Source organism: Lepidothrix coronata, unplaced genomic scaffold (assembly GCF_001604755.1).
Source record: "Lepidothrix coronata isolate B3197 unplaced genomic scaffold, Lepidothrix_coronata-1.0 Scaffold90, whole genome shotgun sequence".
NCBI classification, from domain to species: domain Eukaryota; kingdom Metazoa; phylum Chordata; class Aves; order Passeriformes; family Pipridae; genus Lepidothrix; species Lepidothrix coronata.
The window spans coordinates 1,961,994-2,032,490 of record NW_016690270.1 but is presented as its reverse complement, the minus strand read 5'-3'; the positions used below and the strand labels follow the sequence as shown (position 1 = coordinate 2,032,490).

Below are 70,497 nucleotides of genomic sequence, written 5' to 3'. Positions count from 1 at the left end.
TTTCTTTTTTTATTTTTATTTAAACTTCTGAATGGTGCCGCATGTCCACATGGTTGTTTGTTGCTAAACTTTATATAATGTGTGATTTCAGATTCAGCTTGAACTATATCTATCTCACTACATGTAGCAGTACATTATATGTAATGTTAGTATTTCTGCTTGAATCCTTGATATTGCAATGGAATTCCTACTTTATTAAATGTATTTGATATGCTAGTTACTGTGTAAAATTTAACTTTCTTTTATGGTTGTGCTCTTCCTTTTTACAAGCCGCTAGATACAGGTAGTTTCTGACAATTACTGATCTATGTTTGTATTGCTGATGTACTTAGGGGGTATGTAAAAATCATTTTAACAAAAGAAATAGATATTTAAAAATTTAATACTAACTATATGGGAAAAGGGTCCATTGTGAAAACATAGTTTATCTTTGGATTCAATGTTTGTCTTTGGTTTTACAAAGTAGCTTGTATTTTAAGTATTTTCTACATAATATGGTAAAAATGTAGAACAATTGCAATGCATCAATAAAAAGGGTTAATTTTCTGTACTCTATTCATGTGGTCACTTGGTCTGTTGAAGGAGGGGTTTGGTGCATCCGGGGTGGGATGTCGGGGTGGGATGTCGGCAGTGCCGGGGAAGTGGATTTGGGATGTGGATTTGGGATGTGGCAGCACTAGATGGCACACTCACCCTGTCACAGCACTGGCACGGACGGGCAGCCTCGGCCCGTTCCCGTGGCCCAGGAGCCCACGGGCTGTGCCCACAGAGCCGCCTGGCACGGCTGCATGCAGGGCACGGAGCTGCAGCGTCCATCTGTCCATCCATCCATCCATCCGTCCTTCACACCGACCCTGTCCCGCCCTGGCTGTGGGAGCTGCCGTGTGGCCCCACGCTGCTCTCAGGCCACCTTTGGAGCCAGCGCTGGGCAGCCCCTGGCTGAGGGTGGTGACTGACGGTGGCCAAACAACGGCCCCGAGGGGCCCAGGGGGATCCACAAGACCCCAGCACAGGCAGGAGCTCCTGGCTCAGCTGCCAGGACATGGGGTGGCACAGTCGGGGGGGTGACAGTGGTGCTGGTCTGGCTTTGCCTCCACCACACCTGGGCACGACCAAGGCTCAGGTTGGCCACCAGCCTCGGGCATGTCTGCAGGCGAGGAGCCAGGGCTGCACTCATGCCTGTGGCACAGCATGGTCCTTGCTGTCCCACGGGATGTCCCTCGTGAGAACATGTCTTTCCCTTGCTGCTCGGGGCTCCTGCAGCATTCCTGCACCCCAAATCCCACAAACCCCACCAGCAGCCCGTCCCCTGCCCCAGCCCCACGACTCAATCCCAGCCCCACAACTCAATCCCAGCCCCGGGGCTCGATGGCACCACGTGGAGCTGCCGTGGGCACCCGGCGGGGCGTGAAGGGGTTAAGGCGCCCGGGGCTGGTCTGCGGGGAAGGAACAGCCTCTCCTCCCTCTGCACATCTGGATTCAATAAGGGCTGGAGGGGCCGGAGCATTCCTGAGCACTGAGCTGGAGGCTGCACTCCCCGACGGCCATGGGGCCCTGGCGCTGCCTGCTCCTCCTGCCGCTCCTCGCCGTGCCCCTCCGTGCCCAGCAGCAGCAGTTCATGGAGTACGTGGAGCGGCGCCTCACCCTCCTGGAGGTACGGCCCCATGGAGGGCCCCACACCCCGAGTCACCCCGTGTCACGCCGTGGTGGGGCTCCCAGTCCTTCCTCCGTGGCGGCCGGTGGGGTCTGGGGCTGGGATGGGGACGGAGCAGAGTGTGGGGTGCCCTGGCACCCCCTGCCAGGGCCCTGCACAGCCCAGCATGAGGATGAATGGGGGCATGACGGGTGTGGGAGCACTGCAGGAACAGGGACATTGTGGGTCTGGGAGCATCACAGGAGTGGGGACATCACAGGTCTGGGAGCATTGTGGGAGAGCAGGGTCTGGGAGAGCACCAAGGGTCTGGGAACATCAGGGGAGCAGGGGCATCACAGGTCTGGGGGCACCGTGTGGGAGTAGGGACATCACAGGAGCGGGACCATCACGGGAGTGGGACCCAGAGACACGAGCCCAGGGCTGCAGTGCCGTGTGGCCCCGGGGGCTCCCACAGCCACGTGCAGGTAGCGGGACACGCTGTGAGGTGTGGAGACCTCAGCGTCCCCTTGGCCACCCCAGGAGAGGATCTCACAGTGGCACGACCAGAGCAGCCGCTACTCCACGGAGCTGCGGGACTTCAAGAACCAGGTGCTGGGGATGCTGGAGGCAGCGGAGAAGGAGCGGGAGGCGATGCGGGCGGAGGCCGAGAGCGCCGCGGTGCGCGTGGACCGGCTGGAGCGGGAGGTGGACTACCTGGAGACACAGAACCCTGCACCGCCCTGCGTGGAGGTGGATGAGACCCTGATGGAGAAGCAGGTGGCCACAGCCAAGCAGAGGAAGAATGAGAAGTACACCAAGCTGACAGGTGAGGGGCTGCCGTGGCTCCCTGTGGGGCTGATCCCATGTGGGGTTAACCCCAAGCCTTCCCAGCCCACCCAGATCCAAGTTTCCCCTGGCCATGTTCCACAGCATTGTGTCCCCGCAGGGCATCTCTCAGGTGTCTCTGGCACAAGATCCTGCATCCCCACAGCTGCCTGGGAGCCGCATCCAAGCCCCAGGCTGGAGCCCTGTGGGACAGGGCTGGGGTGAGGGTGACTCCCCTGCCCATGGCATGGGTGCAAAGGGGACTTCCCAATGCCACCAGGGCTGGGTGCATTTGCAGGGCAGTTGCCTGGGGGCTGGGATAGGACGCAGCAGGACCCATGTGGTGCCAGTGTGGGGTGGGAGTGCAGGGCCGGGTGGTTTCCAGGCTCTCATGGCTACCCCACCCTTGCAGACTGCAGCGACACCATCGCCAGCGTCAGAGCCATGAAGATCCTGAAGCGTTTCGGCAGCACCTCGGGGCTCTGGACCAAGGACGCTGCAGGGAACTCGGAGAAGATCTACGTGTTCGACGGCACCGCCAACGACACCGTGTACGTGTTCCCCCGCATGAGGGAGTTCACCCTCTTCTCCGCCACCCGCAAGGCCGCCCGCATCAAGCTGCCCTACCCCTGGGTGGGCACCGGGCACCTCGTCTACGATGGGCACCTCTACTACATCCGCCAGCAGGGCCTGTCATTCCAGGTGATCAAGTTCAACCTGGCCAACAAGACGGTGGTGGACAGCTCGGTGTTCCCGGCCGAGGAGCAGATCCCCGTCTTCGGGCTCTCCCCCTTCACCTACATCGAGGTGGCCGCGGACGAGGAGGGGCTGTGGGCCATCTACGCCACCAAGGAGGACGAGAAGAACATCTGCCTGGCCAAGCTGGACCCCGGCTCGCTGGACATCGAGCAGATGTGGGACACGCCGTGCCCGCGGGAGAACGCGGAGGGCGCGTTCGTGGTGTGCGGGGCCCTGCACGTGGTGTACAACACGCGCCTGCCCAGCCGCTCGCGCGTCCAGTGCGTGTTCGACGTCAGCGGCACCCTGGCCCCCGAGGACGCCTCCCTCGTCTACTTCCCCAAGCGCTACGGGTCCCACTCCAGCATGAAGTACAGCCCCCGGGAGAGGCAGGTCTACGCCTGGGACGACGGCTACCAGATCATCTACCGCATGGAGATGAAGAAGAAGATGGAGGTCTGAGGGGCCGCCCACTCTGCCCCATCTCCCACCACTGTGAAAGGATGAAACGCTGGATCCCCACCCAGGCCAAGCCCTTTCACACACCAGCACCAGGCCTGGGACCACCCTGAGGAACCCTGGACTAATCGAAGGAGGTTTTCTTCTCTGTGATACAATGAATAAATACTACGCAGCGAGTGCGGTCACCTGCCTGGGGGGAGCAGGGGGTGCTGGGGCCAGGCTGCCAGAGCTCTGAGCCCCACTTGGTCCCAGAGTCACCCCAAAAGGCCCTTCCCAGGGGCAGGGAGTCCATGCAGGGCTGGCTGGAGCAGCAAGTGCTGCCCAGTGGGGGACTGGGCAGGGATTTATGTTGGGGCTTTGGGGGTCTTCGGGCAGGGATTGAAGCTGGAGCTTTGGGTGAGGGTTTTGGGGGGGATTTGGGCAGGGATTGATGCTGAGGCTTTCAGCAGGTTCCTGGTCAGGGCCAGCTTGTTTTACATATACAAAACTGTGAGCAAACAGCAAAATCCCTTAATCTGGGAGGACGAAAGGAGATTGCTGTCCCATGCTGGGGCGGTGTCACAGCCAGCAGGCACCAGATGTTGCTGATTTTCTGAGTTGGTTTCTGATGAAGCACACTTGTCTTCCCCCTGCAGCCAAAGAATTGCCACCTTACGTGAGGCCCCAGATCCCCCCAGCCCCTTCCCTTTCCTGTTCCTGCACAGAGGAGCCCCAGAGGTGGTGGGACAGGACAGGGCAGGATCTGGGAGACCCTCATGGAATGGGGATGCAGCCCCCTGTTGCCACCATGCCAGGTCCTTCCTGCCCCTACAGCAACTGTCCCACATGCCCCACTTGTCCCACACCCCTGCAGGGTGCAGGATTTGGCCCATTTCAGGCCAGAGATGCTGTGGGGCCCCTCCAGAAACCCGGGTTTACTGTGATTTGTTCCTGTCACAATGTCCTGAGAGCACAGAGGGTGGATCAGGAGGTGTTTCTGTGTCGTGAGCATCCCTTTTTCCCATCAGAGGTCAATTCTGGGGACAAGCACTGAACATGTGAAGTTGTGGGCTGGGCTGGTCAGGTGGGGATTGCATCCTGCTGGTGCCAACTCGGGGATGAGAGGCCACAGAGCTGCCTGGTCACCCCAGGGAGGTACCAGCCCCATGGGGAGCACCACTGCCAAGCACCTGGGGGGATCCTGGGGCCACCAGCCCTCCCAGGGTCATGGCATGGCCATGCCACCCCCTGCCACCATAGGGCCCATTCAGCATCCCCCCATGCCCACCTTAATTCAAGCTGTCCTGCAATGTGGAGGGCACTGGGTATCTCCTTCAAGTTCTTCTGTATTATAATCAAAATATCTTCTGGTTGCATAAGAAAATCTTCAAATACGCACTTTGAATGACTGTAATTGGCTGGTGCTGAAAGTTCAACACACAGTGGAAGTCAAGCAGAGAAATTATCCAAGTGTGAAAGGCTCTGTGAACTGTCAAGTTAATTTATGGCCCCTTTCAAGATCAATAACTATGGTACCAGAAATATAATTTTCAGAAATCTCACAGTAGTAAATAATTATACTGATGATTTCTCCGTCCTGAATTAAAATTGATGGGGCAGTAATGACTCTGCACCAGAAACCATCTCGTAACCTGAACCAAGTCCTGCACAGTCTGAACCCCCTGTGACACCAGTGCTGCCCTTGGTGGGAGCAGGACAGGGTCAGACACTGCTGAGCAGCACTTGCCAAGGATCACAAAATCCTAGGATGGTTCGGGTTGGAAGAGACCTTAAAGCTCATCTCATTCCACCCCTGCCATGGGCAGGGACACCTTCCACTAGCCCAGCTTGCTCCAAGCCCTGTCCAACCTGGCCTTGGACACTTCCAGGGATGGGGCAGCCACAGCTTCTCTGGGCAACCTGTGCCAGGGCCTCCCCACCCTCACAGGGAAGAATTTCTCCCAAATATCCCATCTAACCCCTCCCCTGTTCATGTGAAGCCATTCCCCTTCATCCTGCCCCTCCATCCCTTGTCCCCAGTCCCTCTCCAGCTCTCCTGGAGCCCCTTTAGGCCCTGGAAGGGGCTCTCAGGTCTCCCTGGAGCCTCCTCTTCTCCAGGTGAGCACCTCCAGCTCTCCCAGCCTGGCTCCAGAGCAGAGGGGCTCCAGCCCTTGGAGCATCTCCATGGCCTCCTCTGGACTCATCCCAGCAGCTCCATGTCCTTCCTGTGCTGGGGACCCCAGACTGGTTTGAGTTGGAAGGGACCTTAAAGATCATTTTGTTCCAATCCCCCACCATGGTCAGAGGTGCCACCCACTAGATCAGGCTGCTCAGGGCCCCACATGCTCCCGTGGAATTTGCTTTGTACAAACACTTTGGGAATGAGAAGTAAAATGAAAAAATAACTGCAGTGCCCGATGGGCCTCTGAAGCACAGCACTTATCTCACACTCCACATCTTCAAAGTACTTCAGGAAGCATCAACTAATTAAGCCTTGGAATAACTCCTATAAAGGAGAACGGCCTTATCTTCATCTGCTGACAAACACTTAGACAAAAAACACGTTTGATCACGAAAAGTGGTTCAGCTCTGAGCTGGCTGGAGCTCATTGTAACAGGGCTGTGGGGAGCAGGTCTGGGAGCTCTTGTCCTGCTCGAAGAATCAGAATCTTCTGAGCTGGAAGGAACCCCCAGGAACCCCCAGGGATGATCCAGCCCAACCTGGCCCTGCACAGGACACCCCAAAATCCCCCCCTGTCCCTGAGGGCATTGTCAAAACATTCCTTGAGCTCTGGCAGCCTTGGGGCTGTGACCACTGCCCTGGGGAGCCTGTTCAGTGCTCAACCACCCTCTGGGGGAAGAACCTTTTCCTATGATCCAACCTAAACCTCCCTGACACAGCTCCAGCCTCTCCCTCAGGTCCTGTCCCTGGTCACAGAGGGCAGAGACCGTCCCCGAGATGTCCCCATCCAGCATCACAGACACTGTGCAGAGTGAGGGACCCCAGGGGAAGCCTGTTCCAGCATCTCTCCTGCCAGATATCCCACAGAACAGGGAGTTGGTCATGGGAGAGAGGAGCAGCAGGGATGCAGGAACATGTTTGCCCTGGGATGGAAACACCCCCCCAACCACCCCAACCACCCCCCCGGGCACCGCGCCGGGTCTGCCACTGTGAATGCCAGAGCTCATCTCCTGCCAGGGGTTATTGATTCCCCTTTTTTTTCTTCTTTAAATATTTATTGACCCCATTAGGAGAAAGCAAAGGTTGTTCCACAGCTGGGGGGCTGTTGTGCCACAGCTGTCAGGGCCCTCAGTGCCCTCCCTGGTTAATTCTCCCCACCCACTGCCCAGCCCTGTCCAGGGCCCCAGTGGGAGCAGCAGCAACATCCAGCCCTGCCCATGGGAGGGCCCAGGCTCCCTCAGTGGGATCCAGGAATCCCTGGAAGAATGCAGGGACCCTGAGTTGGATGTAAGGACCCCTGTGGGATGCAGGAACACAAGCAGGATGAAGGACCCTGGCAGAATGCAGGGATCCCCAGTAGGATGCAGGAACCCTGGCAGGATATAGGGACCCTGTTGGGATGCAGGGACCCCCAGCAGGATGCAAGGACTCCAAGTGAGATGAAGGGATCCTGGCAAGGATGCAAGGACTCCCAGCAGGATGCAGGAACACAAACAGGATGCAGGGATCCCAGTGGGATGCAGGGATCCTGGCAGGATGCAAGGACCATGGCAGGATGCAGGGACCCTGGCAGGATGCAGGGATCCCAGTGGGATACAGAGATCCTGGTGTGATGCAGGGATCCTGGTGTGATGCAGGGATCCTGGTGTGATGCAGGGTCCCCTCATGGGATGCAGTCATCCTGGAGGGATGCAAGGACTCCCAGCAGGATGCAGGGACCCAAACAGGATGCATGAACTTCAGTGGGATGCAGGGATCCCACAGGGCTGTTTCAAACCCCTCTGTCCCACGTGGAAATGGGTTTTTGTGGCTGCTCCCAGTTGCCCTGCTTGGCCCCAGCCCCAGGCTGCTGTGTCTCTGCCCTCCCAGCTGTTCCTGCTGAACTAACAGATTTCCAGGAAAATTCAGCCTTGTTCAGGGCCAGCAGTGGCAGAGATTCCATGGCCTTCCAGTCTGGCACTGGGCAGGTTACCTGGAGCCAACGTGGGCAGACAACCCCACTGAAGGTTGTGAAAAACCTTCATTCCTCCATCCCTCAGAGGAGTTGGCTCTGGGACAAGGATTGTTCCTGTTCCCCCCATCCATGCAGCAGCAGGAGGTGGCTGGTGGCCCCACACCCCGACCCCGCAGTGGGACCACTGCTTTCCAAAACGAGGGGTTAGTGGAAAATATGCTGATGGGGCTGCTCCAGAAGTCACAGCCTTCCCTGGGAGTCTGCAGCTCCTCGTGCTTTAATTGCCAACTACTTTATCTCTTTAAAGAAGAGCCTCTATAAGTAATAATCCCTTTCATCTCTGCTCCTCTTGAAAAATACTCCTCTTTGCAAGGCAATTTGGTCAAGTAAATTGAGAAGTTGTGTTATCAGTGGGAAAGAGAAAGTGAGATCTTTGGGCTAATTTTTTCTCCTTTGTCTAATTCTCAAGGATATTGACTCTTTTTTCCCTCCCTGACTCTTTTTCAGCTCACAGGAGCTATTGATAAAGTGAAATGGTTCTGGATGTCCTATTAGAAACACTGGAACTAAAATTAAAATCAGGCAACTCAAACAAGTGTATAATGAAGCTGCCTTTGTATTGAAACGGGAAGGGGGGGATAATTCTCCATTTGATACTTTCTTAATGGCTGGTTGGCAACTCTAATCACTGGGGTTTGAGTTCCAACAGGTGTTTCTGCCCACAGAACATCTGGTTGAGGTCGAACTCCTCACACATGAATCAGGAGGCAGCAAAGCACTTTCCAGCCAAGGATTCCCAGCAGAGCTGGGAGGACACTGGAGTTCGGGATGAGCTCGGATGTGCCAAGAAGGACATGGGATGGCAGCAGCTCTTTTACAGCCCTTTGCATTTCCTAATGAAAATGTAGAACAAGCAAAACCAGTTTCACCTGAAGTGCTTCCTGACGTGGAGACGCTCACCTTCCTCTGCAAGTGGGGTCTCCTGACGGATTACAGGGATTTGGGAAGTCTGTGCTCCAGCACAGCTCTGTGCTAGTTCCAGTTTTGGCATTGTCAGTGAGCCTGGGGTCCTGCAAGGCAGTGTGGGGACAGGAGGGCTCTGGGGGTGCAGGTGCAGGGACAGGATCCATGAGGTGCCAGGGGAGGTTTTCCTGGGATGTTTGGATGAGGGATGACCCTCACCTGGAGCTGGTCTGACTGGGGGTGCTCAGCCTGGGGAGGGGGAGCATCCCAGGGGGTCCCCTCATCCACAGCCTTTCCTGCCTGGGGGAGATGCTGGTGCTGATGCTGAGATTTGAGGACGAGCACTTTGTGCCCCAGCTGGGTTCAGACTGACCCCACTTCCCCCAGCCCCACTGTTCCTCCTCGAACACCAACCCCAGCTCTGGCTGTACTTTCCATGGCACAGAGCTCCCCTCATCCCTCTCCAGCCCCCCAAGCCTCCCCCAGCACTAACACCCCTGCACTCCCCCCTTCCTTTTGCCCTGTCAGAGCAGATGTGCTGCAGCCCAAAGGGACAGAGGTGCAAATTCCTTTTAAAAAGGTGAATTCTGCAGGATGTTGTGGTCTGTGCCCCCTTGCCCCAGCTAGGTTGGGGTGCTCAGGCTCCTCTCACCCCTCCCAGTGCTGTCTGTTCCTTCCTTCCCTCTTGACAGGACGATTAAAAATAAACTCTTCAAACTGGGAGCTCTCAGCCCTGTCAGGGGAGCGGTGCCTCGTGACGCACCAGTATTTCAATATTTCAGTATTTTCTGGGCAGTTTCACTCACTGACAGATTTGTGCAGTTATTTTGGTGCTCTGACCAGGATGGATAATTCCGTGTGCTCTTGTGCTGGTTTAAAGGTAAACCAGCAGGGGAAATGAATCCAACTCAAAAGAGAGATTATAAGTCAGAATAACAATTTCATAAAATAATACAATAAATACGATTACATGGACAAACAATTGGTTTTAACCCACAAAACCCAAATGTATAACCCAGCACCCTGGGGCATGAACAGAGTCGTGTTCTTTGGGCCCCCTGAGTCCAAAGGAAAAGGAGAGGGGAAAACCTGTTGGTGAGAGTGCTGGTGCAGTCTGGGCAAGGGTGGTGGTTGCAGTCTGGTTGAGAGCAGTGATCTGCAGTCTTCCTCTGCACCACGAGTGGTTAAAAAAGTCCCAAGACTCCAAGATTATATATCCTCAGGTTCAGGCAGGAATGCCCAGTACCTCCCTCACAATGGGTATGAGGACAGGAGCACCCTCCTGTCTCTCAGGCCTCTGAACACCCAGTTTACAGCCTGAGGGGTCAGGGCTGCTCTGGGCAGAGGGTGTAAATGGTTCATTGATAACAGTTTCTGGGAGATGGCATGGAAGGCTCTAGAATACCCAGTTTTGGGTTACACCCATCCAGTGATGAACTGGTCCCAGCTGTTCTAACTAGGACACTGCCCCAGTTTGTGTCTCCATCCCATCCAAGGGGGACGTTGCTGACCCCAGCACAGCCCACCCCGACAGCTCCCCCCAGCCCGAGGATTTCACGCACCCTGCAAAGTCTACATGATTTCACCAGGATTTTCTCTGGGGTGTTATTATTACTAATGCTATTATAGCAAAGTTGTTTCCCGAGGACAGAAAAGTACCAGCTCAGCTATTCAGCTAAGCAGTTCTTTAATTTCTTTCCTCTCAAAAATCAGCTCCCCGGAGCCTTTCTGGAATGGATCTGAATTTTCTGCTTAATCCCTCTTCCCGAGGGCAGAAGTGCTGAGGGGGTGCAGTGACTCTCCCTGGGAAAGGAGGCTTTGGGGTCCCTTTCCCAGTGCTTTGCTGGCTGCAGCTCAGGGATCGTGAGTCAGCTCCAAGAAACAGAAGATGCAGTTCTGTTTGTCTCTTGGCCTCCAAGTCCCTCATGTCCAGCTGGGACGAGGCACCAAGTGAAGCACCAAATTTGGGGTCTCCAGCCCGTCCTCTCTGCTGGAGAAGGACAAGTGGTGCAGGCAGGGCAGGTGCCCTGCTCTGCCCAGGGGCTCCAGCTCCCACATCTGGGGCTCTGGGGTGACACAAGGACTCAGGACCTGGGAGGGTTGGAGCAGTTGCCCCCCCAGCACAGCACCCCTGGCTGTGCCAACGCTCCTGCTGCAGGTGGCTGAGGACCTGGAGGGAGATATAACCATGGTAACTGTGATTATCCCGGGGAAATTGCTGCCGTTACCACGGAGGGAAGGTCAAAACAAACAGAAATTATCAATTTTTCTCTTTCTAATAAAATGCAGGAGTGTGTTATTGACTCACTAATTGCTCAGTTAAATGCATTTCTCCAAAATTACCTCCTAACCCTTGTAAATGAAAATGATGCAAAGATTAGCACTTCCGTGGAATTGCTCAGGGAAGGAAAAATGAAAGGTCTGATTCCCTGCCCATGGCAGGGGGCTGGAACTAGATAATCTTTGAAGTCCCTTCCAACCCAGACCATTCTGTGATTCTATGACTCCCTTTCAACCTAAAATTGCTCCAAGCCTTGCAACCTTGGATTCTTGGCAGCCAGAGAGGCCACGGAGCCCCTGCAGAAAATCCCTGCTCACAGCTTGGCTCTAAATTGTCAATTCTTCCCCGACTGCAGTTTTTCTGGAAATCAGGGGTTTAAATGAGAAGCATTCTTCCCCAACTGAGCCCTCTCCGATGTCAGTGTCAGCCACCACCTCCTGCCATCCCCGACCCGAGCTCGCCTCGGAAATTGGAATGTTCAGCTTGTTAGAGAATAAATGAAGAAAGAAATGTAATTTAATCAAGAGACATCAATACCAATAAGTCCCATGAAATCTGGCACAGCTGGGGCGCAGTGTCATCATCCCCTCGGATGTTCAGGTCTGGGCTGGCAAACCAGGCAATTCCAGCTGCATGTTTGCACTGCTGGCCCTTCCATTCTCCCCTTCTCTTTTTCCACAGGCTTGGAGAAATGTGCGGATTTAGGAAATAATCACTTTAATTGCATCATCAGCCCCGTTCCTGCTGCTGGGAACTCTGGCTTTGGGAATGGCAGCAGCATCCAAGAACCAGCACGGGTGGCATCACCTTGGAGGGACGAGCTTGAAAGGCTCCTGATCCATCCCAGCACCAGCCCAGTTACCTGAGAACCCAACAGAGCTGGATCCTCCCTCCCAGGATGGCATTTGGCCAGCCCCAGGATGGCATTTGGCCAGTCCTGAGGCACCAGGGATGCTCCCACTGTGCAGCCCGAGGAGGAGAATCCTCTGTCTCCATGGGATGCTCCCTCCCTCTTGGCCCTGTGGAGGATCCTGGTGGCCTGAGGAAGGAGGGGAAAATTCCCTCCCTGCTCACCACACAAGGACCAGCTGGTGCATCCCTGCAGAGGGGCTGCTCCACCAGGACAGGGCAGAGCCCACACAGGGGGCAGCAATTAGAGGCTCATTAGATAAAGCCGAGGTTATGCAACTGGCAGGAAGGTCCTCCTGGTTTCTGTAACCATCACGTCCTAGAAAAACTGCATTAATTCCTCCCTGGGAGGAGGGAGCTGTGCCTGGAGCTGCTCCAGGGGATTTTCAACCTGCAGCACTGTGCTGGACTGGGGTCCTGTGGCACAGGAAGGGCCCTGTGGGATGGGAATGGTCCTGTGGGACCAGAGTCCCCACTGGGCTGGTGCAGAGAGTGGATCTGGGAGAGGGAGATTGGTGGGGTGTCCATGGTTGGGGCTGGAGGGGTGGTCTCAAGGAAATCAGCAGAGCAATGAGCAAAAATGAGCAAAATCCTCTTTCATTTCTGTGAGCCATCCGAGAGGGAAGCCAGCAAACCGACTTAATTAAAAAATTACTGCTCCTCCACTGTGTCCCTCCTGACGGCAGAGAAACCCTCATCTCCGGCAGTTCGAAATGGAGAGGGATGAGCAGCTGCTAATGGGAGATTAGGAGAAATCTTCCACTTTGGAAGCAATTAACGAGCCAGAAAGTATTTACATATGTGAATTGGATGGCTGGCTCCCCTTTCCCAGCCGCTGCTTTGCTGGGGGATGTTTCTCTGCCCGTCTGGGCTCTGGATGTGCCTCTGACCGATGTCCCAAACCCCCCCAGGCTGCCCCACACCCCGTCCCCACGGGATGCCTTAGGGGGTCCAGCGTTGTGATCCACTCCCAACACCTCCTCCGGCTCCAGGAAGAACCAGCCAGGAAAATGTCACTCTGGAATTGGGGTGGTTTTGTCCCCTAATCCCATTTTTGCCGGTTATTCCCGGTGCTGCAGGTTACCAGGGCTGCACTTGGCTTTGATGCTTCCTGTTCCCACGGCAACAGGACATGCTCTGGGCTTGCCTTGACCCATCCAGGTACTTTATTAGCTTTAACGAACTGTATTTTTAATAGAACCCTACACTGGGGTTTTGAAATAGATGTGCTTTAAATACCATGTTTTTAATTACGACTGACATGGGAACGTAAGATATATAATTATATTTGCATGACTAATGCACTGTCTTAAAAAAAAAAAATATATATATATATATAAAGCTGTAAAATATAATTACAAATTATCTTTAAGAAAAGTCCAGGGAAAAAAAAGAAACCAACATTTCCTTTACATCCAAGTAGCATTGCAGCTGAAGGCTTGCAGGGTTTGGGAGCCAGGCAGAGCTACCAGGATGCCTCTGGCTCTTGGACAAGGATATGTCAGTCCAAAGATCCAGACAAAGATCCAGACAAAGATGCAGACAAAGGCAAAGATCCAGAATTTCTAAGCCTGTGCATGTGGAAAGAAGAGCCAAAACTCCAGTTCACCTGCAGCTCTGGCTCCCTGACAAGGCAGATTTTGGGGTGATGCTCACCCCAGTAAAAGAGCAAATTATGTTACCTTTTATTGCAAAATGAACCGTAGAATCCCAGAATGGTTTGGGTTGGAAGGGACCTTAAAGCTCACCCCATTCCCCCCCTCCCATGGGCAGGGACACCTTCCACTAGCCCAGGTTGCTCCAAGCCCTGTCCAACCTGGCCTTGGACACTTCCAGGGATGGGGCAGCCACAGCTTCTCTGGGCAACCTGTGCCAGGGCCTCCCCCCCCTCACAAAGAACAATTTCTCCCAAATATTTAGTCTAAATCCACCCTCCCGCAGTTTAAGAACCATCCCTTCTTGTCCTACCACAACAGGCAGGGATAACCCAGGTGTCCTGGGCTCTGGAGATCACCTGGAGCTGGTGCAGGATTCCCAATGCTGGGATGTGAATCCCAGCCCCGTGTGCCCCAGCAGCAGCTGGGTTTGCTCACCCGGGAGCTGTGGCTCCACACAAATGGCAGAGTTTCTAGTCCCAGGGAGAACATCCTTGTGGGATGCATTGTAACTAGGAATGGGATCCCTGCCCTGGCATTTAAATAAGTGCACAACTCTGCTGATGTCTGATGGCAGGAGGAATGATGAGGGCACTGGCAGAGAAAACCTCTGGCAAAATGAGATTGAGAAGTCTGGGGTTGCCTAATTAGAGAGATAATTAGGATGGCAAATAACAGAAGTGGTAAAAATGAAGAACAAATAGAGGACTGAGATCAGGATCTCCAGGATCAGGACTGTGCTTTTCTGCAAGGAGCTATATATAATTTTCTGTCTAATTTATTATCTTGTAAGTGAAGATAAAAGTATCTGTGCTGACGTTACTTGACCTAAAGACTGAAGCAGGATTGGGACGTGCTTGGGATTGAATGGATGTGATTCCATGCTCTTTATAGGCTACTCAGGAATTACATGTAAATAAAAGGTTTTGGAAGAAACAGGAAAAAAAATAAAATTGAAAACGAAGCACTCAAAGCTGGTCCTGCCAGAGAGCTGAGCCCAGGGTGGGCACAGGGCACCTGGAGTGACCCACATGACCAAAAACATCCTGAGGAATAAGTGATCCCCAGCTGTGGGGACACAGAGCCAGCCTCAGTATGGCAGCTGTGACACACACAAACACTGTCAGCATCAATATTGAGGTTAAATTTATTGCTCAGTTGTTATTTTTTTCCCTAAGATAATTACAGAACATGTTGATTTATTTCTTAAAACCCTCAAAAAACCCCAGTTGTTTTCTTCCTCCCTGTCTTTTGTGCGTGTGTGTTATTTGCCAACCTGTGAGTAGTATTCCATAATTAGAAATTAAGGGCCACTTTTGGAGAATAAATATAAATTGTTATGACAAGACTCCTCTCTTTGCCAAACAAATGTGTTGCTGATGTATGAAAAGTAAAATTCACACAATAATGTGATCAGTGGGAAGCCAATAACAGAGAATATCACCCTGGCTTGGTATTAGGAAGAAATTCTTCCCTGGGAGGGTGGGGAGGCCCTGGCACAGGTTGCCCAGAGAAGCTGTGGCTGCCCCTGGATCCCTGGAAGTGTCCAAGGCCAGGTTGGACAGGGCTTGAAGCAACCTGGGCCAGTGGAAGGTGTCCCTGCCCATGGAAGGGGGTTGGAATGAGATGATCCTTAAGGTCCCCTCCAACCTCAACCATTCTGGGATTCTATGTCTGAAATTCACTTTCCACTGGACGTTTTTCACTTTTTTTTTTCATGTACAAGTTGTTTTGTTCTCAGGTCAGTGAAAGGGCACATGCCTGGGACAGTTCCCAGCCCTCTGATCCCTCACAAGGAGCTGTGCAATGGACCCGTGGGATTTCCCTTCTCTCTGTGTCCCCACCCTTAAACCAACAGTCCCCACATGGCCACCCTCACTCCAGTGTCTCTCACTCTTCCTGCACTCAGTCAGACTTTTATGAAACTGGAGATTGTGAGACTAAAACTATAACAGAAAGAGGGGGGAAAAAAATAAGAGGAAGGTCTGGGAATGCTCCATGTGTTTATTTTGCTTGCAGAACTCAATAAAATAGACTATTCATTTGGGGCTGCTTGCAGCAGCATCCTCCCCTCTGCAGAGAGTTTCAAAGGAGTCCCACCATGGCCAAGCATCCCGTGGGATGTGGCCCTGTGGTGACCCTCCTTATTTTGCTTGGAAATAATTGAAACTTCTCTGTGAGTTACTGTTCCGTGGTTAAGAGCAGCAAGGAAAGTGAAGAGCAAGAAAACAACTTAACTAACCGTGGGATGGCACTTGTTCCAGGCTCAGCTCCTTCTCGGAGCTCTAATCCCCCCCACCGTGGATGAAAGGGAAATGTTTGCACTCGTGGTGGTGGAGTTTGTCCCCGTGAGTGTGACCAATCTCCTCGAGGGGCTGCAAGGAGGAGATGACAAACACACAATGGGTTGATTATCCCCTCGCTGAGGGGATGTGGCAAAACCTCAGCACTGAAAATCCCAGTGCAGGGGGGCTGAGCCCCCCCAGGCGTGGGTGTTATTCACTAACGGGAGATCCAGTTTTCCAGTAACTCGAGTGACAGCCAGTATTGAGTGCAAATTGATTATCTGTGTGAAGCCAGGATTAAAAATAGCAGCTCTGTGTCAAACCCCACGTATGTTTTGACTAAATCCTAGATAACAAGAGGAGTGGATAACCCTGAGGAGAGCCAGGATTAAAGAAGAAAAGGGTTTGAGTGGGCTGGTGCAATTAAAAGATTGTCAAGTGCCATCAGCCAGGACTGCTGTGGCTTCTTCTGGGGGTGTCCTGCTCTTTGGTCTGCAGACCTGCCAGGGGCACTGCCCGTTCACAGCACTGCTCACCTGAGGCTCAGCTCAGGCCAAGGTTCTGGGGGTTCACGGCCAGTGTTTGACCCACCCAGACAATTATTTTCAGTGGTTAGAGCCTTTTTCCTGTACTGAGACCTGGGACATTCCCAGCAAGGATGGGTGGTCTCAAAAAGGGTGTCCTCCCCTCTGTTCCTGGGTAGAAGCCCACAGAGCCCTTTGTGCTGGGAAGCTAAAGCAGTTTTGCCACTTTTTTTTTGTTTCAATGAACTGCAAGTGCTTGAAATACATTTTTTTTTTCCTCCTGCAACTGGTGCTGACTGTTCCCCAAGGGGTGGTGTGACTGTGCCAGCCCAACCAGGAGCTGCAGAGCTTATGTCTGCTCCAAATGACGCCGTCTGCCCTTGCCCTCCCTCACGCCATCCCAGGCTCTGTCATTAGCACATTTTATGGCATCCACTGTGATTACTGCAACCATCCAACACCACAGATCACACAATGACTGCTTTCACAAGAGGAAATATTTCACCAGGCAAGGCGGCACTTACAAACAAAATAATTTTATTGAGTTTCTGCTCCTATAGCATGTGGCACGTAAAGAGAATTAAGACACAAGGTGTGATGAGAAATGATGTATTTACCCTTCACTGCACGCAGGATTCATCTCACCCCCAAGCAATGCAAACACCCCTCTCTGCCAGCCGTGATGTGCAGTGAAGGATGATGTGGTGACATTTAGGAAAATGGAAGCTGAAGTTGACCTGAGGATTGTGGCTGATGAAAGCAGTTCTGATAACCCTGATGGGAGGAGAACCGGCTGCCTCGCTCGCAAATTTTACCTCGAGAACCAAAAATATTTGCTTTTACTTAATTTCATTAGGGTGGAATAAACAGCACTGAAGCACTCCTTAACTCAGAGAAAAATCCACGATGAGAAAGTGTCCAAAATCCACAGCTGGCTGATAAAGATCAGCTGATTTAGCTGCAAAGCCAGTACTTGGGATGTTATAACTTCATTTTTGGCCTCTGCAACCAAGGAACCAGCAAAGCTTCATTTTTTTTTCCCAAAACTTGACCTTCCTCCAGGATTTGGGCCCTAGAAACTTTATTCCTGGGGGAAGTGCTGACAGGAAGTCCAAGAAAAAAGTTTGGAAGCTTTTTTTTTTTTTTTTTAGTATTGGTCGTGTTTCCCTTTCCCCTTTGATTCACCCTTTATTATTTGGGTGATGTATGAAATAGAGATCCAGTGGTCATGCAAGGATATCACCTATTTCTGTAACATCTTCCCCCTTTTAATTCTGAATCCCACTTTTGGCAGCACCATTCCCTCCACTCCAGGTAACGTGGTGATGGATAGGGGGGATGAGCAGCAGCTACAAAGGGCTCTGAAGAAACTGTTCATGCAATTAACTCTGGGGAGACTTCAAATACAGGGGGGAAAAAAAAAACCAGCTTTCCCCCCCTCCCCCTCGAGGAATCAACAGCATTTTTTTATATATGACAAAAGGAATTTGGGATACACACTGCACACACTTCTAAGAGCTCATGGACACCTCTACATGAACAGGAAACCCGGGAACACTCTGCTGGGTTGGGGCTGACCACGAGGACAGAGCTGCTGGCAGGTTGGAAGAGTCTCTCCCATCTTCTGCCACGGCTCTCCCAGCGATGTCCCCTCTCCTGGCCCCCTCTGCTCCCTGCAGACACACCCTCTCACTTGTCCAGCCTTCGTGGACACTAAAAACTATTTTACACGTTATTTTACACACCAAACTTCCAGCTCATGTCTCAGTCCACCTCCTTCCTCTGGAAACAGATCCACACAGTAAAAAGCCACAAAAATAACATCACCTTGGGAGACATATTAGACAAAAACATATTTGACCACAAAACGGGTTTCTACCTTTACTCACGCAGGAACAACTAGACCAGAAAGTCCCGCTGCTGCCACCGCCACTCAGCAATCACTGAGACTGTGGGCCAAGGGCAAAACCAACTTGGATTAGTCCCATTTTGCTCTCTGTGCTCCATCTCACGGTGTGGGGGGTGGTTTGGGAGAGGGACAGGAGCCCTGGCTGTCGAAGCTCGCTGCCCGGCCGTGCCACTGGGAGAGGAAAGAGAAAACAAGCCTAAGCAAACAGAAATTATTTGGGATTCTTCCCTGTGCCACGCCGCCTGTATCCCATTCCTCGGCATTCCACACCGCCTGTATCCTGTTCCTCAGCATTCCCACCCCATCCCTGCACTGCTCTGCCCGTCTCCTGTCCCACCTCATTCTCATCTTCTCTACATCTTCCAACTTATTGGATGCCCGTGTTTAGCAGCTCAGGAGGAACTACTGAACAATTTGCTTTATTGCTTTGTAAATCAATTCCCAATTGTGAGGATTCCTCATGAAAAAAAAGGAGGGAAAATAAACAGTTTCTGTGCTTGCTGTGAAGACAAAGCGGTCTCAGTTCAGCTTTCGGCTCTTTCTTGCTTTATTGCCGTTGTCTTTTTGGGTTAGAAATACTGTCTAATCTCAAAAGTACTTGAGTCTTTCCAGTCTGGTAATTTTACTCCACAGCAGCTCTGTCCACAGCAACAGAGACATTTCTCAAAGGGAAAATCAGATCAGAGAGTCAGTGGATGGAGCAAACATTATTTTTTTTTTGCCGTACTTATGGGATCATAAATTATTAGTCATCTGCCTTGGGGGCTATTATTACAATTCAAACCCATTTCTCCTCAAGCTTTTGAGTACTTGCCCATCTCACCATCTTGTTTTATTAAATTCAAATGACAAATGATAGACATCTCCCAGAGACAACGGGAGGCATAGAATTTCCACCGCTTCCTTCTCCCCCCCCGGATCAACTCCCTCCTCTCCTGCATAAGCAGAAGCTCTTTGCTGGCTGATATTAATGCTCAAGCATGTATGAATTTCATTTCTCTGGGTGAAAGCCCACTTGGGAAAGCAGGCTTCGCCCTCGCCTTGGCAAAGGCATCTCAAAGAAGCGTAATTGGAGATGAGAGGACAGTTGTGTGGTGCTTGCAGGGAGGCTGAGCAAGGCAAACAGCCACCTGCAGATGCTCCATGGGTCTGGAGTGGTCAAGAATTTGGCCAGTTTCCTTCCCCAAAGAGTGTAAAAGTAACTCACTCCATAGGTGTGCATTAAACTAATTTCATTAAATTAATTGCATTAAATTAATGAATGAAGAAGCTGGGAAGCTTGTCCTTCCAAACGGGAAGCTTTAAGGTAAGCAAACACTTTCTCCTACTTTTCTCATGTCAAATGTATTTGCTAAAATCCCTGAGGAACTGATGATGGATACAACCTCCTGATTGGAATTACCACCAAAGGGGCAGACTGCAGAAATTCCAGCAGCAACAGGCTTTTGGCAGAGCCTTCTCCGTGCCCCCTGCCTTGTTCTGTCTGCAGGGACAGTGACAACGTTGCTACTCCAAAAATGTGATGAAAATTTTTCCAAGAGTAGGTTCAAACGACGGGAGAGGAGCCTGGAGATATTTTTCCTCCCTTCAATTAGAAAAGGTGAACCGTGCATTGTGCAATGAACAGCCAGAAACCAGGAGCACTTCCATCAGAGCCAAACAGGCCCAAAAGTCTGGAAGAGCTTATCTTTAAAGATAAACGGTTATTCTTCGTGACTTGGCTCTCAGCAGAGTTATCAGTTTTTATCTGGAGAAATGTTTTAAACAAATAAATGCTCCCCTGCTGGATGTCAGAGGCACTTGGCAACATCAAAGGCCCGTTTTGCATCGCGCTGATGATGCTCCTCCTCGATATCAGAGTTTGTCTCCCACAGACAACAGGGGAAAAACTCCTATTTTCAGAAGTTCCCTCCGAAGTCTGGGAGAACAAGCTGTAATTTTGTATTTCCCTTTCTGGACACATCACTTGACCTGGCTGATGGGAGTTTTGGGAAATGAAGAGGGAACAGCAATGAGTGGGATGGTTGAAGCACCCGGGGAGGCCAAGCAGGTGCCACCAGACCTCGGGGCTGAATGATGGGAACAAGCCGTGCTGAGGGGGAGAATTTATTGTCAGAATAACTCCACAATGCAGCAGCAAGTGGGATTCTCCTCTTCTGCTCAGAAACTCGCCTTCTGAACATCTGTGTGAGGAGGGTAGTACTTAGAAGCTTGTAATTAATGATTCATTTGCACATGTTCTCCATGTTCTCTTGTTAATGATGATGGTCATTAGAGAAGTGCAGTGATTATGGTTTGTTATTCACTGTTGATAAATATGGAGCAACCAAAGACATGATGTGCATCAGAAGCATTTCCCTAAAGGCTCCAGAAATGGAGGAGAAGGGAAGAGTGAGTGACACCAACTCACAGAGGAAGGGTCCAAATCACATTTTCAGCACTTAGAAATGAGGTTTCTGGGCCATGTTAGCCCAGCACTGTGGTGGGACAGGCTGATGCTGGCCAGGTCCTCATGGTGGACAGTCCAAGAACCATGTCCACAATGCAGGAGGAGGCCAGTGGCCCGGCCTGGGGTGTCCAGCACCTCTCTCCATCCATCCAACACCACTGTCCATCCATCCATCTGTCCTGTAGCTCTCTGGCAGGGTGAGGGGGCCAGGGCTGGGTGGTGTTTTGAGCTGTGCTCGAAATACGGTGGCAGCTCCTTCTTTTGGCCGGAGCTTTTCCAAGGTGCACCAGGCAGGGCAGTGCACGTGTTGGTTAGCAAAGAAATTCCAGATTCCCCCCCTTTCCTCCAGCTCTGAGCTGTGGGGAGGGGGCTGGGACACCCAACCATGGAGCAAACAGCTCCACTCATCCACTTCTCAATTTAGGCATCAAAAAGACACTTCAATCCCAGCTTTGTCGCCTTCGGTGTGAGGTCAAGCACTCAATCAGGGAAGGCACTGATGTGCAGCAGAGGCCACTGCTGATGGTCACAGACCACCAGGAGGATCAACTAGAAAGCAAACGCTCCATTTGCTGGCGCCCAGAACAAACAGCCTGGAAGATGAAGATGCAAATGAAGACAAAGATGAAAGTCATGAAGACAAAGATGAAGATGATGGCTCAGCACAGCCTGAGTTCACCCCCACAGGGGTGAAGAAGGGATGGAGGGCCACTCAGGGCAGAGGGGCAGGGGAGCCCACAGAGCCTGGATGGATGGAGCAGCCTGCACCAGACCCAGAGCTGAGGCCACAGGACCAAAAAGCCCAAATTTCTTTTCAAAAAATGCCCAAACTCATACAGAAAAGATGATGGAAAAGATGATGCAATAACTTGTAACCAGCAAATACCATTTCCCATTAATTTCTCTCCGGGAGCCTGTGCCTTTTCTGTTTGGTCTTTTTTTTTAGGCTGCACTAGGGATTTGCAGACAGCAGTGCTAAAACCTAAAAGGGCAAATAAACACAGGGACCATTTGCTTGCTGGCTCTGTGCACCAATTTGTGGCAGAAATACCAGAACAGATGATCAGAGGGTTTTTTCGTTCCTTTTAAGCAGAGCTCCTGACCTGTGCACTGGGGGGTGAAATGATTCACTCAGGTTTTTTTTCCAAAGTCTTGGGGGCTCAGCCATGGTTTTCAAAGTATTTTTTAGAAGGTGAGTCATCTTACATGTCTGCCCCTTGCTTTCTCTGCGTTTCATCATAATAGTGATGTCTTTTTTTATTTTTCCTAGTGATCATGAAGAACTTTAGAAGAGTTTTCTTTCAAAACCCCGACTGCATCTGAAAAATAGTGTAGTAAAGCCATAAAAGCTATAACCCAGAGAAGAAACTCCTGCCCCCGGGTCAGACACAGCAGCTGGTGTCACCTTACAGACACCACAGACCTTGAGCCAACTGATCAAATGATGGACCACAGTTCATTTATGCTCAAACCCCGTGGTCTCCAGCTCCCTGTGGCTGTGGGAGGTGGCACATGGATCCTGCCCAAACATGGCTCGTGTTCCCACTGCCAGGTTTTCAGCATGGCAAGGTCAGTGAAAGCCTTTTGCTGCTCACCAGTAAAAGGCAACATTACCACTAAACACAAGTGGCACATTGCTTTAATTCTGCTTCCATTTGCACCAGTTCTGGCCTGTGTGGTTACTCCTGATTTGCAGTGGTGAGCTCACAGAAAGTCCCCATGAGTGTGAATTTTCAGGTGTCCATTGTCTGATAGATCCATCTGACATCCATCTCCACTGTGTCTTCAACTAAAATATTAATTGCCAGGTTTTCCCACTGGGTGATACCCACCTGGGCTGGGATAGAGAGCACTGAGCACAAACTGCCTTCTTAGTCACAGGATGATTTGGGTGGGAAGGGACATTAAAACTCATCCCATTCCACCCCCTGTCATGGGCAGGGACACCTTCCACCAGCCCAGGTTACTCCAAGCCCTGTCCAACCTGGCCTTGGACACTTCCAGAGATGGGGCAGCCACAGCTTCTCTGGGAACCTGTGCCAGGGCCTCCCCATCCCTTCTTTTTAGAGGAAAGAGCAGATTTCAAAGAAACAAAGGGTTTGATTCACTAAATCAGACTCACCCAGCCCAGTATCTGCCTTCCAGTGCAGCTCAGTATCTGAACCTCAAGGGGAAAATAAGATGCTTTTTGTTAAGTGCCTATTCTCTGGCTTTGAGAGAAAATACTTCCTTAGCCCCAGATGCAGTGGGAGGTTTTATTGCCTTTATTATCTTATCACTGGCCACAAATGCTGGCTTTCTTCTCATACCTGAAGTGTCAAGAGCGTGCCTGCCCTTTTCCTCTTCTCTCTCCTCCAGAAATTATGACCTAAATCAGCCAGAGCCAAAGAGCTCTATAGGAGCGTGAGAAATTGGAGTGCAAGGAGGGAGAAAATGCTAGAGATGGTCAAAATGGTACCCAGGCATTTCAGCCCTATTTTATCATCTGGGGCTGCATCAAGTGAGTCTCTTTCTCTGGAGATGCTTAGAGCAATTACATTTGTTCTATTTATTCTCCCTCAAAGGCTCGGAGATGAGTCAACAGAAAAATCTTTTAGGATGAAAAATTGAAACTTGAAATAGGCAATATCCCTGGACAATTTGTTCTGCAATCAGAGCAGCATTCTCTTCCCTTACTGCTCTCAATCTCTAATTTAAAAAGAAAAAAAAATAAGAAAAATAAAAAAAACAAGATGTTAACAGTCACATCTGTAAATACAGTTTCTCTCATCCTTGCTTGAGAGCTGGAGGAGCTATTTCGAGGCAACACAGAAATACTTGTTTTCTGGAGTTCATTTCTGGTGAGAAAATTCCCTCGTCTCCTCTCAGAAAATCCCAGGCGAGGGGAGAAGCTCTCTGAAAGCCTGGAACCGGCTCACTCATGCCCAGAACATGCATCAGAAGGGAAGAACAGCCCCACACACCTCTTTGAAGGACTTCTTCACCTCCACCAAGGGGTGCCAGTGCGCGATGGGCTTGCGGGGGTACGCCAGCATCTCGTTCCAGTGGTCCCTGCCCAGCCCTTCAGCGTTGACCCCCACGCGGCAAACCCCGATGATCTCGTTGTGCCCCACCCTGAGGGACGACAGAGAAGCAACACAAACACCTCTCATCACCTCTCTCGCTCTGCCCAAGTTGCCCAGCCGAGGTTTGGCCCCCGGCGCTGGTGAGAGGGGCTGTGGGGGCTGCACAGGGACAGGCTGGTCACGCCTGGCACTGCCAGCACAGCCAGCCCCAGCACAGCCAGGCACTGACAGAACAGTTAGAGCAGCTTTTGAACTGTCTGAACTGCAGATCAGTCCAGACACAGGACCTGGAAGGATGTTTGTGTAGTTGTGGACAGCAAGAATAAGTGCAAGTGTAATTCATACACCAGTTGCTGCTCAGACAGAGACTGTTTGCTTTCCAAAGTGGGGTGATGGGTTGCAGGACAAGTAAATAACAAAGGGGAACACAGGACTCGTGAGGGGAAGAAGAGGGACAGGCACTGATCTCTTCTCTGTGGTGACCAGTGACAGGACCAGTGAAGGAATGGCTGGAGCTGTGCCAGGGCAGGGTGAGGTTGGATCTCAGGAAAAGGTTCTGAGACAGGCACTGACCAGGCTCCCCAGGGCAATGAGCACAGCACCAAGGCTGACAGAGCTCAAGAAGTGTTTGAATAGTGCTCTCAGGTACATGATGTGACTCTTGGGGATGGGCCTGTGCAGGGCTGAGGGTTGGACTGGATGATCCTTGTGTGTCCCTTCCAGCTCAGCACATTCTGTGATTCCGTGACTCGCTCAAGAAAATGCCACAAAGCAAGGACCAGCTTTACCAAACCCACTATTCCAGTTTTCCACCACCATGAACATCAACGACACTGCAGCAATAAAATCACCAGGGACAGGTTGATGCCACAGAGCTCTGCAGTCAAGGCTATGGAAAACACTCTGGAAAACGGCTGTTGAGCAGGAAAATCTGCACCCAACGGGCTGCTCTCCCCTCCAGCTCCCCAGGGCCTCCCACCTACCGATCGTAATCCATGACAGAGATGAGCAGGCTGACTTGATCCATATTCTCTGGGGGAATGTCAAAGATTATTGCTTCATTGTAGGTGGGATTAAGTGTGTTTTTCTTTATGGTGGTTTTCTTCTTTTTCAGTCTTCGCCCGTCACAGAGCAAAGACACTTTGACATATGGATCTGGAGAGGAAGAGATAATAAAAACCATTGTGTTTAGTTTACAGAGGTGTATTTTGTTGCCTCTGTGCTATAGAAACAGCAGTGTCAGAGGATGGGCTGTGAGTTCCCATGAGCCAGAGGCCCTCCTCAAACAGACTTTTAGAAAAAGAGATGTCTCCACACCAGTTGAATCCTTTTCTCATCCTGCTGTGAGTGGTGACATGAGGTTCAGGCACCAGAGAACCAGCACTGCATTATTATTACAGGAACTGGCTTCACCTGAAATCTCAATTCTCAGATATTTCATAAGGCACCAAGCTCCTGCTGAGCAGAAACATTTTCTGCAAAGGTCTGTGTTGTTATTGCCTTTTGTATGATGAAATTCAAATGTTGATCTCTGGGAAAGAAACTGCTTTTTATGATGAAAACCAGAGTTTGTGCATGCTGAATTTACAGATCAGCTCTTTGGAACTGTGAATGCAAACAGTCCTCAGGTGACTGTGATCCTTCTGTTTGAGTACTGGCCACTGCACAGAGGAATGTACATTCCCCTGGGATGTAGCCAGGTGGCCCATGGTCCTTTCCTAATTTTGGGGTGAAATGGTTGATTCTGGCCATAGGGGATTGTCTGGTGGAAAGCACCTTATTCTCACAAAACTGCTGGGGTCAGTGTCTGCAGCAGGTCTGTGTCCAACCCGAGAGATGGACCAGAGCTCTCACCCTGCAAACCCTTCACTGGGGATGGGAAACCACTGGCAGGCTCCATGAATTGTATATTCCTGCATACAGTCACCTTCCCTGGGTTCAGGCTCTTGAGAGCAAGCTTAAAATATAATTCTACTTTTAAAATGTTGTTCATACACAAAACACAGACAAAGCTTTGTCAGGTGTTTCCATGATGACACAGAGACATAAGGCCACCATCCACTGAGGATATCATGAGGGAGGGGGAAATGTGGATGCAACGGGATCCTCCTCAGCCACCAAGCACCCACCTGAGTAACCAGTGATGTCCATAGCTTTGAGATTCCTGCATTTAATGACTGTTAAGGTGAGGCGACCTGCAGTTGGCAAATAACAAAGGGAAAACATGATCTCGCCCAGGTCCACGCTTTCCTTTAATAAAACAGAGAACACATGAGATTGGAAACGTGCAGGAACCAGCCAGGCTGCCTCTGTTTTCTCTGCTCTGCCATTTGAAGTGAAGGACATTTCACTGTATGGTGGGGCCTTCAGTGCACTCCAACATTATTTGGCTAAAAACTATTATAGGGAACAGGAAGAATACATTACAGTTTCACATCATAGTTAAGGACAATGTTCCTCTGCCTCAGAGGAGTAGGTGCTTCCTGTGACAACATCACAGCCCTGCTCTTCTGCTCCACTGCTCACACAGAAGTGATGGGATATCTCACACCAGATCAGTGCCAGCAAGGAAATTATATTAGTATCAAGTTTTATTTGAGTGCACTGTGTATGTCTCCTACTGCCAAGTGTGAAACACTAACACCTATTTCCTCAAGTGGAGGAATGTGATACAAACACAGTGAGATGACAGAAAGGTGAGACCCTGACAGGCAGGGGTGCCTTGCTCTTTGGTCATGCACTGGAACAAACTCCAGGAGAAACTTCCTAGCACAGCTGGTACCATCTGCTCGTGGAACCACAGACTGGTTTGGGCTGAAAGGGACATTAAAGATAATCCAGTTGCAGTCCCCTGCCGTGGGCAGGGGAGAATTCAGTAATAGAGGTTTATGGACTTTGATAGTGCTCAGCATTTTGGCAGAAAAGGAACATTTTTTAGAGTAACACAGTGATTTTCTCAGGAGCTGAGTTTGAGTTTCTGGGTAGTTACTGACTGGGGGGTCATAGCTTTAAATCAGAAGAGAACCATGAAGGGCCCAGTTTGATGGCAATTGAGCTTTTGGTTTACTGTCAATTAGACCCCCAACCCCTCTGAGAAGCCTTCAGGGAGCTGACACAGTGTGGGGCTGTGTATGTGTGTGTATAAATGGTGAATTAACCAGCAGATGGCACTCAGAAGTGTTTGGTAGTTCTGGATTGCACAGAGGCCAACACAATTTACTCTTTTAGTGCCCCATCAAATAACTTTTATACATTGCTCTTAGCACCCCTTGTACATGCAGCTTTATTGACTACACCTCCTAAAAGCCCTTTCCATCATTGCCCTGCCCACGGGAATTCAGGGGAAAAACATCAACAAACCAAATGTCTTACTTAAACTAGAAAGCATCTTATCTGAAATCAGCAGAAAGACTTCCAAACACCTTCTAAAAATGGATTAAAAAGAAAAATATCTTATTTCCCACATACAGATCCCACATCTGTAGAGCAAACAACCCGTTTATTTTCGGAAGCTGTGTTTGATTCCTTTCAATGTGATATAATGATCTGCTGAAAAGAAATTGTAGCTGTTAGTAGGAGAGTGATGGAACTGGAAAGACAAGTAAATGCACTTAAAGCTTTGCTGAGTGTTAAGGGAATAGATCTTGTTGATGGATGAGATTTTTGCCAAATTATTTCCTGCTCGTTCTCAGGTAAGGCAAAGATTAAATCTTTATTCCACTTAGATGTGCAGAATACTAATGAATATTATATAAAATTGTTATTCTTGACTGGGTCTATTCTTTCATGCATTCCTTGTTCTTAGTTGGTTTGAGAGGGACGAGGGGCAGGAAACTTTGGACACACGTCAGAAGAGACATCACTGACTGTGTGAGGTGGTGAGAGCACACTCTGGACACCACTTCATCTTCTATTCCTCTTCTGGCACTGGGAAAACCTGTTCAGGCTATAAAATGAACATAAATTGTTCCTTGACTTCCTTGTATCAGGGCAAGAGATTTTTCTTTGCAACCATAAATACCAAAGCACGTCCTGTGGGTACATTATTTTCTTGCAGATTATAGACACTGAGACATTTCCAAAATTCATATCAGTACCTTTTAGGAAATAATGGAAGCTCTGAATCAATAACCTTTGCAGACTTGAAACCAAAAGTGTTTCACTGATTCACAAGCTGTACAGTCATTAATTAAGCAGCTGAGTGCTGGCTATTTGACTAGCCTAGGTCTTTGCCTAAGTGTGTTCCCATCCTCTTACCCACACGATTGATCTAATGTATTATTAGTCACCCAGAGCTCTTTCTGGGTTTTATGAAAACTGTACTTACCCTTCTCAATTTTGATTAAACAGAAATGTCCTTGGGTGTGCTACAACTGGCTGAGATGTACCAGGATCAGCTCATTCCTTAAGAATGGCACAGAGAGAACGAGGGGATGGAGCCGAATGTGGCACTTGACGTGTCCGTGGGAGCTCTGCAAGGCTGCTACACAAACATGCCCTGGGCATGATGTTGGCTCTGCTCCTCTCACACCTTCTTTGGAGGCTTTTCCCTCAGCAACCCTTCTATTGGTGTATCTTCACCTGTTTTTGTCGGGTTTCCCCCCATTAAATTAGTTTAGTTAGCTGGGAAAACACCCACTATTTCTTGCAGAGCCAATGGGTAGATTCCTCCAAGAGGCACCAGCACATCTGATGCACCCTGTTCCCCTCCCAGCAGCTCTTTGCCAGGTGAAGGATGTGCCTGGTGCCTCCTTGACTCTTTGCCAGCATTTTTCCTTTCATTACCATCCATCAGCCATAGCAGCCATGGCTACTTGTGGATTGAAAGCCAAGAGCTGTGAGCTCCCTGCTAACTAACACCACTGACTTTCCTCGTGGTTGATCCTGTGCCTCCCTCCCACAGCACTTCCAGGCAAGATGCTCAAAAGGCGTCACAGCAGCAGCTCCCAGCACTGCCCTAGAGCACCTGGCAGGCATCACATCCACCTCCACGTCCTTAGACTGGCAGGGGAAAAGCTCTTTGTGCCCTGCCAGGACAGCTCTAGCCTGAGAGCCACCTTCCAGGGCTGATATCCTGGATATCCTAGATATCCTGCATGCATACTGTGTTCCCTGTGGTGCCTGGGATCATGTCCCTGTTGGGCACAGCAGCACAGGACACAGTGCTGGGCACATGTGTGAGACCTCACAGCTCTATTAGAAAGTTCTGAACCCACTACAGTGGAAGAACAAGCACTGAGAGCAGTGACCAAGGGGTACAAGTGAGGAAAAACCTGCAGAGTTACAAAGCAAACACCTTCTGGTGCTGCTGACCACAACTCAGTAAGGGTTTGTGTTTGACAGTTCTCTCCCCATTACAGAAGGTGGGAGAGCAAAGGTGTGAGATGAGCTACAAGGGGAACTGCAGGACAGATTTTTGCAAGTCGTGGGGTTCTGCCAATCACCAGCACAGACGTGACAGGGCCCACCCTTTGGGCCACAGGGGTGAGGGTGTCTCATATCTCAGTTTCAGAAATAACAATGTGAAGTGACAAGGACAATGATGGACTTGGTGTCCAGCTGCAAAGCAGCTCAATCATTCGTTTGCCCCAGAACCAGCCAGGTCCTCCTGGGAGGGCAGTGGAGGAACAGGCAGCTATTCTGGAAGGTTAATTCCATTGCTCTGCACTCAGAGATCAATGTGAGTGCCTTCCCTTGCCAGCTCCGTGTGACACAGAAAGAACTGGGACTTCCCTGAGGCTTGTCTTCTGCCAGAGGAGGTTTAGGTTGGATATTAGGAAGAAATTCTTTCCAGAGGGGGTAATCAGCCATTGGAATGGGCTGCCCAGGGAAGTGGTGGATTCTCCATCCCTGGAGGTTTTTAAGATGAGACTGGATGTGGCACTGAGTGCCATGGGCTGGGAACCATGGAGGTAGTGGACTAAGGGTTGGACTTGATGATCTCAGAGGTCCCTTCCAACCCGGCTGATTCTATGATTCTATGATTCTATGATTCTATGATTCTATGATTCTATGATTCTCTTTCAGAGGGAATTCAACAGAACTGCTAAAAGACCCAAACCCACCTCTGGAAGAGTTGCCAGCAGCACATCTGACATCTCTCAGTGCAGCAAAGCCCAGCACCTCCCACTGGCCCTCCAGAGCTCTTTCTTGCTGTGACCATGTGCACATGGCAAACACCTGTGCCATGGCTGCAGGTCCCCAGGGCTGACGGGACCAACTGCAGGGAGGCAACAAACCCATCACTGGGGAGTTGTGCAGGACTCACCCCTTTGGGCAGCGCACACAAAAGTGAATCCCAACCAGCCCTGCCCAAGCACACACCTGGTACCTGTCAGACACCCCACACCACCCCAAGAGCACCACCCCACACACGCTGCCAGGGCAGGGCTGCCCCTCCCCGGCACACACTCACCGTCGTGGCGTACTGAATGTCCCTCCAGATGGAAGTCTCCCGGGAAAGGTCTGAGTCCTCGAACAGGTTCTCCAGGATAACTTCCCCTATCATGTCGTGCCTGGAGAACCTGTCAAAGTCAAAGACGCTTAGGTGGAGCTTCCTGCCCGCCAGCTCCTCGTGGGGCACAGGGAAGTGGAAGGACTCGTCGAAGGTGGGATTCAGAGTCTTCCTGTGGACCCGCGTCTGGAACTTGCGCTTGCGGTCGGGCAGGAGGTAGATCTTCACGTAGGGGTCCGAGCTGCCGCAGAAGTCTTTGGCTGGCAAGTCAAAAGCCCTGAGAATCCGGACGGTCAGCGTCTCGTTCTCGTAGTCGTACTTGAGGGTGAAGTTGATTTTCCCGCAGGTTTTTTCCGCCTCCTTTTTGGGGTCCTCGGTGTCGAGAGTTTTCTGCGTGTAGAGCTCGGGCTTGATGCGGCCGATGCTGGTCGGCTGCTCGGCCACGGCCGGGGGGTCCATGCCATAGTCCATGCTGGACACGTGCATCTGCCGAGGGAGGTGCCTCTTGAAGGAGATGTGCCTGCAGGAGGAAGACACGACAGCTGTGTGGTTTTCCAAGGATATTCCTCTTCTTTTTTCTCCCCTGGAATGCTAAGCTTGGAAAGCAGGAGAGCACAAGAAGGAGTTCGATAGGTCCCCCCGACCTCTGCACAGAAATCGTGTGTGTTATCGAAGTTGAACACGGAGGGGAACACCTCCAAAAATCTTGAAGGAACCCATCCAGCAAATCTCTGAAATTCCAGAGTATTTGCAACAAGCTGCATTTTTTCACCTGTTACAATAGTCACAGCCCAAAGTTGAACAGATGAGCCCCAACAACTCCTTAACCAGATCAAAACCAATCCAGACTATTCCCACCCTCAGTCCAAGATACTGGCACTAAATTCTCTCAGGCAAAAAAAAACCTCACTTTTTTTTTCTTTGTGAGAGAACCATGACCACCTCAGAAGGTGAGGTTTTATCTGTAGAATCCTAGAATGGTTTGGGTTGGAAGGGACCTTAAAGCTCATCTCATTCCACCCCCTGCCATGGGCAGGGACACCTTCCACCACACCAGGTTGCTCCAAGCCCCATCCAATTGGCTTTGCAGGGTATTGCTGCTTCCAGACTTTTCCAACAGACTCATCAGAAGCTGATAGATAATTGTTGACAGGGAGGAAGGCACAGCCTTGTCAGGAATCATCTCTTGCCTTGAGCTCCCCTCCAGCACAAGCGAAGCTGTGTGTAAGCAAAGCTTTATCTAAGCAAAGCATAAAAGCTTTCTGTGGACTCACGGCATTATTCCAGATTATCTGGTGTTTACAAGGGCAGTTTATGGAGTTACTTAACCAAACCAAGAACTGGTACAGCCAGAGCATTAGCTTTTGGTGGTACGTGGTGCTCAGAGAAATTACTCTCCTTGGCACATTCCTCGGAGGCATTAGGCTGGGCTGTGGATCAGAGGAACCTGCCAAGGAGAAAGTGGGTTTGAAACCTGCCCACGTACAGCCAAGTCCCACTTTGTTTGTCCTAATTCAGGCAGGCTGAGGTTGGTTTTTTTTTTCTCCTCTCTTGGAAAGGTGTAATAAAAAGAATGAGCATGTGCATGCAGAGAGGGAATCAGCAGCCCAAAGAGCCGTGTGGATAAATGAAAGAGTGTGTGGCAGAATTGCAGGTGGCACAGTGTTGATTTAACTCCAGCTACGTCAAACAGGAGGCTGCGGTCGGTGCCTCACTAATTCTGCAGAAATGCAGCCAATTTTCTGAGCAATGTCTGTTTTCACAGTTGCTCTCCCTCACACATCACGGCCACGGCCAGCGAAGCAAACAGAAGTGCTGGGGCTCAGCCAGGACCCTGCAATCACCCCTTCCTGTCCCCGTTTCACCGCCTTCTGTGTCAAGGAGAGCTACTGTATTTCATAGAATCACAGGATGGTTTGTGTTGGAAGAGACTTTAAAGCTCATCTTTTTCCACCACCTGCCACGGGCAGGGACACCTTCCACTAGCCCAGGTTGCTCCAAGCCCCGTCCAACCTGGCCTTGGACACTTCCAGGGATGGGGCAGCCACAGCTTCTCTGGGCAACCTGTGCCAGGGCCTCCCCACCCTCTGAGTAAAGAACCCCTTCCCCACATCTAATCTAAATCTCTGCTCAGTATTCTTGCCAAGAAGGTGTCCCAACGTTCATCCAGCCTTACCCCACGTCCTGAGGGTATGTTGATGTCTCTGTCCCTGGCTGAGATGGAGATGGGCAAAAGCACCAACTGCAGCTGGTTCTGAGCCTGTGCACTGAGCAATACATCAATTCTGCTGATCTAATTGTTCCCGCTCGGAGCCACGGCAGCGAGAGCGAGCCAAAAGGTCTAATTCTGTCTGACAGAGTACATCATTGATACTTCAGCCTGCCTCTCATGTTAGAACAAAATTAAAGTGGCCAAAGCATGCTGGTGACTTGACACAATGAGGTCAAGTCACAGTAATAGGGCTTCAATCCCCGATTTTTTAAAAAGGCCCACGGTAAGCCAGTCTTAACACATTAATTGGTTAATGGCCAATCTTCGGACAGTAATCCAACATGTTGGTGCTTTCTTTAGCCTCCCTGATGGTATCTGAACCTTCGACTTCGTTCAGCAATCCTCCTGCCCGTCCAGCTGCTCACAGAGCAGTGTCCTTACTGAGCACCCCATCCCTGCTGAGCACCTTGACCCTGCTGAGTAGAATCATAGAATCACAGAATACGCTGAGCTGGAAGGGAACCACAAGGATCATCCAGTCCAGCTCCCGGCTCTGCGCAGAACACCCCAACAATCCCACCTGAGAGTGTTGTGTAAATACTCCTGGAGCTCTGGCAGCCTTGGGACTGTGCCCACTGCCCTGGGGAGCCTGTTCTGTGCCCCACCACCCTCTGGGGGAAGAACCTTTTCCTGATACCCAACCTAAGCCTCCCCTGGCACAGCTCCAGCCATTTCCTGGGTCCTGTCACTGCTCACAGAGAGCAGAAATCAGTGCTGCCCCTCGAGAGGAAGCTGCAGGCCCTGAGGAGGTCTGACCTCAGGCTCCTCTTCTCCAGGCTGGGGCAGTGTCCTAGTTAGAACAGCTGGGACCAGTTCATCACTGGATGGGTGTAACCCAAAACTGGGTATTCTAGAGCCTTCCATCCCATTGCCCAGAAACTGTTCTCAGTAGACCATTTACACCCTCTGCCCAGAGCACCACTGACTCCTCAGGCTGTAAACTGGGTGTTAAGAGGCCTGTGAGATAAGAGGCCTCTGTTCTCACACCCTTTGTGGAGCTCCCTGCCCTGAGGAAAGTACTGGGTATTCCTGCCTGAACTGGAGAATATATAATCTTGGAGTTTTGGGACTTTTTTAACCACTTGTGGGATCCAGAGGAGGACTGTGACCACCACTCTCAACCAGACTGCAACCACCACTCTCAACCAGACTGCAACCACCACCCTTGCCCAGACTGCACCAGCACTCTCACCAACAGGTTTTCCCCTCTCCTTTTCCTTTGGACTCAGGGGGCCCAACTCACACCACTCTGTTCATGCCCCAGGGTGCTGGGTTATGCATTTGGGTTTTGTGGGTTAAAACCAACTGTTTGTCTGTATAATCGTACTTATTGTATTATTCTATTAAATCGTTATTCTTTTGAGTTGAGTTCATTTCCCCTGCTGGTTTACTTACCTTTAAACCAGCACACTGGGTATCACATCCCTCCCGAGCCTCCCAACCCCTCACTCACCTGGTGGAAGACGCCGGCTCCGTGGTTTGCCTCTGGATCCGTGTGCGCCACATGATGTGGTCCTTCATGGACATCTGGACCTCTGCAGGGATGTCTGGGGACGTGTGGCTGATCTTCACCGCCGCCTCCAGGAAGCTGATGGCCCCCGTGTCCTTGAGCTTGTCTGCCATGCTGTCCTTGTGGCAGCCTGCCTCGCTCCTCAGCACGGCCAGGTTAGAGGAAAGGGCCTTGTTCCTCCAGGGAACCCAGCACAGCTTCCAAAAGAGAAACAGAAACACTGCCACCAGGGCCAGTCCACACACAATAACTATGACTGCAAGGAGGCTGACGGAGAGCTCTACAGGGAGAGAACAACAGCGACAGGGAGGGGAGGGACGGGAGAGGAGAGAAGAAAGATGGTGAGAAAATCATAAGTAAATGGAAGAAATGGTCCAAGCTGACTTATCTCACAACTAATGTAGAGCTCTTGGCAAGTTCTTCAAGTGAGAGTCAAACCCAAATGAGCATCCCCGGACAGACCTGGGACATGTCTGGGTGGAAATGAGTGTCTCCATCTGGCCAGAGCTATGAAGTTTCATACCACGATGCTCAAACTGGCTATAAAATATCACCCTTGGTTTGTTTTGTGTCATCAGCAAACTGCTGAGTCTGAAATCAGGAAGAATTGTACAATTGCATGGTAGAAACAAGCTCCAGTGCTGTACTGGCAGAAGGTGCCTTTCTGCTTCACGCCACGGCTGTTCAGGCACTATAATGAAAAAAATCCATCTACCACCATCCTGGAAGTAGATTATTGTTGTACTGTCAACACCCCCATCTTGTCCAGATGTGTCCAGGGGGAATAAAAAGAAAATACCAACACCAAAAAAAAAAAAAAAAAAAAAAAAGATCACGAGCTGCTGATGCAGAGAAACCAAACGAAGAAGGAGGCTGTACAGAGAGTACTGCACAGTCTTCCTTACTCTGAACAGCACAGGAGCTGTGTGTTCTCTGACTCTCTGAGACACTTTTGCCTCATGTGTTGTGTAATTCAGCATTTCAGTCTTTTTCTGGAGAGGACAGAGCTTCCATACATGTGGCTGAAGAATCGGGAAAGAGGGAATATATATATATGTGTGTGTGTGTGTGTGTGTATACACATCTAGGATATGAAATTATTCACAGCACTTCACAAAGAGAAAACATTGGCTATTTGAATTCCTTTCCTACAGTGTATTAATTCCCAGATTCCTACCCAAACCAAAACTCCAGGAGTTCGGGATCATGAGGATCACAAGGAATACCAGTCCCTGATGGTGAAGCCAGGGATTGCTCTGGAGGTAAGTCTGCAGTGTCAGGACTACATGGATTGCTTTGAGTTCATGGACAATTTCCTGACTGCCTACTGTGTTATTTGTAGTTACCAGTAGAACAACACTTCTTAATTACCTAAGTGCAAGTCAGGACAGAAAGGCAAAAAACACCAAACACTCCAAAATTTTATACATAATAATCATTACCTCTTATTCACCCTATTTATGGCTATTCTTGAGCCATAAATGTTTTCTGTTACCACATTTATTTCCCTGTCTAACCCCGAGGAACATGGTCGGTGACCTCTGCATTTCTGAACTGGGGAACTCACCTCTGTGCTATAAATGTGATTCCTGACATGTGCTTTACCTTAAACAGGAGTCATAAAAGACCTTCTGCTTCCCTTGGTCATATAGTTTAGTTTTGTACAGCTGTAATCAGACATTTAATCATGGAATGGTGTGGGTTGGAAGGAGCCTTGAAGATAAGGTAGTTCCACCCCCCTGCCATGGGCAGGGGCACCTTCCACTAGACCAGGTTGCTCAGAGCCTTGTCCAAACTGTCCTTGATGCTTAAGGCTAAGAAAAAAATCTATGAAATATGAGAAAAGACAAAGTTTTTACATTGACAAAATAGCTGAATTTTAAAATTATTGAAAGAAACCCACGAAGAAACAAAAAACCAACAAAACCCCACCCACCATTTATGAACCGTAACAGCAAAGTGTTCAGGAACACGTTTGTGCCATCAGCCTTTGCTCATGTGCCTCTGGGAATACAGCAGCTCCTGGGTGTTTGGGATTGCTGCACCAGTTCCTACAAGTGAAATCTCAAGGCAGCACCAGACACAAGATGTGACACCTACACCTGAGCAAGTCAGTTCTGCTGAACACCTGGGAAACCATCTGTTGCTTCTGATATCCCGGGGGAAACTGTTCTCCCACAAAATTACCGAGCTTAGCAAATTCACCAAGAGCCTGAGGCGAAGCTCCCCGACTGCCCAGGGGTGCTTTCAACCCAAGGGCAGGGCTGGAAGGTGCCAGCAGGTCCGGAGGGAAAGAATAAATGTCATCCAGAGCTTTTTGCAACTCCTCTTTCCCTTTCCCAGCCTCCTGTACAGGTCAGGCTGCAGCGTTTATTCTCTCCTTCAGCTCCGAGGTGGAAACACAGCTCGCTGCTGGGGTGAATAAACAGATCCCATCTTATTTAATAATGAATGGGGTTGTACAAGTCAGCGGCTGAGCTTCCTCAGAGATTTGGCTAAATGTATTCTCACCAAAGCTGAGAGCAGAGAGGCACCAATTCCCTACACTTTGAGTTAAATCTTGGAATTGTGCCCAGGAAACTCAAACACTTTCATAAGAAAAAAACTCAAGAACCTGGACTTTTTGCAAATACCTCTTTGTTGGCACAAAGGAAATCATTGTGATGCAGAATCTCTCTCTCCTGGGAATTGCTGCATGACACAGAATTTTTGTTATTTCCACCCATTCCAAGGATTTATATGGGCCATGTGGCTCATTAATAGAAACCATCAGAAATAATCAGTTTTTCCTTCAGAAAACCTGTTGCCAGCTTGAGAAAGATCTTGGTTCTTGTCACTCCTTGCCAGGCTGGCATTCATAATGTATCTGACAGCATTACAGACACTTTTATGCATGACCTCCTACTCCTTCCTCTGGCAGCTGCCATAAAGCAGGAGGAGAAGGGATCAGGATTTTACAGGCAGTTTTTAAGCATCTGCCTGGTTAGAATATTGGGTTGTTTGAAAATGACATTGAATTCTCCAGGACTTTTTCGCAACTTATTAAACTTAAATATCAATTGGACAGAATTGACCTTCATTGACTTAATGAGCTTTCTCTTATGACTTTGAAAATACCACTTACTTTCTAGAAAATACATAGTATTCAAAATGTTATGCTTTAAATGTCCTTTAACTTACAAGGAACTGTAAAAACAGGATAATTCCTCATCTAGCAGAAAATGCCTCGGGGTCAGAGCTTGCTTGGGTATTCCTGGCACAGAGGGAGGTGAGGCCAGTTCCCCCAAAGACAGAACAGGCCAAAAGGACACCTCAGAAAAGGGGAAGAATGAGTTCCTTGGTTAGTATTATCCCACCCTGTGCAAGGTTTGGATCCAAGATGTCCTAAGCAGGGGGGAAAGGGGGATGTGCCTGTATCCAGCAGTGAGGAAGGAGTCTGTCTGATGCAGGAACAGTTCAGCCCCTGACCATTCACGAGGGACAGAGTCACATTATCACTCTGACAAACAACCCACCTGAGGAAAAACATGACAAGAACTATGTTTTTATTGTATTCTCCTCTAAAAAGATTAACAGTGAGTTATTTGTCACTTTGCTGTTGGGTAAGTGGTGTGATAGAGGTGCAGAGCAGCTCCAGCCATTCCTCACCCTGGTCCTATCAAACTCTGTGCTGGTCCCTCATCCTCTCCCAGTTCCCCTGAGAGACACTGTCATGCTGGAAAATGGGGTTTATTACAACTTGTAATTGAAAAGATCAAGCTTAAAAGAAGGAGGTCGCAAAAACAAATTAACATGGTTATTTTCCAGTCTCTCTCCCCCCTGGGAGCAGGAGCTGCTTCCCAGAGGAATCTTCAGCTTTTGGCCCCAGAGCAGCAGTAACGAAGCTCTTGACTGACTAATGAGGAGGGAGAGGAGAACAAGGAACAGGAAAGACATGGGTATGAACACGGACATCTACCTGCATGAGCTGGTATGTTTAGGATAAGTCACCGGGCTGTTATTTATATATTTATTATATAACCCACTTGTTACCAAAACACCACAAAAAAGACCTGAAGCCGATAGCAGCAACAAGAGCATCAAGGAGACTGAATCCCATCAATGCCACCCACAAATGATCTCATTTCTGCCTTGACTCGGCGCCTTGGTTTGTGGTTTTTACCCATTTTGTCCCATCTAAACCCATTGCTACTGAACCTTACCAAAAAGCTCACAGAACGGCTCGAAACTGTAAAATTTCCAAGAAGGTCACTGCTTTTTGCTGCCTTTAAATCAAAGACTAAAGGCCCAGGGAAGGACGAAGAGCCAGTGGGGCAATAAAACTGTGAAGCTAAAAGCAAACTGAGGAATAGGGAATCATTCCATGGTCAGTCCAGCACTCCTCACCCCAGGATCTGTGGACTCAGGGAGCAGCTCATCAGTAAAATCACCCATTTTGTTTCGTCTTGGATGGGAACTAATTAAGAGATATGGCTGAACTACCTTTCAGCTTGATGTCCCTGATGACTCCATAATACCCAAACTGAGTTACCAAAGGGGATAATTAGCAGGGTCCAAACAGAAAGCGATTAATAATATGACAGAGTCATGATTACAGCAGTCTGTTAACTGCAAGACAATAGTGGTCTAATTGTGGCAACATTGACTTTTACTGCTGTGAAGCAGCTTGCACTGTCATTAAAGAGATTCATGGCTAACTCCGAGTTTAATGTGAAGAGTTATATTTAATATCCTGAAGATGTAATTTAGCTTTCCTTCCACCCACTCCCCATAGAGAAAACAAAACACACTTGATGGCTCTCTCAGCACTCCAGCATCCATTAGTCATTCCAGCTACCTGTTGTATTTAAACCAAGTTGGAATACCAGGAGTGGAAGTCTGATGGGCTGGAAACACTCAGTGCTGCAGGCAGAGGTGCCTCGTGGGGACAGAGTGATGCTGGAGGAGCTCAGCTGAAGTGGCCACCACTCAGCTGTCCCCTTCTCCCAGCTCTGTGACACCTGCAAGGGGACAGACACCTTTCTCAGGCCCTGCAGCTCCTCACCAAGGCAGAGGGGACACCCTGACCTGACCCTCCACTCATTTTGGGTACCAGCAGTGCTGTCACCACAGCACAATTGGTCCCACAGCTCCATCCTCATGCACAGACCCAGACACAGCCTCAAAACTGATCCTACCAAGAGCAAAGGGGTCCTGTGCAGGGCTAAGAGTTGGACTCCATGATCCCTGTGGGTCCCTTCCAACTCAGCACATTCTGTAATTCTGTGATTCCCTGCAAGGGGCTCTAACTCCTAAGTTCTCCAGTTGTTCGTGGAGAACCTGGAGAGTTGATTTGCTCCCCTCTGGGTTTCCTTCAGCAGCTCCCAGCTATTCTGAGCTACAACTTGGAGCACGTAACACCTTCCCCCTGCAAACAGTCCTGGAAGAGCAGAGCAGCTGCAGGAGATGGTAGATCCCAGAGGCAGGGGGTGATGGTGACGTACCTTCTCCTCTCCTCCGCTGGCTGCATGACTGGTTTTCCGGTGTCACACACCAGCCATCGCTCACACCACGCCAGCAGATATTTCCAGGCTCCTCCGTCCGTTTTTTGCTACATTTTTCTCTTGCAACAGCGCTTGTGAGAATATATTGTTCTGTTTCTGCAGGGCTTTGCAGGGATCACGCACTCAAGTGATGGATTACTACAAGAGTTATTGCTGGAGGAGAAGACAGGCAGCTCTGGGGCTACAACGGACCACGTGAGGCACCCACCAACTGCTGAGCTCATTTTCTCTCAATTGAGAAGCATCAGCAATGTGAGTTTGATTAGCTGAGGGCTGGAAATTGGGCATGAGAAGCCGTGGTGGATCTCAGAGGCCTGTGGGCAGAGGGGAGCACAGGGCAGCAGCTGCGGAGAGGGAAGAGGGTTCCATTAAACCTCAGACATAGACATGTTTATTTAGCAAAGCTGTTCAGCTTTGGAGGAAGGAACAGGGACTGGGTGGAACAGAAACCAAATATTAGACCCCCACAGCAGCATCGCAGCCAAAACCAAACCAGGGGCCACAGAGACAAATGGGAGTGTCCCCTTTGGGGACACAGCAAACCCTGAGGGGCACCACGGGGGTGAGCAGCAAACAGAGCCCTTTACAACAGGGATTCTGGAAAGGAAACTGGCTGGCTTGTAAATCCTGGAATGCTGAGCTGGATGAGAGGCGACTGCAGTGCAGCAGAGAGCAGTTCTAAGCCAGCTCCCTATCCCCTCTCCAAGCCTCAGGAATGGAAACAGAACAAATAATAAAGATCAGATTGTCCCTGTCACCCCACACAGCTCCAATCCCTGTATCAGCTGGCAGCTGTGTTTACAGAGCCCACAGCTAAGTGGGCACTGGGGTCTGCAGAGAGCGTGGCAGCGGGAGGGAAGCACTGCAAGCCCACTCACTGATTGCCTGTGTTTGCTGGGATGGTGTCCAGTGTGCCAGTCCCCTGCTGGTGGCTTCATTGTCACATTTCAGGCCCCCTCGCTGCCATTTGGCTGTCATTTGAAACTTCAGCAACTTCCTGATTTACTGGTGGCGTTCTCCAGGCAGCCAGGAGCTACAGGAAAATGCCCTGAAATATTCCTGAGCTAGACAAGTCATTAGGAGCTGTCACTTCAAAGTCTAAGTGCCGTCAATTCGCCTTTCACAGGCAGCCTGGCAGCACAGGAGCTGCTGCTCCAACACGATCACAGAGCTGTGGGTCTCAGTGAGGGGAAAATATCTCATCAAGTGCTCAGCAGATGTTAAAGGACCAGGTCAGAACACAATTCTGGATGGAGCAGAGCTCCTGCCACCCCTCAGACGTTATCTCATGCTGTGGGAGGTGGTAAGGGCTGCAGGGCACCACATCTGACCCCAGAGCACTGGGGACATCAATCACCTTCGGGTCTGAGGGTCACAGACCTGTTTTCTTAGACCTTCCCAACTGCTCCTGTGCAGGGAGTGATCCCAGCACCAGGAGCACAGGTCAGGACTCACTTATGGCTCTACCCACACCTACAGTCACCCTGCTCAGACCCACCAGAGCTTGGCTGTTTGTCAGGATCTCTTGTAGGAGGACATGGACCATCACCCAGCTGAGGACAGTGACACATCCTGAGAGTCTGTGGGACAGGGAATTGAAGTCACAGAAATAGCTGGCACCATGACTCATCCAGATAAAAACCAGAATCATAGAATTTTAGAATATTGAGTCAAACTCCTGACCCTGCACTGGACACACTAAAATCCCTCCCTGTCCCTGAGAGCATTGTCCAAACACTCCTTGAGCTCTGGCAGGTCTGGGGCCATGATCACTGCCCTGGGGAGCCTGTTCAGTGCCAACCACCCTCTGGGGGAAGAGCCTTCTCCTCATATCCAACCCAAACCTTCCCTGACACAGCTCCATCCGTTCCCTCGGGTCCTGGTCAACAGAGGAACAAATCAGGGTGTTTTTTAATTCTTGGTCATGTAAGTAATAATCCACTTCTTTTGTTATTCTGCATCAACCACAACCAATCCCACTGGAGACAGAGTGGTGAATTTGAATTGACAAAAGTTTTCACAGACTGAAAACTTTCACACTGAGCTCATCACAGGGAGCTCAAAGGCAAACTCCCCTCTCAAAGCAGCAGAGGGGTGGGAATACTGGGAATGCTCATGAGGTGGCTGTTGTGAGAGGAGACACTCATAGAATCATAGAAACATGGAATGGTTTAGGTTGGAAGGGCCCTTAAGGATCATCTTATTCAAACCTCCTGCCATGGGCAGGGACACCTTCCACTAGACCAGGTTGCCCAGAGCACCATCCAGCCACAGAGTCTCCCTGGAAGAAATGCCTCCCTGGAAGCTGAGATTTCTCCTGTTCCTGTGCTTCCCCAGGCCCTGGACACTGAGTCCTGTGCTATCAGCTCCCACCAGCCTCCTCCTGCCAGCACAGGCTCCCCAGGAACCCCAACAGGTTCCTCATCTCCTGCACACACCGAGCCGTGGAACGGATCATAGAGAGACAAGGACAGGAATACTCAAACTGGATATGCCAAAGTTTCAGTTAGACAGCAAAAAACTTCTTAAAAATTAATTTGCTGCTACCACAGGGTTCCTGCCATGCAAGGGCTTATTGGAATGCAAACTATAAGCTTCAAAGGGGAGGATGAATCAGAAGCTATTTTGAGAGTAATTATATAAGACTATAAAACTCAAACCATCTCATTATTGCAAGGATGGAGACAACCTCCTTCATATGGAGACCTTGCAGGGATCCAGCATTTCAAGTGTCTGTGATCAATGGCCCAAGTGCAAACAGCAGCCTCATCATTCCCATCCAGGCAAAACTTCCTTCATTAGGCAATGCCAGGGCTTTTCCCACTATTTACTGTGTTTCTTATGGGGATGTGGCTCTGTGGCTGGGAAAGGAACTAGAATGTGTGACACGGACAATTTTGGCCAAGGTTTTGTTCCTTTAACTACTGTGTAATTTATAATCACAGAATATCCTGAGCTGGAAGGGACTCGCAAGAATCATCCAGTCCAACTCCTGGCCCTGCACAGGACTCCCCAAAATCCCAGCATGTGCCTGAGAGCATTGTCCAAACACTCCTTGAGCTCTGGCAGATTTGGGGCTGTGCCCACTCCCCTGGGGAGCCTGTTCAGTGCCCAACCACCCTCTGGGGGAAGAACATTTTCCTGATGTCCAGCCTAACCCTCTCCTGACACAGCTCCAGCTGTTCCATCAGGTCGTGTCCTGGTCACCACAGAGAAGAGTTTTCTATGAGAATTTTCTTCCCTGGAAAGCTTGTGAGTGGCAGTACTTGCAAATTCCCAAATGTTATAAACTACAGTTCAAATTATAATTAAGGAGAAAACATTTAAGCCATAAATTTGCACATGGAATAAATCTCTGTTCCAACAACCACAGCCTCCAGGCTTTCCCATGTCATGTTGGAGCCTGTGGCTCCTCATGGCTGTGAGAGGATGGGCTCCTGGGACAGCCCTGAGCAGTCACCTGCATTGTGCCCTGCCTGCAAGAAGGAAAGAGAGTGGTTTTTATTCTTGCTTACATATCCAGGCTACAGCTGAAGCTCCTGCTGTGTCTCGGCTCGGAGGAGGCGATGCCTGCCCTGTCCTCGTCCTCTCTGCACCCCGGACCTGGTCCCTCAGTGGGGACTGTCACAGCTCAGGGTCTAAGAGAGATGCTTAGACAAGTGCATTAAACAGAGAAAAGACACTGCCACACCCTTTGCTACCTGGTGTTCTTCACCAGGTAGACCCTTTTACCACCCAGGGAAGAGGCAGCAAATGCTCTCAGTCACAGGAGCTGCTCCAGCCCCCGGCAGAGCTTAAAAAAGCAGAGGGGAAATCTGAACAGAGTCATTCAGAGGGAAAGACTAAACGTGATTTTTAAGTGCAGAGTCAACCATGAGGTACTTTAGAGCCCTGTATGTATACATAGCAAAAAAAAACAAACAAAAAGACCACATACAAATCATAGAATCATTAAGGAAAAGACCTCCAAGATCATCGACTCCGACCAAATGAAAGTGCACAAAACACAAAGAAAGGGATGTGGTGTAAGATGAGAGTTTGGTAGCCTGGAGCTTGTGCCTTGCTCACTGAAATAGAACGGAGAAAGAGTTAGTTGCCCCAAAAAGAAGCAAAATATCCTGAACAGCTGACAGGCACAAGCCCTCTGCGTGGCTGCTCTGGGCAGGAGAAGCCTCTGCCCTCGCAGGCTCTGAACAGCCAAAGCACAGCCATGAAATATCACCCAGCCCACACCTCTGCTGAGCTGTAATGCCAAATCCAATGTCCCAGCCACCCTCTCAGATGTTGGCTCTGCCTATGGACAGTCCTTAACCCATCCTCAGCTTGACATCCCCAGAGGGATCTGCAGACAAAACTTCCTTCTCCCACCGTCACCTTGCCCACTGGTGACCGTGGGCTTTGTGCTGAGAGACACAGCAGAGACAAGAACTAACACCCACTCAGTGGGGCTGTGCCCCAGCAGAACAGCTGGGCTGGAGGGGACAGATCAGAGGCTCCTGAAGACCAAAACTGTTGGTATTCAGTGGTTATTGGCTGATTTGGCCTTTCCCTCCAAGCTGTGTCCAAGGCACATTTTTCACTGAAACTTCTGCTGGCATGTGCAACCCAAAGGGGAACTTTGGGCTGTCAGAGACACAGCACTTCTGTTATCAAAAGTGACAAAAAAAGGAAAAAAACCCAACTTTTTCAAGCCGAAGGAAACATTTCCCGGTGATTTATGTCACTTTCTGACTTAATCAACTGTTCTCTAGAGCATTATAAATGTGATAGTAAGAGTTGTCGTTGCTTTCTGCTTAAGTGATGACAAGCTAATGAACTATTATGAGCCACACTGCCTGCAATTATTGCACAGGGCTGTGTGCTAATCCCATGACATTTAATCACAATATGCTGTAGCAACATCTGTAAACAACTTGCTGGTGCTGAACACACACAGTGACCCGGGCTGAGGTTAAATCCCTGACTCTGAGCATCCTCCTCCTCCTGTGATGTGACTCTGCACAGACAGGGCCTGAGCTGAGCTCTGAGTGCCAGGGGAACCTTGTGGAGACTGTTCAACATAAAGGGAAGCCTCTATTCACACCTGAAGCTGAGCAGAGCCGGGCAGAGAAGAAACCACAGAAATCCAGACATTTCTGGGATGCAAAAATCCAGCTGCATTTCAGAATGAGAAGCAAACAAAACAAGTAAAAGCTCTTTGCTGTTGCTCTGTCTCCCTTAAACAGCTAAGGACCTTAAAATTTCCCTTCAAAAACTTGGTCAAAGCTGTGCCTGTTGTGAGGCACCAGCACAGGTCAGCAGTGCCTCTGTGCCCACACTCTCCACCCCAGAGCTGCTGCCTCGCTGTCCCTCACTTCCTACTGTGGGATTCATTTTTAGGGAAAGGCTTCCCTGCAGCTCTCTGTTGGACTCCATTTTGGCTCAAAAAGTCACTAAAATCAGGCTGCCCTGAAAAGATCTCGGGATGAAGTTTAACTGGGAGCAGAACTGGGGTCTCTCCCCACCCCAGCCCTGCACAAGTGCTGACCCCCCTCCCAGTGCCAGCAGCCCCCTGCTCTGCAATCCGAGCAGTGCTCAGCCAGGGTGGGCAGAAGATCCCAGCTGTGGGACAAGGCAGCCCAGAAAGCTTTCCAGAGACTTTCCTGAGTGGTCCCTGCCCAGGACATGGAGCTCCTTCAGCACAAGGGGTTCCTTGATCTCACACAGCATCCTGGAGGAGCTTCATTGCCTGGATCTGCCACACTAGAGACCCAAAACTAGAGATGCAGGATTCATCCCGAGCTCCCCTGGCTCCAGGGGCTGCAAAAGTTGGGTGATACCCAGACCAGTGTCCTCAGGCTGCCAACTGAAGCCACCTAGACCCAAAACAATCACTTAAACCCACATTATGCCCTCTGTCTCTCTCCCTCTCTCAACTTGTCCTGCCAATAACACCCAGCACACAACAGCCCCTGGCTCTGAATGGCAGAGTAGCACCCGTGGGTCCTGCACTGCTCAGGATGCAGATGGAGCAGCCAGGAAGGCCCCACCTGCCCGGGACCCACGGCTGGTACAGGGACCCTGCTCCAAAATTCAGGGGTTTGGAAAAGAGCATTTCTTTGTTCAAGCTGCACTGAATGATGAGGGAACTTCCTCTCCCTGAAAGGCTCTGCTCCTGTCATTAGCTGCTGCTGCTGCTGCTTCCATTAGCTTGGAACAAAGACAGGGATCTTTAACCCCTCAAATGTGCTCCGCAGCAGTGCTGTGTGCAGGCTGGGCTGCCTGATCCTACACATTGATTAAACGGGTTCTGAGATTCCCTTTTCCAGTGATTCTTATCACTCCACACCCTGCAGCTCACAATCCTGCCAAAATGAACATTTTGACCAGAGCCCAGATTCAGACCTGGGATCAAATAACTCCGAGCAAATGCTCCCCAGCATCCGAGAGATGAAGTGCTGCATCTGGAGAGGATAAAATGAGGAGGTGCTCTCTGTGCTCACCTCACACTGTGTCACACAAGTGTATTCACTGCTTTGCAGCAGCTACAAACACACACAGAAAACCAGACTAGTGCAATCCCACAGGCACTGCTGTGCTAGAATTCCTGGGCAATTATTATTCCATGGAACCAAACAGTCTAGGGCTGTGTGTCTTAATGATGGCTTGGAAAGGGCTTGTGTGAACCATGCTCCTGGCATCCTGCCTTCAGGCTTTGCTGCACAGTTTCCTGTGATGTTGTCAAACATGAACCTGCACTAAACAAACTGAACTAAACATAAAGACACCCTCAATCAGCATCTGCAGCTCCGCTACGCAGGAGACACTCTGCAGGATAACTTTCTTTATTCCCCGGGCAGGTGAATTGTACAGTTAATAATCACTCCAAAAATCCCCTCTCTGACCCTCCAGGATGCCATTTTGCAAGGTACAAGTATAATTAAAGACAATACATGGCAGAGAGACTAATTGCATCTCTCCCAAACAACTGCTGGCGTGATTGCTCTGTTAGTGAGTCCACTGGATTGAAGCAATAAGGGCTGTTGCAGACGAGCTCCCTGATTTTATGATATGCAGATAGGAAGGAAAAACATATATTATCACCCTTGAAAAAGAAATAGCAAATATTAAAGCCAGAAAAAGCTGCCTAACCAAGATGAGATGGAGACCCGGGGTCCTGAGGAAGAATATGTGATTGCACCTAGAAACGGGGAACAGTAAGAAGAAACAGGTAAGAAAAACAAGGATAGCCGAAACTGTAGTTAAATAGCAAATTGTATGAGGCGTGAGAGCCTGTCGTGGGTCTGTTCTGTCCCTGCACAATGAAGACACACATGTGAGAGGATCCGGCTGCCGGCGAGCACACGGGGGGTGTGTGTGCAGCGCCGGAGCGACTCCAGCACGGCAAAGATGTCAAGCAACAAACACCTGCAAACACGAAAACGCCAACCACCTTCCCCGAGCCATCCCACGGAACGGCGGGGAAGATCGGAGCCAGGCTGCGTGTGCGTGTGCCCTGGTTTGAACCAGCTGGAAGGAAGCACACGCTGGGTTTCGGAGAAACGTCGGGAGGATGCTGAGAGCGGGAGAAAATGTTTCGGCGGCGAAGGCAGAAACTGCCGAAGCAAAATGTTTGTTTTTTTTTTTTTAAGGATAAGCGGCTCCATGTTGAGAAAGAAAAAAAAAAGGCAAAGAATTATTAAAGTAACTTCAGAAATGTGGACTTACCAGCGCGGCAGCAGCTCCTCAGAGCGGTCCCTGGTCGCTGCCCTCAGCCTGCTCGCGCATCAATTAACACCAGCAGCGATCCCGCCGCCTGTTTCTATGGAGTTGGAGATGCTGATCCCTGACTATGCATGAGGCTACTGCAGCTGCATCGGAACAGGCTCCCCGGTCCGCAAAAAACCTACAAACAGGAGCAGCCTCCCCGCTCTGCCTCGGGGATGAATCAACCAGCAGCAATCAGGCGGCTGCAAACCTGCGTCTATGCAGAGAGGTGCTCACAGGGCTCCTGAACACGCACACTCCACACAGCTCCGGAGGTGCATTTTATTTACCAGGACCATCACAGAGCAGAGCCAGAGGCAGCTGGAGAGTGACAGATCCGCACACAATACATAAGCAGAGACACGTGCCCATAGAGAGGCGATTTAATCCATTCTTCCTACATTTACACAGCTGGTTTCAACCCTATTCCAATATAGTTTTGCAAACCTTCCTCCTGGCAGCAAGGTCTGAACCTGATACCTCCAGGACCTGAGCAGAAACCTGGTTTACTTGATCTAAAGAGGAAATCTGCTGCACATAGCTCTGGCTGGCTCTTTCCTGGGAGGAAAGGCAAGATCCATTTTACAAGTGCATTACTCTGTGATAAGAAGGATATTTGCCCCAAGGAGCAACTCCTCACATGCCTGGCCTCAGGAAACACAAGCTTCAGTGGATAATATTAGCTTTGCTTGGGTGGCTTTGAGCATGTTTACTGTTAAACTGACTTAAAATACACTTGAATGGTGATTCAGGAAATTGTTATTACGGCTGGTGAGTAAATTCCAGACGTGCCCATATTTCACAGGTAGTGGCTGCAGGCATCCCATATCCATGAATGGGGGTGTAATCAGTTTTCCCATTAGTCAAACTATCCTATCAAGGGATAATTTTTTTTCCAAGAAAAATTACTCCAGAAGCAATTTCTCAATATAAAAATGGTCTTTCTGCACCAACATTCCCACAACAAAAAATCCTCTATTACAAGGAAGTTCTCCCCTTTTTCTGCCCGCAGCAAGAACACTTCTGTGCTTGGTTTAACATTTTAATAGTCTTTGCCAAGTGCCAGGAGGGTGTTCAGCGCTGTACGAGCTGTACTGAGAGTTCAAAAAGAACAGTTCACACAAGGGGCAAAACACTAAATGTGCTCTGAATTACTGGGGGTGAGAGCCCAGGACAGCTGGCAACGTGTGCTGGGAACACAGATTATCCTAAAGTCGCCTCTGGTTTTCCCCAGCTGCCCTATTCCCATCCTCTCACTTCAGCTTTAAACCTCCTGCACCAGCAAAGCACAAGAGCATTTTGCAGGGGTGAGCCAGTGCATAAGAGAGGGTTTGAGGAGGGTACACACATTGTGCTGAGATCAACAGGGACTGCTGATCTTTGTGGACAGAACCTGCAGCCCCTCTGTCCATCACCCACTGCATCCTGAGCTTTCCAGAGGGAAGCAAAGCTTTTTACAAATGGATCATTAAGAAAAAAAAAAACAAAAACCAACTTGGGTTGTTTAAAGAAAGTCACAGCACAGTAGTGCAGCAGGTGGGAATCAAACCCAGGGGTTTGCTCCTGGATATGCTCTGATCCTTTTGTAAATTCTCTCCCATACCCAGGCACCATCCCTTAAATCAGCATCACAAGCCACCTGCTCCACTCATACAATCATGGAATCACTGAATGGGTTGGGTTGGAAGGAACCTTAAAGCTTGTCTTTGTTCCACATCCCCTGCCCTGGGCAGGGACACCTTCCACTAGCCCAGGTTGCTCCAAGCCCTGTCCAACCTGGCCTTGGACACCTCCAGGGATGGGGCAGCCACAGCTTCTCTGGGCAACCTGTGCCGGGGCCTGCTCACCCTCACAGGGAAGGATTACTTTCTAACACCCAATCCAAACCTACTTTCTCTAGTCCCACTCCAGCAGCTCTGCACATTCATTTCAGAATGAGTCAAGCTCAAACCTTCCATCCCATCCCTCCACATGATCTCCCAGGCTGGCAGCCTCTGTCCTCATCCAAACCCAGCACTGTGAATCCAGAGGGAGCAGGACCCAGCTCAGGGGAATTTGGGGAGTGAGTCAGCAACAAAATTCAGTCCAAACTCAGCAACAACCTGACAAGTCACAGCAGAGTTCATGGTGGTGAGAGCTGTGCAGGGCACGACACAGTCCCAGTTCCCAGGGATTCAGGGATGCTGGAACCAAGCTTCCCTCAGCAAGGACCACAGAATTCATCCCCCTGGATCAGCCCTGGGCAGGAGCAGGCAGGGAGAGCTCACTCCACTGCAGGAGCTCAGAGCAGCCCATGGGGAATCATAGAATTGCAGAATTCAGCTCAAGAATCCCTTCCTGAGCTGGAAGGGACTCACAAGGATCATCAAAGACCAAATGGCCCTGCACTGGACCACTCCAAGTACCCTGTTTCCCAAAGGCTGTTGCAGCTCTGCTCCCATGGGAAGAGGAATTGGGAAGGGGGCAGCTCAAGGAATTGCTGAGGGGTCCTGGCAGTGGGGGCTCCCTTGCTCCACAGCCAAGGGCTTTGCACTTCAGTGGGGCTGGACCACAAACTCTCTCAAAGATCCAAGAGCTCCCAGTGCCCCTCTAGGGCAGAGAAGGGCCGTGTCCATGCATTTTAAGGGACACCACAGCAGTGGTAAATGCTGTCCCCATGTCACAGGCACTGCCCCTGCACACACCTCGTGCCTGTGCTCTGGTGGCACTCACAGCATCCCTGCACAGCAGCTGAGGCCTGGCAGGGAAGAGAGCTATCAGATGGAGGGAGCTCCGGGGGAGGGTTTCAGACAGGCACAACAAAAGGCTGCTGCAGCTCGCTCGATCTCAGGGCCCCCAGCCAAGAGATCAGTTCTATTCCTGGCACCGCCGAGGGCCAAACTGCGGGCGAAGCTCCCCCTCACACCCCCCCGATGCATCGGGACCCAAACCTTCCCCAGCCAAACACCTCATTTTTCTGACATATTTAGCTGCTGGGTGACTTGCCAGCAGCAGCAGCAGCAGGCCTGCAATCCTCCTTTGTTGGGTGTACACAGGAGAAATGCTGCAGCTCCATTTCTCTTGTTGACTTTAAGGAGGAGATTCAGCTATTACATAACCCGAAGGACAGAGAGCAGATGAGCATCTACCTCGTCCACAGCAGCACTTTAAACCATTCAGTCCAAAATGGTTTAAAAAAAAAAAATTATCACTGCATAAAGCCCTACTCTTACATAAACTGTTCAGTAATATTTTTATATTCATGGGGTTTTTTCCACTCTTGGATGCAGTTCAAGGAGGCTGGTGATACCTGGCTCGTTTCTTCGCCACTCCACAGCATTCCCTGAGGATACTGCTCCCCACCAACACATGAAACAGCAGAAAAAAACCCCAAACTGCCCCTGTGGGGCTGATGGCAGAGCTGTGCAGGAGCAGCCTGGCTCCCAGCTTTGGCAGCATGGCAGTGCTTTCTTCAGCATGGACTTCACCAGAATACTCAACCAGCCAGGCTGATTCAGCCAGAAGTTAATAGATTTATCCAGGAGGCAGCAAACTGACCAAGATGCCCGAGACTTCACGTGATGACGACAAATAGGGCCAATTTGACTCCAGCAAACTTGGTGATCGGTTGCCAGGGCTGTGCTGTCCCCACGGGGACACTCCAGCAGGAGCCAGGACTCCTCTGCCTTGGTACTGACACGGCACATGCCTCGTGCCATCTGCTCATCTTCACACAACCACACTTTTTATCTGCCTGCCTTTATGAGGACGAGCTCGCTGGGTCTGAACACAGGACTCCAGGCAGCCCAGAGCAAATTTGCTTAACATAAGACTTCGGGATGAGATGGACAAAGCACCAACGCAGATAATTAGATAAACATCCAGACACTGATGGGAAAGGTTTCATACCTCTGTAACTGCATTAGTTAACACTTAATGCAAACAGATATTTTCCCGTGCTGGAGCAGTTTTACAGTCAGGTATTGAGAAATATTAGCACATGTCGGGCCCAAAGTGTGTTCTCGGTGCTGTCTAGACATAAAAATGGGCCCAGTCGTGCAGAGCAGAGACAACAGCCCTGGCTGTTCCTGCAGCCAGCCCAGCACAACTCACCAGGGCACTGGGGCTGACACTCCAACCAGAGCTCAGAGCACACAGACATTTGCAATGCTAAGGGCAGATGATGATGTGATCGCGACCTGAACACGAGGTCCTGAACAGGCTGCACAAATAAATTCACATCTGTCATGTCAGGGTGGACAGAACAAGAGCAGCGCAGGTCTTGCTGCTGCAGAGTCAGGAAAATGTTAATTTTGGTGCTGAGGTGAAGAATTCCAAAGTGATACAATAAGTTATTTGCAATAAGGAAAAGAGCTGCATGGGATGTGATGTGTAAGGACACAAGCAGCTGTGGCAAGAGGCCTCCAGAACAAGCAGGTATAAAGCAAAGTTATTAAAAAGATAATTCAGTTACAGGCAGAGTGGGGTGTGAAAGGAAGGTGTTTGGCTGGACATACCAGCAAAACAGTGCTGGAAGCACCAGTGTAAACCAACAGCTGGTAGAATCCTGGTGACACCTGCCCTGGCTGCCAGCCACATGCCAGCATGAGGGGGGGCAGGAAAAAGGAAAGGAAGATGACACAGAAAGCCTTGGGCAGGGATTGATGGGCGGCTCTGCTGCACAGGGGCTCTGCAGAGTGTGCTCAGAAGGAGAGAAAGAAAGTTTGTGAGAAGTGGTGCTGTGAAATCCACCTGTGTTGGCAGGTCATTGCCTACAGAAACCTTAAAAGGATCCTCCTGAAAATGTTGGAATACGCATACAGGTCATCAATAATGCTAAAACCCATGAGATTTGGGGTTCTGCTCCTCAGCACATGGGACTCAAGCTTTCCCTGCCAATGTCTCCTGAAGTGACAGCAGAACCTCACTGGGGCAAGGAGGTGTGAGCAGAAGTGTATGGAAGATTCCCCCTTTGTAACACAGAGATGCCTCTTTGCTCCTGGAGCATTATCCCTGCTCCTGACTCATCACTGACACACCAGTGTCCCTCCCTGGCTCTACAACCTGAGGAGGAACAACTCAGGCAGTCCGTACAGAGAGTAAAACGTACGTGGGAGTACCTTCAGATCCCTTACTGGTGAACCAAAATCCATGCAATCCATGTGAGTCCCTCCTTTTCTCAGACTGGGAGAGCAGCAAACAGTTTCTGTCACCTCAGTTACTTTAGTAGGCTCTTTACTACTCTTTTTTGTTGGTTTGGTTTTTGTTTTATACAGGACAGGACTCCGGGTTTGTGCAAAAGGAATTTCCTCAGAAACTTTCTCTCATTAACCAGCCCGGAACACCCCGACTGTCCCCCCGTGCAGCATTCCCATTCCACACCAACAGGTGAGGCAATACTTGCACCCAAAACTTCACCGTGGACCATGTGTAGAGGAAAATAACCCCCCAGCAAGGGTGCCCAGACCAATCCCTCAGGTCTAACACAGGGATCCCCAACATTTCCCTTTCCCCACGGAGTCCTCCTGCCTTCCACGGGCACCCTCCAGACGGGAGCAGGGGACTGTACCTGGCTCGGAGATGATGAGGCTCTGGTCAGAAGGCAGCAGGAGGAATTCCCTGCAGGTGTCCAGGTCCAAGCTGGGCAGGCTTTTCTTCTGGCACAGCTCGGTGACGATGTGCACTGCCCTGCGACAGCGGCCGTCGTCCCTGGGACCGCTCATCGCCCTCTCGCATCCTCCGCCACCCCCTGCTCTCCAAGAAACTTGGGCTAGCAAAAGAGGGTGGGTTTGGTTTTCATCACATGAGCAGCTTCACGCCAGTTCCACCCTCTGGCATGGCAGCACCTGCTGGGACACCCGGAGCTCCAGCCCTACGGACCCCGCTCAGAGCCGGAGTCTCCCCCAGCCTGCTGGCCCCTGAGCTCCCCACGGCCCTGCCAGCGCTCCCGGTGCCTCATTGCCTCTGAGATCACAGATCTGTTTACTGCCAAGGCTGCTCCAGACAAAGAACCTCCTACCAAACTCAGTTTCGTGCCCTCCACACGACACACGTATTAAAGCTGCAGCCCAGATAATTCTTTTTAACCCTTTCGTTGCTGCCCTTTCTCCAGGTACAGAGTTTCAAATCCCCGTCCCGGAGTGATTTTGCAAACAGAATGAATGCTGAAACCTCCTGGCTGAGGATGGCACACCACCAGGGAGGAGAAACCAGAGTGCTCCCATGAACAGCGCACAAACTACTTACAAGCGCCAAAGGCAACATAAGAAAAGCTGCAGGTTTTATTGATTTGTTTGTGCTGGTCCTAACACACCAGGCTGCAGTAGAGATTGAGAACACCATTCCAGCCCATAATTAGATTTCTTTCTTTTTTACTTTCTGCAGTATTTTTTTATTCCTGTTGTAACTTAGCAGGCAGGTCGTGCCACGCGGCACAGCATTTATCTGACAGGCACGGGCCAAGAAGCAACTGTGGAGCAGGCAATTAAGATTATGTACAGCAGGATGACTTCTTGCAGCTTCTACAAGTCTAATGAGCCTTCTGGAGAGTCAGGGCTGAGGCTGCACAGGTCCCTCAGCCCCACATGGCAGCAGAGTGTGCTGAGATCATGGTGTTTATGCTCCCTGGTAATTACCTGCTGAAGCACTTGGAGCTGCCACACCATGAGTGTCCCAGGGGTGACACCAGCACCCAGCACAGCACGAGGCTGCCCTGGAGCTTCTCTGACCGCCCTCCATCCAACCTCCCAGCAGCTCCATCCCCCGATTCCCAGGCTGGATAATTTCTCCAGCTGTTGGGCTGGTGACTCACTGCGACACAAAGGGCGTGGGTGGCACTTGAGGTGCACGTGTGATGCAAAGGCATCTCCCAATGCCCCTGTGAAAGCTGCATCAAGGCCCTTTTAGCCCCCCTGGCCCTTCCTTGCCCAGAGTGATGTGTTGTGGACACCTCACCCTCCATCCCTCCTGCCACAGTTCTGTGCCCAGCATGGGCAACCTCTGCCTGGCAAGAGCAACTTACCTGCCAAGCTCTTCTCCTCCCAAAAACTTCTGTTGCCAAGACAACACGAGTGAAACCTTTTATTAACCCAGAAATATCCTACAGCTGGTCACAGAGAACCACTTCTAATTACACACCACCACCTCCCAGTCAGTGCTCCATAAACCTGCTGCTGCCAACAGGTTGAGACACAACTGCAGATTAGGAACTGTTCCTGAAGGGTTCACCACCTGCAAGCCAACACCAGCATCACCAACCTCTTGCCAGCAGCCCCGTGGCTTCCAAAGGTCTGTGTTTACCCAGGAGAGATTCCAGACACTGCAAGGCTGGGAGCTAAACCAGTAATTTCCCAAGCACTCCAAGCTCAGGTATAGTTTGCATTATATTTGATGACAAACTCGCTAAAACCACCCACCTACTTATCTTTTTAAGAAACTTGACACTCGAATTTTACACCTCAAACCTGCCTTTAGAGATTTGGGTCCCTACAACACCTACTTGGGGCTGGGCCTTACCCTCTACAACCTCTGATGTGTACTGCAGCCTCCCCAAGTTTTTCTAAATGGGAAAGTTTTGCCCCCTGCCCCACAGAAACCTGTAAGTTTTACCCATGGACCCATAAATGATGCCCATGGACCCATAAGTGATACCTGTGTCAGCCTTGGCATGTGCACAGGCATCTCAGGTGATGCTTCACAAGAGCTGTTGGCACCTGCCAGGATACCTGAGCTGCCAGGAAAGAAGACCAGGAGCTGGGAAGGGAGCAACAACTCTCCTCTGCTCCTCCTTTCATTGCCTCCTCCAGGGCACCTGTGTCCCAGACTCCCAAATCCAAAGGATTTGCACCCAAGGGGTTGCAAATGAGCCCCAGGCATCACATCATCTCTCCAGCACAGCAACAGTTCCTGCCTGAGCCACCAAAACTGGCACCAGGAGAGGAATTCCTGGAATACATCAATCGAGTGTTGCATTTGAAATTTGAATTCACCTTAAAGAGATTTCAACAGACAAAAAAACACCCCGACCAAACCCTTTGAAAAAGGTTAATGCCCAATTGAGGGCTTGTAACACAGAAATCAATAATAAAATTCAATTATTTGGGAAAAAAAGGCTAATTTTATTACAAAGGTAATAGCAAGAACTTTTTACTTTTAAATTTAAAGTCACCTTGGGTCGATTATTCACCTTGATTTACATATCAGAGGATTCCAGGCTCGCTGGGTACCAATAACAGCAGGCCCTGGTATTAGCATCCATGATCTCAACAAATATTTCTTCAGAGAAAAAACCAGACTTTTTTTGCACTTTGTACCTTTGGATTTATGTCACACACACTCTCTATTGTTCAACACAAGAGGCTGCAAAACAGCTGCCACAGCTGAAAATGCAAACACTGCTTTTCCCAAGCAGGGACTCTTGATCCCACTTCTCCTCTCCCACATCCACACACACACACAGCTGTTGGAATACAGGGTTTTTCCTCTCGTATCCCACTGAGAAGCTCCCACTTTGCCACGTGGAGCAGCCCAGGAAAAGCCCTGGAGAAGTCAGATCCCATCCCCTGACACTGCAGCTCCCACCACCCCCACAGGGAGCATCCTTTTTCCAGCTGCCTCGGACTCGATTGGTACTTGGAGGCCAAACTGCTCCCAAAGTCGTGTTTCCACCTCTCGGGATGAACAACCCAGACAAGTGGCCCCTTTCCAAGCTCCAGGGACTTGGGCAGAGCAGTGTTGTCTCACCCACACCCACCCTGGCATTTGGGATTTGCAGTGTCTGGCAGAGCTTTTCCCTGCAGCTGCATTCCCTTGGCCTTTCAGAGAGCAGGGATGGCTTCCCCTCATTTACCTTCCCCCCCATCCACTGGCCCGATGGCACATCCAGAGAGGGAGTTAAACACAACAGCAGCCTGGGAAGTGGAATAAATTTGGGGGAAAGTGGCTCAACAGACTTGCATTACACATAGAAATGAGTTATGGGCAACACAGCAGCTCTTGAGTCACCTCTGAAATAATCACTGAGGACAAGAACACAAAAGGAATGAAAACTGTAAGGAAAGGAGGAAAACTGCAGCTTGTGGCAGCTCGAGGCTGCAGACACTGCTCAGGGAGCAAGGCTGGAAGTGGAAAAGTTCCTAATAACCTGAGAGGGAGAAAAGAGGATCATTTTCCTTCCAGTAAAGCAGAAGCCAAGCACCAGAGACATTACACAAACATCTGAGGAATTGGGAAGTTGGGAGCACACTGCAATTGGATTAAGGAGGGTGTGCTCCAGACAGAGCTCATTGGAGGTGATTTACACTGGGGTTTGGAGCAACCTGGTCTGGTGGAAGCTGTCCCTGCCCACAGCAGGGGGGTGAATGAGACGAGCTCCAAAGTCCCTTCCAACCCAAACAATTCCATGATTCCATGAATGTGGGCTACTAAGGTGGAATCACAATTATATTTGTCCAGCTGAGCCAGAACAAGTTATTCATTTAATTTGAACCAGGATCTATTTGAAGCTGATATTATTATTATTTTTTTTAAATAATCATCAAGCCTGGGGAGGGAGCAGCAGCGTTTCTTTATGCCAGCTCTAACTAATAGCACGGCATTGTTTACTCTCCCAGTTAATATAATAATTGGAAACAGCTCACAAAGGATTTGGAGCTTCTTGCCAGGAAAAATGACGTTGATCTGGATCCTTTGGCAACAGCAACATGTGCCATCTGTGGATAAACACGGCGTGGATTGCTGTGCCCTTAACACACATCTCCGTGGGGGCTGGTGCTGTGGGAAAGGGAGAAACCCAACACCCTCATCTCACCCCTGCCTGCACAGGGGAGGAGAGCACCCCATCCTGTGGAGACAGAGCATTAAAATTTAGTTTTAAGCCCAACACAATTAAATACCAATTACTCTGTGCTAAGTATCGAGTCTTTTGCACAGAGCGACAGCAGGAACGTGAAGGAGGTGCTGGTTCCCTCCTTGTGTGTGCTGAGTCTCCCCTGGCTGTTCAATCCCTGTGTGAACTTTTTGGGAGCAATTATTCAACTCCAGACACTCCTCTCCTTGAATATCAAGGGAGGAGGGAAGGGAAGGTTTGGGAAGGTTTGGGAAGGGAAGGGAAGGGAAGGTTTGGGAAGGGAAGGGGAAGGGGAAGAGAATCATCCTGAATTTGTGGTCTAAATTGACAGTCCCTGGACTGCACTGCAAGCAAACTCCAGGATGTGATGTTTAAAGATAAATAACTCATTCCCCTCCTGGGCACAGCACGGGAGGAACCTGCTCAGCCCAAAGGCCACCTCGGCAAGGGGTGGCAGTCCCTGCTGCCAGCTCCTGCCCTGGAGTGCCAGCGAGGCATTCTGGGCATTGGATTCGTTGGATAAACATGGCTCAGTGTCCTGAAAAGCACCGGGTCCAAGAGGCATCGCAGGGTATTGCACACAGAATGGGAGCCCAAAGCCAGGCTGCTCTGGAGCTGTGTGCATCCTGGCAGGAAGGTTTCCAGGGGCAGGGACTGCCATCAAAAACTTTTTCCTGATGATGGGATTTCTGAAATACATTTTACTGACCTGGAATCTTTGCATATCCTCAAGGTGAAGAGTTATAGAATGATTTGGCAGGGCTAGAAGCCCTAAAAAGCCATTTCTGCTCCAGCAGCCTCAGATGGGTGATGGTGTCAGCTGGGATGGGATCGGGCAGGTGTTGGCTTTGAGCACACCCTCAAAGATAAATAACAAAGGGAGAGCCCCAGGGCCAGGCTGAGGTACCTGCCCAGGACCTGAGGGAAGGGCTGGAGCTGTGTCAGGGCAGTTTGGGCTGGATATCAGCAAAAGGTTCTTCCCCCAGAGGGTGGTCAGGCACTGAACAGGCTCCCCAGGGTTTGGTCACGGTCCCAAACCTGCCAGAACTCAAGGAATGTTTGGACAATGCTCTCAGGGACAGAGTGGGATTGTTGGGGTGTCTGTGCAGGGCCAGGAGTTGGACTGGATGATCCTCGTGGGTCCCTTCCAGCTCAGGATGTTCCACGATTCCATGACCTGACATCCTGGTGCCAGTCCCATGCCAGGCACTGCCACGAAGGGCTGCCAGCCCCCTGTCAGCCCGGGGTTATCTGGGACCTAAATTGCAGGAAGGTTATGGCAGCAAACACCTGGACATGGTACCACATCACAGGAATGAATATTAGGCTGGGATTAGACCCATTCCAATTCCTCAGCCTGATTTAAATAGTTAGTCCTGTCTCCCCCGGGTCAGAACCTGAATCGTGGCTGTTGTTGGTACACAGCTCTCAGAAAGATCAAAGTGGCCTTTGCCTAAATGTTAATGACAGGCTTTAACACATCTTTTCTCTGAGCACAGATGAAAAACTGCTGCTTTTAGGGTCTCTTTCAACCTTCTGTGATGTGAACACCATTATCAGTGTCACTGCATAATTTATTTTTAAAAGACTGCACTTTGCTCGGAGGCCGATAAAGTGCTGGTGTCAGAACCCAGAAGACAGATTAAAATTTGTCTTTGGTTATAAAGTGCTAAAGATTCCTGGGAAGCCTTTGCTCTCCCACTCTCCTCAGCCACTGGAGATCAAGGAAGCAGAAGCCCTTTGATTGAGATATATATATACATATATATAAAATCCCAGCAGGTTCCAGGTCATCTCTGGTGACATTGTTTCCAGAGGAGGACAAGGGTTTGGTCAGCAATTCCCAGCTCCAGCAGCCATGAGATGAGGAGTCTTTTTAGATTTGAAACAGCCCCAGACCACACAGCATATGGCTTTATCTCAGCACCATTTCCATCAGGAAAGAAGAGACTTGTATAAAAGACCCTGGAAAAATTCCATGTGTCTGCACAGTAAGAGGCTGAACACATCCATCTGCAACCACCTTTCAGTAACACCTGGCACAGAGGGCAGGAGGTCCAAAGCCCCAACATTCCTTGGATTTATCCCAGGCTGTAAAACCACAAGTGTTTTCATGGAAACCAAAAGGCAAAGCAGAATATATTTAATCTCAGCCTTCTGGAAGAAACACACCAAGTTATTTGTAATGGGAAATAAGGATTTTTTTTCCCCTGGTGTGCTTACAAAGCATTTGCTGTATTCTAGTTATTTTTATCCCTCCCAATGGAAATACAAGTAATAAAAATAGGAGTATTTTATAACAGGGAAAACAAAACCAATGGTGCACAATTGTGCCTCGGAGAGAAAATGCTGTAATGTTTTTATTTCAGGAGAATATTAACATGTGAAAAGAAACCTGAGAGCTCTTTGATTAACCTGCTCCATCAGCCTCCTGAGAGCAACATGGATCTTCAGGAGCTGCTTTCCATGTGCTGGTGCTTCCCACCCAACATCCTAAAGGACGGGGTTGTCTCCTGTCCGATGGTGCTTTCCAGAGGCTGCAGCTCCCACTCCTGGAGTGCTGCTGTCCCACATCACCCCAAATCAGCACCCACATCATCCTCCATCCCCCCCAACACCATCACCCTGCATTCCTCTGTGTCATCACCCCACGTCCCCCTCCACATCATCCCCTCAGATCACCCCACACCATCACCTGGCATCCCCCCACATCACCCACCACATCATCCCTCCAAATCATCACACACCCCCATCCTCCATCACCCCAACTTCATCATCCCAAATTCTTCCACATCATCCCTCCACATCCTGGCCCCACATCCCCCAGCACAGTCCATCTCTGCAGCATCCAGCCCGGCTGAGCAGAGCTCAGCTCCAAGTCTTTGGCCACCAAGCCTCCTTAACCCCTGTCTGTCTCTCCTACTCCTCCAAGGGCACTTCCCTGCCCTTGTCAGGTGTGGTTGTGGGTCCAGCAGCACAGGCATTCCCAGCTCATCCTGGACAATTATCCCAAATCTCTTTCACAACCCACAGCCAAAAATCCAAGGGGTTTTCCTGGCTAGAGACATGTGGACCTGTGTCAAGGATCTGTTCCATGCCCAGCTCACCCTCAGAGCATCCTCTGCAGAGACCCCTCCTGGGAGCCCAGGGCAGCATTTGCAACGCTCCCATTAATAAAGAGAAAAAAGAGAAAGCCCTTTCCAATCACTTCACTGCTTAATAATCTCCTTCCACAGGTGACAACAGACAGCATCCTAAATGACAGATGTGCTGGCAACCATCTCCCCAAGGATCCTCACAGAGAAACACAACCAGAGTCATCTAAGCCATTCAGCACATGGGCCTTTCCCAAGCTTTGGTTTCTGCTGTATCTACTTCCCCAGAGCTCCACATCCCAGCAAAGAGGAGCATCAGGTCCTGCACTTTGGAATAAGGGTGTCCTTGCCAGCTGCTCATGGACAGAGCAGGAAAGCCCACAACAGAATCACAGAATCACAGGCTGGCTTGGGTCACCTTACAAATGTGGCCCCACAAATCATCCCTCAGACATGATTGCAGAAAGCCTTCCTGTCAAGCCAGTCACTGTGCCCTTCACCCAGGAAAGGCAGGAAGGTCCTTGGAAGCACAGGGCAAGACAGAGTCTCCAGACCCAGCAGCATAATTGAATTACTTTCCACAGAATTCAGTTTTCAGCAGCCAGCAGCAAATAAGATGGCCTGGCACATTTGTGTTCTGCTCAGCCACTAAAAGGATCCCACATCTGTGTGTAAATGGAGGAGAAATGGATGGATTATAATGGGGCAGAAGATTAAATTGGTTTGACATGTCCACAGTCATCCCAGGAACCAGCAGCACACCGAGCACCAGCTCACTTGTGGTGAAAGGGAACTGAGGAGTTAACAAAGACCAGCCTGAGCTCTGGGCACCAAGCTGGGAAAGGGAACTTCAAATAACACAGCAGAGCACGGAATGCTGGCAACACATTCTGACTAATCGTGTTTTCCAGAGGGAAGGAGAGCATGGCACGAGGGTGGTTAAGGCAGGAACACTCTGTAGCTCTGAGAGGAGAACCAGAGCACACACAGGTACCCACAGCCCCATCAACTGCTCCAATGTGCTGATGGAAGAGCCAAAATGTCTCAGTATTCCCAACTTTGGCTCTGCCTGTCTTTCCAGAATTAATTCCTGTTCCTTAACCCATTCTGGGTAGTTATACCCTCCCTTTCCATTCAGTGCCAGGCAGCAGGATGAGACACGGACACAGTGGAAGTCCAGCCCACAGCACAGGCATTATTAACACTCAGTGTCCCTGGATCAACACATCCAGGGTCCTGATTCAGCACAAAAATCCAGGGCTGGGATCCCTGGCAGGCTCAGATCTCACCAACCCTCAACTCTGCTCAGCACCAGGAACACACAAACCCCAGAGAAGCACCAGACCAGGGCTCCTGCCTGCAGGTGATGCTCAGACCTTCCATCTCAGAGCACACAGCAAACCTGTGGCAGCTGCAGTGGTTACTGGCTTGGGCACTGGCTCTGCTCATGGAAAGGACCTCGAGACACAACTTCTAGCAGCAGAAGGTGACTGAGGAGTCACATCTCCTACCTGGGCAGGTCTCAGCAGTGCACCCGGGGCTCAAACAAGAAGCCCAGGAGAAGTTCTCAAATGAGAAGTTCCTTGGTGCTCCTTTTTGGCACTATCCGCTGACATGTTCCATGCAACAGATTTTAATGAATAAATGGTCCATTTATAATTGCCAGAGGCAGGGGAACAAAGCTGGTGACCTCCACAGACACTTGCTGAAAGCTCCAGCAGCCCACCCATGCCTTGCAGTCACAGTGATGAAGAGGGGGCAGAGGAGGCAGGTCACAGGCTGGGGATGTGAGCTCATGGAGCTTCCCAGGGCAGGAGGCAGGGGATCCTTGCTGCTGCTGCTGCTTCCAGCTGTGTCCAGCATTTCCAGCTTTTCCTGTGCAAGGTTCAGGAACCACAGGGCTCTGTCAAGGCTGAGATGGAGAAAGAAACGGATGAGATTGAAGCCCCCAGGTCACCACATTCCACTCAAACATGGACACTGGCCCCAGGGTGTAAGGAACCACAGATCATGCAGAACAAAGCACTTAGTGCTCAGTAAACTGCTCTTTCCCAAATTGCCTTCCAATGCATTCCATGGGCTGCCACTGCAGCTGGTGATCTCCACCTGATTTCATGTGTAAGGTCCCTTCCAACCCAAACCATTCTGTGAGCCCAAAGTGGTTATAAATCCATGGCACAGAGAGCTCTGTTTTACATCCCACATTTTCTGTTTGTTCCCCACTTGTCTGTGCCTGTTCCACAGCTGATCCTCATTTCTGGTGGAACAACCAGGCACCCACAGCCTGGCCAGGAGGTCTCCACTTTCACATCATCCCTCCCCTCCTGCCTTTCCCTCACTATTGTATTTGCAACCAACCCCCCCCTCCCCGGTTTTGCTCCCTGTAACAGCTGGCTCTGGACTATGATTTGAACAAAATAAAGCCTTGGATTACCTCTTTTCTGGTGCATTGAACAAAATCTTTGTGTATAAAACCAATCCAGCAGCAAAACGAGGCTAATATGGCTCAGCATTTCTTTCCATCTTATAGACAAAAAAAGAGCTGAAATGTCACAGGAGCTCGTTAAGAATGAAAACATTTTCCCAGCTTTCCCTGAGCCCAGCACTGCACCCATGAGGAGACGTGTCCTCAGCAGGTCCCTCTCCCACCTGCAGAACTCAAAGCCATGAGTTTCTTCCCAAGACAAAACTCGTTCCCTCAGAGCCCAGCATGCAGAGGGCTGGGTTAAGAGCACCATCTGGTGACACGATCCATGTAAGAGATTTTAAGGAATGAACAGTTAATTCACAAATTCTTGGCAGAATGATGCACAACTTACACGCTGGGATCCCCCCTTTTCCACAGGGTGTGTGTCCAAGGCAGAAGGCTGCTTATCCAGAGCACTCCCTGCTTCCCAACACAGCTCTGAATTACCTGCACCTTCCCCGTGGTCTTGAGCTGATTAAACCTCAGGTGGGCAGATAATCTGTCTTCATTTAGAACACAGAATTCATCCTGAGCACAGTCCCTGCACCATCCTGCCGGGACTTGCTGCTGCAGCATCTCCTTCCTTTGGAAACATCTGGGCCAGCAGAGATAAAGAACTTACATTTGGGATTGCCTGGAGACACAGACAAGTTCCAAGAGGAAACAGATTATTCAGTTTGGAGTTTTGCACCTCACTCTGCAGTCAACAGCCAAACCCCTGTGAGATCCAGGGCACAGATCATGGTTCTGCAGCCTGTGACTGAACACAGCTCCAAACACAATTCCAAAAGAATGGGGGCTCCAGAAGCCACTTTCAGAGCTCACTGTTTCCTGAGAGGAAAGTGATCTGAAGCAGACACACAGTGCCACACAGATCCCACAGCTCTGGCACAGCCTAAAGGCACATCCCAGCCCCATATTCCCGGCAGTGAAATCCTCAAAAGACACGATTTCCAAACACTTCTTCTGCCACAAAAGGCTTTTGTGGTTATCTCTGATATACAAGATAAAAAAATAAAGATACTCTCACCAAGCCAGGTGCTGGGCAGGTTCAGTTGGGGTGGCTGCATCCAGCCCAGCTCAGTGGCCTCTGGTCATGCAGGTGGGTCTGGTCCCTCAGGGCAGGGACAGCTTCCACCAGACCAGGGTGCTCCAAGCCCCATCCAGCCCGGCCTTGAACACTTCCAGGGATGGAAGACGAGCCTCAGTGTCAGGACAAAGCAGCAGAATCACCCCTGAACACCCTGCCAGGTCCTTGGTGAGGAGTCCCCCAGGCACCAGCACCCTCAGCTGAGGTGACCCAGTGCTCTGTGAGTCTTGTTTGATCTGCTCACTAAAGTTCTGTGCTAAACGTGCTCATCTCTGATGTGTTAACGAGAGGAGCAGGAGTTTATAATCCCTGTTTTTAGTCCCTGCTAGTTTAGCAAACATTATCCTAGTTCCCAAGCATTAACCCACCATGGAGATCACCCAGCACTTTGCTGAAGTGCCAGCCCGTGGAAAGCATTGGAAGGTAATTTGGCAAAGAGCAATTTACTCAGTGTTCAGTGCTCCATTCTGCACAGTTTGCTCCACTAACATGGAGGAAAGGACAGGGGAATGGGATGGGATGCAGTTCAGCCCCTGTGAGCCTGCTCAGTGACCCAGAGAGCTCAGAGGGTGAAGGAAATTAATAAGGAGAAAGAAGGCTCTGGAGATCCAGGCTCACCATCTCAACCCTCAGAGAAAAATGGCACTGACTCCAAAATCATATACGTGTCTACAGAGATATCCACATCCCTAGAAGTGTCCAAGGCCAGGTTGGACAGGGCTTGGAGCAACCTGGGATACTGGAAGGTGTCCCTGCCCATGGCAGGGGGTGGAACGACATGATCTTTAAGGTCCCTTCCAACACAAACCACGCTGGGATTCTATAGTAGATGTGAATTCTACAATGGCAGCAAGGGTTGAACAGTTTAGCAGCAGTTTCTGACTCTTGGTAGAATTTTGGGATGGGAAGAGGAAATTCAGATATGCTCCCCTGGAGGGGAAATAAAAATTGGCAACTGCATTGCAGCACTGAGTGATGGGGTGAAGAGCTCAGTGTCACTGGAGCAAGGCAGAAGAATTAAAACCTGGATGGTAAAGGAAAAAAAAGCCAGGCAAGCCTACAGAGGGAATCCAGGGGCTGAGTGGAGTCAAAGAGAGGAGCTGAAAGCAACAGATGCCAGTCCAGCCACAAGGGCCAACTCACCAAAAGAGCCAGAGCAGATGGGCTGGCAGAGCTGGAGCAGATGGACTGGGAGTGCTCTGGACACAGCGAGGCAGCAGCTGGCAAAGAGAAACAAAACAGCCCTCTGAGAACTCCCCACTGCTCCTCCTCTGCCAGCAGAGCCCCCGGTCCCGCTCCGGAGGGGTCGGGAGGGTGAGCAGGGCATCCAGCCACCCGTTCACAGCCAGCACATGCAGAGCCAGCACCACCTCCTGCTGCCACTGTTTGGTCTGGCAGCAAAACCCACTTGAAGTGCAAGGGTTTGGTTTCAAATCACCTGTTCCTTTGCTGGTGGTTGCAGAGGCTGGAGAGGCCACCCGAGTGCCTGGTGGGAATGTGGGTGTTCTTTGTTCAGGAGGAACAGGTCTGTGCTTTGGTGAAGGCAACTGAACCTCTTCTAGAACACAGCTCTCTCATCGTGGAGCTCCTGTGACACTGACCCACCAGAAGCACTCAGAATAAACAAACAGTGAGAAAAAAATGCAAGTTAGTTCTGAGCTACAGCCTGGAGGGAAATGCTGATACAGAACAGACCTGCTTGGATCAGAGCCTTCACCAGCTGCACAGGTTATGGAAGCACAGACACACCCCCAAGCTGGTTGGCATTCCAGGTTACCAGGCCTGTCATTGGTTGCAAAAAAATCATTCAGAGGTAATTTTAGCTTAGGTGAAGCTCACACTACTCTCTTCTTGCAGGTCTGCATGGTCAGCTGGAGCACAAGTGATGCTGGTGCCTGGGGGAGCTGCAGTCATGTCATGACTCCTTAAACCAGACAAGTTCCTACTTCCAATTGCTGAGCTGCAGTTGAACAGGGCCACAGCCCAAGATCTGTGGGCTCAATTCTGCTTTTAGTTCTGGTAAGTCAGGAGACTCCTCCAGTAGTGACATCCACACAAGAAAAGGGATTTATCAGTGGCAGGGAGCAGCTCAAAGCACACACCCCAAACTGCAGTTCCAAGGTGGAGGAACCCAACAGCACTGCACGTGTGCAGCTTTTTCACTACATGCAAAAAGTACAGAGGGTGCAGGAGCAGTCTTCTCCTTCTCCTCTTCCTCCTCCTCCTCCTCTTCCTCCTCCTCCCTTCCAGTGCAGTTGGACCCAGGGGTTGTGCCCTGGAGTTGGAATCACCCACACATGGTGTTGGTCCATGGTGGTCCCTGACACACCAAAACACACCTTTATTAAGCAAAAGGACCCAGTGCCCCTGGCCATGCCTTCACCACAGCCCCATCTCCAACAGGGAGAACAAGGAACCACGTGCAGAGCAGGGTGTGACAGAGAGGGCAGGGGAGGTGTCACCCCAACGGGTCACTCAGCAGCCCAGGTCAGCTCCCTCTTCATTCTCCTGGTGTTTACTGGGGCAGGGTCATGGGCAACAACCCCTCAAAACCACCCCCAGAAGCGTTGTCAGCTCTGTTGGGAAGCATCTCATCCCATCCCACCCCATCCCATCCCACCCCATCCCCACAACTGCAGCCCTTTGAGCTGTACACCTTGAACTGTCCCCTCCTGCTCATTTCAGGATGAGCAGCAGCACTAAAAAAACTGAGAAACCCTCAAACCCCCGTGTTTCACACCAAGGTGCCAAATCATTTTCTGTCTGGATGCCACAGCCCCAGCTGGGCACATCTGAGCTCCTGCAGCCTGATTTTCACCCTGTTTTCCACACTGCAGGTGTTAGGAAAGTCTTTTGCCAGATGTGAATCTGTACCTAATGGTGTGCAAAAAAAGAAAACTCAAATTGAAAGAGTGATTTTTCAGATTTAATAGAAATAACCAAACCAAAATAGGTCTCAAACAATGCTTTAAACTGAGCTAATACAACTTCTACAGCACATTCCAGAGCACTTAACAAGAGATATTTACAGGCAGCTAAAGTATTAAATAACCAGGGAAAGAAAAATTTCATTTTTGTAATTACACACCAGCAAAAACCACAGGAACAGAACAATTAGAAACGATACCTTTTTTAAAAAAAAAGTTAAATATGGTGATTCAGATAATACAATATCACAGAAACAGCACTTGGTTTTTTGAAGAATCATATCAAAAGATGAGCCAAGTCTACTATGTGCAAAAAAGAACCAGTTCCAATACTGGAAGCATTGAAGAATCCAAGAATGCCATGAATTTAACCCTTCCAGGAGTACGTTTACATGGAAAACAAGCTTTGAACTGCACAAATCTGTATAGGATTATATACATGTGTCATGGTGTTCTGAACCTAAAAATCCCCCCCTCTGCAGGCCAGCAGAGGTGTCAGGGGAGGTCACTCCAGACTGAATCCTGCAACGAGTCCAGCTTACAAAGTATTTCAGTACCTCTCCTTGGAGAAATTCCATAAATTCCATAAATCCTAAAGACAGCAGCCTCAAGCTGTGAGATCACTCGACAGAAAGGGCCAAAACTGCATTTCAGACATTTTACAGTTCACTTATAACAAAGATTCCCAAATTAACTGTGATTTTGGAAAGATAATTCAATCCTGATACATTAGCAAGCATAGAAAGTAGGATCCCCACAAGCAAGCTGGAAGTAGATGGAAGAGTTTCTTTACCTACACTTTGAGAAGATAAAATAAATCACATACCCAAAGATACAATCTGTATGTTCCATCTGAAATATGTCTATGCAAACGGTGGCATAAACATTTTTATTTTAAAGAAGTACCTCCATTATTTGCTCAAACACCTACTTCTTAAAAAAAACCATGGAACTTCCCCCGATTTTTAAAATAAAATGCCACACTATACTGTCAATAACTGCTGCACACTCTGTTTTTAAAAGCTAGGCTTGGTGATATGCATACAAACTTCCCTATAAAATCACTACCCAAAGGAAAGGATTCCTGTCACGCTGACAGGCAGCAGACAAAGCACTTTTATTGCTTTTTTCCAAGGAAGAGATTAAGAAAAACAATGAAAAGCCAACTGGAAAAGCCAACACCATACACAGAGCTTCAAAATACTGCTGCCACAACCCAAACCTTTCGAGGTCAGCCAACAAACCAGGTGATGAAAGAGAAATTTAGGCTCATTTTAAGGACTTGAGCTCCAGTGCCTTGCAGAAATGTTTATAAAACATTTCACTGAGCCAGCACAAAGTGTGTGACAGTCAAGTGCCACAAGGACCAGCAGTGGTGACGTCCCACACAGAGGAACAGCCTCTCCACTGAATTGAGCATTTCTGTTTGCAGAACTCAGGGGGAACATCCTTTTTTTTGGATAATAACTCTGCCTTCTTACACCCCAGGCCACTTATTCAGGGCATATTTAAATAAAAACCCTGAACCCACTCAGCTGGTGGAATTAGCACTAATCACCAGGAATTACATGGACACCTCTGAGGTAACTGAGAAGCCCACACTGTGCACTTTTCACTCCTATTTCAAAAGCAAGTTGCCTTTTACTTCTTTGGATTAACTTAAACCTCAGGGTCATTTACAACAGAAATTGAGACATGAATTTTTACGAGTGTTTTAAACGAGAGCAGAGTTAAACCAAGGGCCAGACCCCTCCTGCCCCCCCGTTGGAGCACTGGGATCACACCAAGGGCCTGGCACTGTCTTTTCCAAGTTTTCCTGATGTAAGTTGTGCTCCAAATCCCCAGGTAAAATCACTCCCACCCCTTGCACACACAGCACCTGGCACAGGGAAGACGCTCCGAGGATCAGTGACTCATTAACACAAACCCCTTAATTTGCTCCTGAACAAGTTACACACAGTGAGGCACCAAAAACTGCTTTCACTGAGCAAACCCTTCCCAGTTCTGTGATGAACACCCAGCCTACAGGATCAGGAAATGGATTAGCAGAGCTTATCTACCCTTTCAAGTATTTTCAAACAGAACTTTGCTGCTTTCAAAACCCTCATTGAATCGTTGCTTTGGGAGTTCCAAAGTGAAGGGGGGGGAAGGAAAAGATTTATAAATAAAAGATACACTTGAGATTTCTTGCACACATTCAAAATTCCACATCATCTGTGGATCCCCACACTGGGGGCCTGGATGGAAGGACCAGTTCTGGAGGGTTCAGTGGGATCTGTGCAGAAGAGCTCGGACTCAGTGAGGCCAAGCTCAGCTTTACTCCTGGGGGGCAGAAGCTGCTGATCTAGAGCTGGACAAGTTTCCTGGCTGTTGTAGGGAGTGAATGACTGGAGAGGCCACCCCAAAAGAGAGGCTGTCCCAAAACATGGAACGTGTGCTCGAGGGCCTGGGTGGGAGGCAGAGGGTCCTGTTCCTGCAGCAGCCGGGGAGCACGAGCCTCCTCCTTCCCCACTCTGCTCCCAGGGGATCCCACCGTGCCCATCCCACGCTCTGGCTCAGGCTGGGGGGCTCTGCAGGATTCAATCCATGGCTGGTGCCCAGGGAACAGTTCAAAAGCTGAGGCCTGGAGGTCCAGAACCCAAAGAGTGTAAGTGCTGTAAAAACGGGGACCCCCGATTGAAGAGAATTCACAAAAATCTTATTTTCATGATGATTTTAATAATATTCCTTTTGCAAAATGAAGCTGAGAAACTAGAAACGCATAAATAGGCAATACACAGAGCCATGAAATGATCCCTTGTCACTACCAGTGTCCTATTCACACACGTCAGCCTTTCTATGGGCAAAGCTTTTGCTCTCTGTCAATTTAAGATGTTGAAATGGAATTCCTTTTTCCTCTTCTTTTCACGTACAAACTGCTAAAAATTAAATTTAAACCATCACTATTGTTAATATCTGAGAAATGGAAAAAACCCCAACCAGTTTAACTGTAACATCTGAGTGAAGAAGTGAGCTTGAAGTCACAAATACCTTCAGTCCACTCATTTTTTTTTTTTGTGAGAGAGGGGGAGTCCCAATGTACAGACTCGGTTCTCATGAAAAGCAACCAGATCTGCAGTTCTTTGCGTAAAGACTGCTGAGAGCACATCTCAAATTTGGTATTGTGCTAAAATATTTCTCTTTACCATTCTGGTAAAGTGTGTACAATGTCACAGGAGTTGCTGAGGACACCAAACCCCCAGGGATTTACCACAGAATTGTTGTATTCACACAAATTATGGCAAATTTAGAGTCTGTCAAACTCGAGCTCATCTGATCACATGAATTCTTCACCTTACTTTAGCAAGAGCAATGTGAAGGCCAGAAATGACATTCATTATTTCTAGTATTGACTTCTGTCAGGAAAGAAAACAACTATTCAAACTATAAATCCTTGTGCTGACCCTGATTTCACAGGGATGAAGGCAGTGTCCAAGGGGAAGGCACAGCAGAGGTGCCTCAAGGCTCACTGAGGGAATTTGGGAAATTGTTCTGTTTTCACTGTTTGACCAGAAACCACTCAAAGCCAAATCCTGGTCTGTGCAAGTGGGTGGACAGATAACCCAAACTCAGACTGATTCCAATCCTTCTGGACATTTTGCTCACAAGCTGCTTCTGAAGAAAAGATCTGAGAAGTAACTCTAAGAAAAATAAGACAGAACCTCAAAATGAATGCAATGTTAGAAATAGCATATATTACAAATCTTTTCTTGATA

General features: G+C 49.8%; 4 protein-coding genes across 6 annotated transcripts in view; 2 read left to right on the top strand and 2 right to left on the bottom strand.

Moving 5' to 3' along the window:
* Nucleotides 1-555, top strand: part of HIPK1 (homeodomain interacting protein kinase 1) — a 25,751-nt gene extending 25,196 nt beyond the window's left edge. For all 3 annotated transcript variants that reach the window (XM_017821346.1, XM_017821344.1, XM_017821343.1), the window contains one exon: nt 1-555. This exon is cut by the window's left edge and continues 4,048 nt beyond it. The gene's annotated coding sequence lies outside the window, so the exon portion shown is untranslated.
* Nucleotides 556-1,477: 922 nt separating this feature from the next.
* OLFML3 (olfactomedin like 3) lies at nt 1,478-3,834 on the top strand. The gene is made up of 3 exons (XM_017821286.1): nt 1,478-1,654; nt 2,174-2,459; nt 2,871-3,834. The coding sequence occupies exons 1-3, from the start codon at nt 1,547-1,549 to the stop codon at nt 3,656-3,658; spliced, it is 1,182 nt and encodes a 393-aa protein (XP_017676775.1). The 5' UTR covers nt 1,478-1,546; the 3' UTR covers nt 3,659-3,834.
* Nucleotides 3,835-16,894: 13,060 nt separating this feature from the next.
* Nucleotides 16,895-53,307, bottom strand: SYT6 (synaptotagmin 6). The gene is made up of 7 exons (XM_017821268.1): nt 52,886-53,307; nt 33,992-34,328; nt 30,228-30,786; nt 25,942-26,062; nt 24,796-24,967; nt 23,711-23,861; nt 16,895-18,469 (listed from the first exon to the last, which is right to left on the bottom strand). The coding sequence occupies exons 1-7, from the start codon at nt 53,037-53,039 to the stop codon at nt 18,398-18,400; spliced, it is 1,566 nt and encodes a 521-aa protein (XP_017676757.1). The 5' UTR covers nt 53,040-53,307; the 3' UTR covers nt 16,895-18,397.
* Nucleotides 53,308-66,738: 13,431 nt separating this feature from the next.
* Nucleotides 66,739-70,497, bottom strand: part of TRIM33 (tripartite motif containing 33) — a 35,185-nt gene continuing 31,426 nt past the window's right edge. Inside the window, exon 18 of the mRNA XM_017821427.1 lies at nt 66,739-70,497. This exon is cut by the window's right edge and continues 1,296 nt beyond it. The gene's annotated coding sequence lies outside the window, so the exon portion shown is untranslated.

Bases quoted from the DNA above. Each gene is read 5' to 3' on its own strand.
- OLFML3 (XM_017821286.1), top strand. From the start codon at position 1,547: ATGGGGCCCTGGCGCTGCCTGCTCCTCCTGCCGCTCCTCGCCGTGCCC. The intron at 1,655-2,173 runs GTACGGCCCCAT...TGGCCACCCCAG, and splicing joins GGCGCCTCACCCTCCTGGAG to GAGAGGATCTCACAGTGGCA. The intron at 2,460-2,870 runs GTGAGGGGCTGC...CCACCCTTGCAG, and splicing joins GAAGTACACCAAGCTGACAG to ACTGCAGCGACACCATCGCC.
- SYT6 (XM_017821268.1), bottom strand. From the start codon at position 53,039: ATGAGCGGTCCCAGGGACGACGGCCGCTGTCGCAGGGCAGTGCACATC. The intron at 34,329-52,885 runs GTACAGTCCCCT...CTCTCCCTGTAG, and splicing joins CCTCATCATCTCCGAGCCAG to AGCTCTCCGTCAGCCTCCTT. The intron at 30,787-33,991 runs GTGAGTGAGGGG...TTCCTCCTGCAG, and splicing joins GAGCCGGCGTCTTCCACCAG to GCACATCTCCTTCAAGAGGC.